The sequence below is a fragment of the Ochlerotatus camptorhynchus genome, unplaced genomic scaffold (genome assembly GCF_037179485.1).
Source record: "Ochlerotatus camptorhynchus isolate MF236.1 unplaced genomic scaffold, CSIRO-AGI_Acam_v1.1 ptg000071l, whole genome shotgun sequence".
In the NCBI taxonomy this organism is placed as follows: Eukaryota; Metazoa; Arthropoda; class Insecta; order Diptera; family Culicidae; genus Ochlerotatus; species Ochlerotatus camptorhynchus.
In genome coordinates this window covers 1,794,166-1,866,254 of record NW_027040561.1, presented here as the reverse complement: position 1 = coordinate 1,866,254, position 72,089 = coordinate 1,794,166, and the positions used below count along the sequence as shown (strand labels likewise).

Sequence of the window (72,089 nt, the reverse complement as noted above, 5' to 3'; positions counted from 1 at the left end):
TTTGCAGGAAATCTTCCAAATCGTGATAAATCTTCTTTTTATCTACTCAGCGTACGCGCAGCTAGCCACAGCAAAACACAATTTCCTGCATCGTAGATAGAGTCGTCCCCCTCGGAGATTTCCTGGTTTTTCTCCAGAATTTGTACGAAGGTTTATAAAAAGCTGTCTTTTTAATTCGCTAAAAAATATATGACAATCAATTTTAAAAGAACAGCTTCACAATCAAAACCATTAAAAGTTTAAGTTTAACAATTATGATCCGTCTCCGCCGAAAGTCAACTGTTACGAACACCACCAACAAGCAGTGAAGAAGGAGACCATCAATAGGCTACAACATCCACCAATCAGCGACGACCACATCATCGCTCGCCGCTTTAAGGTGATACGGCACGTCATGTAACAATGGCTGTCCCCACAATCATTAAATAAACGTGTTTTGGTATGCGTACGAAAGACATCTTCCTAAAAAATAGTAAATTACTAATTACATACCTTAAAAAATGGGCCAAAATTGTAGGAATAAGATCTGGATACATATTTGTACACTTTCTCACCAAAATATTACCAGTTCATTCACGTATTCACAATATTTGCATGAAAAAGTACGATCAGTCGATTTTGTTCTACTCTGGGCATGTAATTTAACTAACTGTTTTCACTAGTTTCCACTTTTCAGAACCACACTAAAAACAATTACGACACGTGCTTCTACAAGCACTTTCAATTTAATTCACTTTTAAAGATGATATTTACTTAAATGATATCATTTGCATCGTTAAAAACGCGAGCCGCGAATAATTTTGTAAGCTGAAATTGTTTTGTTTACCTTTTTTCTACACACCACATTACGAAGGTGTGTGTACAAATCATCTATCATCGTATCCAGTGTTGTCAATTAAATTGAAACAAAGTGTTTAAAAACAATGTTTTTATTGCTTTTTAAGGTTCTTCAAATGTGTTCAATTTAGAAACCATCACTAATAAATATTAAAACAATATCTTATTTCGTTTTTTCCAGAAAAGAAATGGAAGTAAATAAACCTACAAATCTTCTATAGAGAACCTATTTGTCATTCTGGTTGCACTGGTCGAAGTCATCAGCTGATATTAAAAAGGCGGGAAAAGAATGATGCAAAAACATAAACATACACGATAAGAAAAAACGTACCTAGCGGCCAGTTCACATTTACCTACTTTTTACTTTGAGTATAATCACGATCATATTCACCTACTATTGGGTATAACTGACTTACTTTTGGGTAGAAAGCAAATTTTCAATTCCATAAGATTTGAACACAAGTGAATGAAAACTACTTTGATTCACTTTACCTACTTTTGGCTTCCTGTAATAAAGTGTCGAGATGTGTGAAAATAACTTACTTTTGGGTACTTTTTTCTTACCATGTACCTGGAGGTTTGAGTGCTGGAATCATTTTTGGACCGGTCGTGTGTAACCAAAGTGTACAAAGTGTGGCTTTGAATTAATCAACTACTATGATTACTTGACTTGGTTGGTCTTGGTGGCTAGGCGTATGATATTTTTTCTGTCCTTGGGAGGTGGTAGATCGTTAATTTTGGCAGATTGAATAGAAATGTAGTAATGGTGTCAATAATGGATGATAAATAGACATTCGACCTATTAATAACGAACTCTAGCAGCTATGTTTACGGTAGTTGCGACAATGCATGATGTACACCCATACCCCTACAGCATCAATGATAATCATTTCACTGACACATAGAAACGAGAGAAAAAAAAGCAAAAAAAGCGTGACGTATCGTATCACCTTAAAAGAGGCTTGCATCACCGTGCAAAACAGAGTTCTTTTCCGACTAGGATTGGGCGATCTTCAGAGGAAGATCGACCTTGATGGATCGATCTTATATTTGGCTCTAGAATCGATCCACACACTTAGATTTTGTTTTCGTGTTCGGTAAATTTTATCGAAATCAGAACAACTGAACGTTCGGTAAAACCATAGAGGTAACTCTAAGACCACTGGGTCCCGAAGAAAATCATTATTATTTTTGGCTCACTCAGTACCAGAACAACGGTCCCAAGCAGTCCCAAGCTATTTCACTTACCCCTGCATGTTCTGCATGAATCCACACTCAAACTTTCATAGCGAATCAAAACAAACATAGTGTAGTAATTGAATTTCAACTAGAATAGGGTACGTTAATCGTTTGCTTGGGACCAATAGGCTACTAAAGTGGTGAGCCAATTTAAAATCGTTAGTTTCGCATTGATTGTTGGTAGTACGCTGAACAGATGGCGGTAGTGTGTAAACGTCAAACGCAAGGGAACGGACTACGCGCGCCACAGGTGGAGGTAGTACCAACTACTATACTTTTAAATTTACCGTTAAATGCTTGTTCGATGAACAACTAGCGAGAGTTATGTCTGTTTGTATGTGGTAAAACTTTGACCTTCATTTTAAAAGCTATTGAATTCGAAAATAATTTTAAAACATGTTCAACCTTCCTTAAATGATCAAATCTTTACATTTTAGTGGAGATTTAGTTTCAAAGTAGCTGAAAAGCAATTGAATTGAGTTGCCTAAATTTTACCGAACGGTTCGGTTGTTCAGATTTCGGTAAAAATTACCGAATGCGGCGATAATTTTCAAGTGTGCACTGATTAAATCAGTACCAAAGAATCGATCTTTGGTTGATCGATCTTATGGTTTTCATTTTAATTGATGTTTCTGACGTTTATAGCCCGCACACTTACGTAATACCATATTCAAGTGCTTAGTTTGATATCCTCACTTTCACTTTAGCCAAAAATGTTGGTTTGTTATTGTTATCCTCACTTTCGGACCATCAATACTCTTGCATATAGAATGGACTATACGCTTGTTTACGTTGGTACCCTAAAAAATTCTTTCCTTTATAATATTCAATTAAATGTTATCGTGACGGTAATAAGCAATGAGCACAGGAGGGAGGTAGAAAAAACCTTCAAATGTTGCTGTATTCGTAAATTTCGGAAACTCGAATAGTGACGTCATTGTAGGGAGCGATGCTGATGTTGACGTTATGCTCTTTAAATTTACCACGCAGTCTGGGGTGAGAGTAGTTCGTTTTTTAGAGGTAAATACAATAACAAAAATTGACACCTATTTTTTTTTAAGGTCGAAAACATCGAAAGAAGAGATTGATTTTTTTCGATCTTTTCGTGAACAAAGAATCGATCCGAAAAATCGGAAATCGGTATGAAAAAGATCGATCTTGCGAAGATCGATCCAAGATCGCCCAATCCTATTTACGACCAAGCACCAGCAAACATCAGCAGCAGTAGAAGCAGAATTTGTAGAGAGAAAGATGAGAGAATAAACAGTTGTTAGCGTAGCCGTCCCGATCAAGTTTATTGCTGCACACATCCCTCTTGATCGACGCTTGCTTCCTCCACCACCCTACCGATACAGTCCTCTACCAAAAAGGGAAAGTTCCCTCACCATCCGAAAAAATTACTTATTTTTACTAAGTCCTAAAGCTTGCTTCAGATAGAATTGGAACAAAAACAATTGCCTGTATTTCAGTTATTTATTATTGAATTCAAGATCTTTTTTTTATACAAATGTAGCGTTTTCTTCATACTTTTAAGAAAAAATACGGATAAAATTATTCGTCACGGTTTCGAAGGAATTCTCGAATTTTTCCTGTAACACGGCTCATTAGGCGGCGCACACCTTCTTCGTCCATCTTTTTAGCTATCTTATTCCACCAGGTCTTCATCTGATTGATGTCTTTGAAAACCTTTCCCTTTGCCTTGAGTCTCCTCTTCATGATTGCCCAGTATTTCTCAATAGGGCGGAACTGGGGGCAGTTGGGTGGGTTAAGGTTTTTCGGAGCAAACTGGACCCCTTTCTCTGCATACCATTCTTGAACGACTTTGCTGTAATGACAGCTTGCCAAATCTGGCCAAAACATTACGGGATGGTCGTGGGATCGAATGAACGACAAAATTTGTCATTGTCATTGTCTTATTTGTAACGAAAACTTTCGTTTTTTTGCCACAGCTGCAAATGCCCTGCCAAATCATAAATTTTCGTGCAAATTTGTCGGCAAAAACAAATTTAAATTTGGCTGGAACATCCCCCCGAGCCGTTGCCAAGTAAAATTTTTGACGAAGTCAGCCTTGACATAGGTTTCATCGTCCATCAGAAGACACCCGTCGAACTTGGTCAGCACCTGGTCGTATAGCTTCCGCGCACGGATTTTGGCCACACTATTCTGTTTTATGGTCCGATTTGGCTGTTTGCTAGCTCGATACGACTTGATTCCTTCCCGGAGTCGAGTTCTCCTCACGGTACTATGGGCAGCACCGAAATTTCTGACTAAATCACGGTCCGACAGATTGGTATTCCTCTTAATCGTCTTCAAAATCTTACCACGCAGTTTCCGGTCGACAGTTCCACTCCGACGATTGGCTTGAGGCTTCCGAATCGTCGTCAATGTTTCCTTATACCGTTTGATAACGCGCCATACGGTATTTCTGGGCAATTTCAGCTGTTTAGCTAGCCTAGATGCAGACCACAATGGATTTTCCAAATAACTGTGCACAATTTTTTCCCTTCTTTCGGCTTCCATGTTGATTGTTTACAAAGTACAGTCGATTTGCAGAATGTCAAAAATACATACGTGAAGCTGACAAAATTCCCGACACGTGGGCACCAAGAACTTCCAAATCCGTCCACCAGGAGCCAGGCTTGATAGAGCCTCACTCACGAGCGCAAATTGAGCTGAGTTTGAGGATTCCCTGAGGAGTTTGTTTTCCCTTCCCACTCACAAATTAAGAGTCTCAGAAAATGAGATTGCGAGTTGTGAGGAAACAAAAAAATTAAAACATAAACTCTCACCTTCCTCTCTTATCCTGTAGTGAGTGCCTGAGCGAAAGGTATTGTAGAAGTATAGAAGAAGAATCAATGAAAACATACTATCTAGCATTAAGGTACACCGGGGCAAGTTGAAACGTTCTAGCAAATTCAAATAGGTATAAGTGATCTTTAAGCGATTAAGCGAAGCGGAATAATTAATGTAATTATAGTGTACCACAAAATTTAACGTACAGCTTTCCTTAAATTTTAGAAAAAAATCTACTGTTCGAGTTCAGTATAAAAAAACAAGTTTATGAGGTTTTATCTACTGCTTCATTTTACATATATATTTTTCATGATCGATCATTGGTCATCGGTATAGAACTGGGCATATTTGATTGAGTATGTAAGAAGTTGCAGTCATTGTTAAAATAGGTTTTTTTTTCTATAAAAATCTCATTTTTTAGTAAGGTGTACCAAACTGAACCAAACTTTTTTCCAATCAGATGCACGCTATTCTGCGATACACTATATTTTCAATTTAATATGATGCGGTACCGCAAAATGGTTCTTAAACATACAGGCAATTACTTCCGCTAATAAATGATCTACCCATTTCAGCATGCAACTCTTTTTGTTCTAACGTGCCTCGTTGTACCTTATAATTCTATTCAACTTTCTCTCTCTCTCTCTCTCTCTCTCTCTTTTTTCAATCCCATGGTTTCTCATTGCTGTCGCTGTCAGTTTTGCAAATATAAACAAAACGTCGCGCTCGGTTTTGTACTTTCTCAAAGCAAAATGTCCAGAAAACGTCGATCCGTATTTGATATCTCAGTATTTTACGAGAAAACTGAAACGACCGGTGATACGCCAACAATCTTTACGTGTAAAACGTGTAAGAAAAAGTTAATAAGTGATCAGACATATAATTTGAAGCGGCACATCACAACTGCGCATCCGGATGTTGCAGGCAGCAATGGCCTTACACAAGAAAATAATGAACTTGGCGATCAACCTCCGACTAGGACCAGCAAAATCCAGGTAAAAATGGAGAAAAACGAGTTTCTGATCAACATGGTGCGCTGGGCAACGGAGTGCAATTTGCCGATGAACTTTTTCTCTAAGGAATGTGTAAGGAATGTTCTTGGGCCGATAGAAGATGGTCTCCAAATTCAACGGGTAACTAGATCTCGAATCATCACCTACGCTGAAGTGGTACAAGACCGCATCGAAAAGTTCATTATTAATGAAGCCAGGGGTCGCCTGGTCTGCATAAAAGCTGACCTTGCCTCCCGAAAAGGACGATCGGTACTAGGAATTAATGCGCAGTACGTAAAGGATGGAAAAATAATAATCAGAGCATTAGGGATGATCGAGCGCTTCGATCGAAACACTGGACAACGCCTGGCAGAAGAGATATTGGATATTTTGAAACGATTTTCCTTAAGTATCCCAAATCTTTATACGTTTACGACGGACAACGGCTCCAACTTCCTGAAAGCTGGTTCAATTTTGAGGATGGAACAGGAGTTAAAAGTTACGGCAAGAGAAATCCTTGATGAAACAGAACCAACGATGGCGGTAGTTCCAACGGATCTAGATGAAAGGTAAATAGACAGTGTTTTTCTTTTTCGTTTTTTCTAGCTCTTTATATAATTTTATTTCAGTTTGAGGGATTCACTGGAATTAGAGGAATTGGACGATGCCCAAGATGGAAATCACACGGACGAAGACATTTATTTTTCAATTGACCCTTCGGTATTCCAATCGATTCGTTGTGGAGCTCATGACGTTCAGCTATCTGTATATGATGTTTTCAAAGACCAAAGCTTGCAACAGGAACTTGGTCAAGTTAGAGAGTTAGTTAAAATTATGAGAAAACTACCATACGTCAATAATTTCCGAGATAATGGACGCAGAAAACCATTCCTCGATTCGGACACACGATGGGGATATACATTTCTAATGGTTGAATGCATAAACTCTCAAAAGGATTTCATCACCAGTTTGCTAACAACAGAGTTGAAGGAAAAATTCAACGAGGGATTCTGGGCTTTCTCCAAAAAATTTGCAGCATCAGTGAAACCTTTGTATATCTTAACAAAGCGCATTCAAGAGCAAAATTTGACATGTGGTGATTTCTACCTATACTGGTATGAATGTGTACTACATCTTATGGAACTGAATACTCCACTTTCTCAGTCGTTGGTCACCACTTTAGAGCAAAGAAAATACCTGTGGTACAAAAATAAAGCATTTATTGCTGCTTTATTTGTCGACGTACGTTTGAATTGCTTTAGTCCGCCAATGCTAACACAAGATGATAAAGAAATTGCAATAGTGAGTATGACTTTCTACTTTTTATGTTTAACATTCTAAACGTTCTAAATTTTGTTTCAGAGCCACTTGCTTTCAACTTGGAATTCGTTGAAATCCGTTAAGAATTACAGTAGCGATCTGTCTGAGCAAAACGAAGTAGATGAACCAGAATCCACCAGTCAGCTTTCACGGATCGAAAGGTTAATACACAATCAACGAAAGCAAATTAAGCATGATGGCATTGCATCTATGGAGAAAAAGCTGCGCGCGATTCCTTTGGAAGATTCGCCGCCACTGAAAACTGATATCATTATGTGGTGGGAGTCGAAAAAGAATGTTGATCCAAATTTAGTTGCACTATGCCAAACAGCATTGAGTACACCTTGCACTCAGGTGTCAATAGAGAGAGGCTTCAGTGGCCTTGGAAAGGTTCTTACAAATGATCGCACAAAACTGAGCCCTGAACATCTAAGAATGCTGCTTTTCATCAAACTGAATGGATCACTGTTCAAAGAGGCGTATTTGAATTGTAGATTCTGATTTACTATTCATTGAAATATGATAAGATTATTATATTCACCATTTAAAATTAGCGAAACTAAAAACTGTTGAATATTTGTTTTTATTACGTTAGGAAATCTTAGCGTATTGTTTATTTCTTTGTTCGATTTCTAACACCGTTGTGTTTTTATTATTCTGACGTAATATCATGCTTGTTGATGGAAGGCTGTTACGATGACTAATAATTATTTTCAATAAATAATAACTATTGATTGGTTTGAGTATTGATTTGAATTGTCCATGAGGCTGAAACCGTCCTGAAACGTATAAAACCCGTGTTGTAACAGTTTGTGTTGTATACAAATTACACCAAAATTCCAAACCAGTTCTAGGTAGCAATAGTACGTAGTCAGAGCTCCGTTCGAAAAGTCTATGCTTGCCTTAAATTAGCTGTAACTCAAAAAGTATGCTTCTTAGCACAAATCAACAGTTCCACACAGATTCGCAAATCGTTTCGAATCGGCCTTCTACGATTATGTTGAAACTTTGCTCAGTTATTTGTTATTGCCCAACATGCCATTTTACATATCAGTGTCAACATTTCAAAGGGGCGTAATTGCTTTTGTAAACAATGACTTTAGCTGTCGATTTCTCATGAATAAAAGCTTACACATGAAAATTAATAACACCAACAGATAGAGGAATAATTCCTCTACCAGCTAGCATTGTTAATTTGGAGGAGTGGGCTTTTATTTGCCAGAAATCAACGTCTAAAGACATTGTTTACAAAAGCAATTACGCCCCTTTGAAATGTTGGCACTGATATATGGTTCCCTAGTTTTGCACACGACTAACGTATGCGTATGATTAAAAAACTGTGAACTGCAAAGTTTAAGGAAATTAATTGGGCTTTTCGTTAAAAATATTTTCAAGATTGGACAGTCACGAATAACATCTCAAAAGGGCAAAAATTGCTCAAATTATGCGATAAGTGAATTTTAACCTACGAGTATCTTGAAAATAACAACTTTGGGCAATTTAGGCACCAAGAGATTTTTTGTTGTCAATTTAACGTGTTTTAATATTGACACTATTTCAAAGATATTCGATAACTGTAGGTAATATTTTGGATAATACTAACTTTTTCAAAAATGTATAACTTTTTTGTTTAAAAGTTGCCCAGCAAATACACATTGTCAGTAGGTGTCACTTTATCTAAACTACAAAATAAGTATAAAAAAAATAATTTAAAAAAAGTGCAATCTGAGTAATTTAGATTTTTTTTTTAATTTTGATTTTTTTTTTGTAAAACTTAAATAATTTTTTACAGTGTATATTTTTTCTTGGAAAGCACAATACTTGTCCGCAACTTCGCCGAAGACACCATCTCGATCAAACAAATCATTCACGAGATATATATTTTTCTAATGATGCGTATCATTTTTGCATAAGCCCTTTTCAAGTGTTAGTCGTGTGCAAAACTAGGGAACCATATATGTAAAATGGCATGTTGGACAATAACAAATAACTGAGCAAAGTTTCAACATAATCGTAGAAGGTCGATCCGAAACGATTTGCGAATCTGTGTGGAACTGTTGAGTTATGCTAAGTAGCATACTTTTTGAGTTACAGCTAATTTAAGGCAAGCATAGACTAAACAGAAAAAAGTTCAATAACTCAGTAGCCTTTGAGATTTGATCATATATGTAGAACAATTTTTTTCAGCAAATATAATTTTCTATCACCCCTTAAATTATTTGACATAGGAACCCTGTGACTCAAGTGGCCACTGAACGATCCTCCGGAAGGTTCGGAGTGAATTTGATCCTAGAACTCTGGGAATTTTTCTTAAACACTTGTGGCTATGTCCAAACCATGAAGAACCATGTATGAGCCCAAGTGGCCTCCGGATGGTCTCCCGAAAAATCGATAACATCCTTTACAGTGCTCAATTTGTGAATTTGAATTTTTTCAAAAACAATTGTTACCGTAACCAAACCATCATTAAACAATTTTGAATTGAATATGGACTCGAGTGGCCACTCTTTGGAAGATCCGGAACATCAGTTAAAATGTTCGATTTGTTAATTGGATCCTTTGGAGAATTTAAAAATCGACCGCTTTAACGGATATTCCAGATCTTCCGGAGGACCATCCAGTGGCCACTTGAGAAGACAAGTCACAAATGTGTTTGCACATGGTTCGGGCATAGCCACAAGTGTTTTAGAAAAAAAAATCCCAGAGTTCATGTATCAAATTCACAAATTGACCACTTTTACGGATGTTCCGAATCTTCCAAAGGATCGTCCAGTGGCCACTTGAGTCTAAATTCAGGTCAAAACTATTTCTTAATGACTCGGTAACTGTAACAAATGTTTTAGCAAAAATTCCGGAGTTTTAGGATCGAATTCAAAAATTGAACATTTTTAATGGTGTTCCGGGTCTATTAGAAGATCACCCAGTGGCCATTTGGGTTCAAACACAAGTCACAACTGTTTCTTCATGGTTTGGACATAGCCACAAGTGTTTTAGAAAAAATCCAGAGTCCTAGGACCGAATTCACAAATTGACCACTTTTACGGATGTTCCGGATCTTTCGGAGGACCTGCCAGAGGCCTCGGAATATAAGTTCAGAGGGTTGATTCGTTTATGATTGTATAGCAAAACATTTCCCCATAAGAAATAAAAAAAAAATCAATAAAATATCCAAAATGGCCATAGGATAGACCCCACGGGATTTCCGTATAAATCCGGAACCATTAATCTGACTTGACCAACAATGATGTCCTATAGAACTCCGATAACTTACCGAGTATTGGCGGGGTACTAAGCTTGAATCACTTAAAAATTGAGAAAACTAGAGCCAACTGAACATCAAAATGGATGAGTGCAAAATACGTCAGCAACGTAAAGGTAATAACGGCAAACAATTTTGAAAGTTTTTCAATCCATTCTTCCCCCCATGAAAGATTTTTTTTTCTAATAAATTCGACAAATTTTATATGGCGCAAAATAAATTCCCAAGCTACCCCTCCCCCCTAAACCGTTACGTAATTAGTGTACAGCCGATAAGGATAGGTTCCTTATTCACGCCCCGTGCATACCGGGAATAAGGATTCCGGACTGTACATATGTTGTTAACATACTAAAATTACTCTAATATCAGAACCCCCTCCCTCTCCCCCTCGCAGCGTATTGTCATATTTTATACATTGCCGATTATCAATTGATTAGACTTTGCCACTGAAAAAGAATAACATTACTTGCGGTTGATTTTTTCCCCCTGAGGTGTGACGGTTCTTGCTTTACTCCTAATAGTGAGAACCTACTCAAAACACAAACGCAAGCACTCTGTGAGGATTAGAGTACAAGCTTGATGGAACTCCTCACAGAGTACTCAGCAATGTTATGCTCAGCTCTCAGATGTCTGCATTCGCTCTCTTGGGGTATCGCTCTAGCTCTGCTCATGGTTATTTTTATTTGACTCTTTGTGAGTGAGTCAAACCACAGCCTCCTAGAGTTTGGGGAGTTTTATCAAGCCTGCCAGGAGCACCACAATATGAGCAAAAGTTTGTTCCAATTCTAAATGAAGCAAGCTTTAGTTCAACATCATGAAAATTTCCAAAGCATCAGATTTAAAAAAAAAATATTATTTTATGTTCACATATCGAAGTTTGGCATTACGAATACTTTTTTGAGCTTAGGAAATTGAACATTTCATATGTTCCGAATTCTGGAAAATTTCTCCGTGTCCGGAATATTTTAAAATAAAACTTCCTGAGACTTAAAGATTTTTTTCTTAATTCAGGACTATAAAATTGTCTAAACATGAAATCTCTGGATCTTGATTATTTTTTGTAAACCTTGAGACCTGTCTATGAATCTATGATCTAAATTCACTTGAGCAAAGCACGAAAACTAGCTCAACAAACTTCGTCAAATGGCAAACTCCTGAAAGCTACTAGATTTTGCCTATGGCCCATGGATTTCGGATCTTTTGGAAACAATGGATTCCTGTCAGTTTTTTTGTTATTTTTTTTTTATTTTTAGTACTCAATTCACTGTTGCAGTGAACGCAAACGACAAAAAAATAGTGAACATGTTTTATTATAAAGTGATATCGAAAGGACGCTCGACAAGTCCATACAATATATAGTAAATTGCCACATTTGATTAAACAATTATATTAAACACTGTGAAAATAAGCACAAATTTTGTTACAATTTTAATGGAATTTTTGCAAACATGTAAACAAGGATGAGAAAATATACAACAAATTTGTACTACATTTTACACTGATACACGTAAAAATAACTTACATCCGATTAAAAGTTAATAATCAACGAACACAATCTCGCCTCGGAAATGCTGGGCTGGTTATTGTCGATAAAATAATTACACACTAACACAAACGGACATCATTTAAGGTAAATTATTTAAGTGACTTTGGAGCTTAAAATGGTAAGACTGTGATAACACTTTCAACGCAAAAGTTAAAGATAAGTTAGTTTAATAATTCGCGCATTAATAACTGGTACATTCAACGGACGCTGCCGGATGCTTTCACACCAACATAGCTGGTGTGATAAATTAAGGATAAAAGCTTCACTTCAATCGACATAAGAACTAGGCACGGACAGGACATCTCACGGTTGATGGAACTTAGTAATTAAGAAATTATTATACTAGTGTAAAATTGAACTGCTTTCAACATACTTATCTAGAGTAGGCAGGTGTTATAGGCTAAGTAGTATGGCAAGAATGTTAGTGCAGTGATCGAGAATACGACGAAGAGAGCTGTTCATACATTATTACAAATGGATAGATATTTTTGAGGTCACGTGTAATGAAGTAGTTACGATAACGAATCTATTATGAATGCAGGATGATTTGGATGTGAGAACAAAAATAAGACAATATAAAAAAATGATACTGCAAGACTATTCTCAGAATCAAAAAAAAATGGTAGATCCCGGAATGAACCATTTCACCTAATTACCGGATCTCACACAAAGGACAACGACAACGATATATCAACCGGTGGAAACTAACGATTTTAAATTGGCTCACTACTGACTAGCCTATTGGTCCCAAGCAAATCGGTTAACGTACCCCATTCTGGTCGAAATTCTAGTACTACACATTATGTTTGTATGTCAACATTGCGGCCGGGGGTAGTCAACAGTCCTACGAAACGGCATCATCAAGCTGACTCTACGCTGGGAAAATTTGAACGTCAATCACCAAGCTTTGGACAACAGTCAGCGCAATCAAAAAGGGACCACCACGAACAGCGAACTGCAAGAAGTTTTCTTCTCAAGATGCTGAATTGGGCAAAGGGGCGTCATCTAATTTATTGACAGGTTTTCTGCTTGATTGGAATGACTTATCCCAAGACTTTGACTTATCCCAAGACGACGACACCACCAGGCCGGTATTCAGTTAAATATTATGAATGCACAATAGACTGATGCGAAATTTGAAATTTTCATACCACGGTGTTCAAACGGTTTCAAATCGAAAGTTTAAACTCATTTGATAAGAATCTGACTTGGCACAAACCATTTGAAGTTTATATGGGAAAACATGAGTTCAAATTTTGGGAGGCTAATCAGGGCCAAATTTGGAACCGTTTGAGCACTGTGGAGCGAAAATTTCAAATTTTGCATCAGTTTAATGCACAATCAGTAATCAAATTGATTTCATTGAAAGCAGGATTAGTTTTCCGTTAGCTTCAACGGTGTAAAATATTGCTCCCATTTTTGCTGTGCTAACCGTTAAGTCAACCAAAACTAATATCAACTAGACTATTCACAATAAGTTGCATCATAACAGCAAATTTTGATTTCAATTCGAACTCCAGCTTTGCTCAGATACGTCACCAAAGCTAACCCGCATAAACGCTAACCATAACTTGACATTACCGAAAATGGTGAAAAATTCTTTATAATCCCTGCTAAACTTTAACTGAAATCGTTATGGAACTTTACATGAACGTTTTATGGTAAAGTTTTAACCTTATGTATTATGGTTTTTTGGATGTGGATCTTACAAAATAATGGATAGTTAAGAATCATAACCATTTCAAAACCTTGTTCTCTTCATACATTTTCGATTATTGATGATAAAAGGAATTATATTAAAAACTTTTCATTTATGATTTGATAACTTCAATGGTAATGGTTATGGTAGTCAGTAAGATCCATGAATGGTTTTGTAATATCGATCAACTTTATATTGAATGTATCGCGAATTGATTGCCTGTTCGCGATATATTCCACCTAAAGTTAACCGATAGTACAAAACCGTTCATGGACCTTACTGACTGCCATAACCATTATCATTAAAGTTCTTTAACCTTAAGTTAAAAGGTTCTAATATAGCACTCTTTCCGAGAATGTATGGAAAAAAACAAGAATTTGGAATGGTAAGGTTCACTTCCAAAAAATCATAGTGAGGCTTGTACTCGAAAAAAAATGCACCATTTTTATCCGTGTGTAACTTTTTTATCCGTGGGTAAAAATTGATGAAAATCTGGGTATAACTAGTTTAGAGTGAATTGTTTACATGTGCAAAATTTCATAACAATCGGTTCAGTGGTTATTGAGATGCCATCGAAACAAGAAGAAAATCGCCGGAGAATTTTGCGCGCCGTCATGGAAAATCCGACTGCGACCATGAGATGGATCGGAAGACAACTGGGAATCTCCCATACAACTGTGTCCCGGGTGGTAAAATCGCGTAAGGAGTCCCAGACGACCGAGCGGCGGGCTGGAAGTGGAAGAAAATCGAAGATAGCTGACCCTGTGAAGGCCTGAAGGTGTTGGATTATTTCAAGCGTAATCCGAGCCTTTCGATTCGCGACGCGGCTCTGAAGGCAAAGTATTCCGCCTGGTTCGTTCAGCAAACCATGAAACGAGCTGGGCTTCGTGTATTCAAGGTCCGGAAGGCACCGAACGGTTAACGATGTGTGTGGTTATGGACGACGAAACCTACATCAAGGCAGACGCAAATCAGATACCGGGGCTGGAGTTCTACGTTGCCAAATCACGGTTTGATGTTCCGGAAGACATAAGGAAGAAGAAAGTGGATAAATTCGCCAAAAAATACTTGCTCTGGCAGGCCATATGCCAATGCGGTAAACTGAGTAAACCGTACATCACAATGGGTACCATCAACAGCGAAATTTACCGCACCGAGTGCCTCCAGAAGCGTCTGTTGCCGCGGTCCCACGGAGGCGAGACATTATTTTGGCCGGACCTGGCATCATGCCATTACGCGCGATCGACGTTGGATTGGTACAGAGACAATAACGTTGTTTTTGTACTTTGACTATATGTTTTTAGTATTACTTCTACGTGAAGTCAACGATTTACATAGTTGAAGATGCTAATTTCAAATAACAGACTGTAGTGGTAATTTTTTATACGATAGATGGAGTAGATGAAAGCATAGAGTTGATAGTTCCGTTAAAGTACGGCAGTGTGAAGATTGCATATAGATATTAGAATAGAGAGCTTAGGACAACTTTTAAGGAAGGTACAAATCGGTTTTTTCATCTCTCTTTACCAAACTCCCCCTTTGGAGAGGGATGGTGAGGGGTGTCCCCCCCCCCCACCACCACTGGCAAAAAGAGATGAAGACCGACCCGCTCAAGTACCAACTGTGTGTTTGAAACAGTTCTACCGATTTTTTACCGCACTTCAATTGTTATTCGAAGGAAGGCATCCAGTCGTAGGTTTGGAAATTGCAACTATTGTTTACCCCTACCACGATATGTGCTCCTGTCACCGTCGACTTGACGATCTCGAGGGGACACGGGTGGGGTAGGATGGGAGCATACCATCAATTACTGTCAATGGTCGAAAGGTACAGTAGCAGCACCTACCCCACCCGTGTCCCCTCGAGATCGTCAAGTCGACGATGACAGGAGCACATATCGTGGTAGGGGTAAACAATAGTTGCAATTTCCAAACCTACGACTGGATGCCTTCCTTCGAATAACAATTGAAGTGCGGTAAAAAATCGGTAGAACTGTTTCAAACACACAGTTGGTACTTGAGCGGGTCGGTCTTCATCTCTTTTTGCCAGTGGTGGTGGGGGGGGGGGACACCCCTCACCATCCCTCTCCAAAGGGGGAGTTTGGTAAAGAGAGATGAAAAAACCGATTTGTACCTTCCTTAAAAGTTGTCCTAAGCTCTCTATTCTAATATCTATATGCAATCTTCACACTGCCGTACTCTAACGGAACTATCAACTCTATTCTTTCATCTACTCCATCTATCGTATAAAAAATTACCACTACAGTCTGTTATTTGAAATTAGCATCTTCAACTATGTTGTTTTTGTACCAAAAACCGCCAACTCCCCCAAATTCACCAGAGATTCGTCCGGTGGAAAGATTTTGGGCCATAATGAAGGCCAAAGTTCGAAGGTGTTCCAAGTTGTTTGAGAACGAGCTGGAAGAAAGAATGGATGAAAGTGACCAAAAAGGTCGGCTCCACCATTGCACAAAATGTAATGAGGGGTCTTAAGGGAAAGGTGTGGGCTTTCAGCGATGGAAAGGAAATTGAATAAACAAATTATGCCGAAACATAATCCATATGTATTAGTTCATTCCCTGAAAGTTTCAAGAAAATCCGACTTAAAATATTTTTTGGCGAACACTTTTGTCTGGTGCATTTTTTTTTCGAGTACATGCCTTACATAAGGTTAAAACTTTATCACACAAATGTTCATGTAAAGTTCCATAACCATTTCAGTTAAAGTTTAGCAGCGATTATAAACAATTTTTAACCATTATCGGTAAGGTCAAGTTATGGTTAGCGTTTATGCGGGGAGGTCTGGAGTTCCCTTTGCTGTACATACAAGTCATATTAATTCCACTCGATGTATATCTGCACGTCACCAGCTACGATGTCTGGGAATTCTCCGCATGTTGCCTTCCACCAAGTCGATCCACCATGCCAGGTGCGCGCCTTTTCGTCTTGATTCAGTCATTATCGAGAACCATTTTCACTGGGCTGTCGTCCGACATTCTCCGCCCTACCCACCGTAGTCACACAATTTTTCCGGTGTGGACGTTGGGTGGTGCGGTTCATTCGCCTTCTCCACATTCCGTTTTTCATCTGCAGTTCACCGTAGATGTTACGCAACACCTTTCGTGATCCTCCACGAGCATAGTCCAGGGTTCGTGGCGATACAGGACTATCTGTCTAATCAGCGTGTTGTAGATAGTCAACTTCGTGCTGCGGTGAACTTAATTCGACCGGAGCGTTCTCCGGAGCCCAAGGTTAACATGGTCTGCGCAATGCGTCTTTGAATTTCTCTGCTGGTGTCATTAGCGGTGGTCACCAGTCACCAGTTACCTCGATTTCTGCTAGATCGTTTTTGATGCGACATTGCAAAATATTTTCAACTGCACTAGAGAAGCGTCAGTTATCCGCATATTACTCCGACAGGCTCCTTCTTTTGATTATGGTATTATTGGTATTGCTGCGTTTGAACTAAGCTCACCTTATTAATATGGTCACCGTCGTAGTAATTTTGCATTCCATGTGATCCCCATTGCGAAAAGCAACGATTGCAAAACTCCTAAACATCTGTTTCGTCAACGATTATTCAACAATCACAACCACAGTATATTTCCCTCACTGCCCTTAGGGCACACTGTTCCGTTCAAGCAAACTAAAGAAAATCTAAACGATGAGTTAGGTTTTAGTAGTTAGTATATGAAGCGAAAGGTGCCAATTAGTAAAACAAAACAAAAAAGGAAAAACCGTCCAACATCGCTTCGTCAATGCGACGAAGCTCGTGACGATGAGCCGAAAGCAGTTCCCTAACAAACTAACTAACTATATTCTTAAGTAGCTAGATTTGGTTCCTGCCTTCACTTAACGTTCATGGTAAAATTATTGCACCACATGCTTATGGTTCCAATGCAGTTCTAAAATCTAAACTGAACCTAACACTAAACAAAATTAAAATCACCTATTTACAGCAGACGCAACCGTTTGTCCACCTTCAATTCCTCTCGCCATGTACCCGGAATCGGTACAGGCACGTGTAGTGCCCGTTGCCATGATTGGTTTCGATCCGCAGCTCCACGATGCGGAAGGCCCGTCCCACCAGTTCCGGCCGGGTCGGATCATCCACCGGGAAGTACTGCAACGCGGCCCCATTGTCCAGATACTGATAGTTACCCAGCAGGATCGGTGCCTGGTCGTTTTCGCTTGCGAGGCCCTAAATGACGAGAGGAAAAAGTTCCGAGGGGAAGAAAAACAAAAGCAAATGGGATGGAAGCATTAGTATTCAGTGCATAAAGTATTCGTTTCTAGCTGATGGATGGCGATAAAGGATAAAAAAGTGTGCATCAATGATGGACGTTCATGCAGCAGTAACTCTCTATGATACGGAATCTGCCGGTTGTAATTACTGTTATCGTAGCGACATGCAAATACGTGTGAACAACTACTACTTTGTAACTACGCTCGATTTGGTCTGTGTGGGACTGGACTGGTCATGCACGCTCCCCTTGAGCATTACACATATGGAGTGGAACCTACCCAAACGGAGAAATTCTTCGGGGCGGAATCAATTTGTCCATTTGGTGCAAGCAGTTTAGAGATATGCTCCAGCGAGAAGCCGGTCACGACGATGTCGCTATTCAGCTGGATGACTGGAAGATAACAAGAAAAAGAGAGAGAGAAAAAAAGGGGAAAAGAAGAAAATTGGAAAGCATTACAATATTACTGGTTTTCGATCATTTTGAACAATGGGCAATGGGAATAAGCGATGGGATGATGAATTATGAAATGTTAGCTTTATTTATAGAAATGACGTTATGCTTGTTCCTGCAAATTTTGAATTGAAAGATTATTCAATTTAAATTACAACTTTACAACAATTGAAAATAACGTAAAGATTACAAAGGAATGGCACGTCGTGGAATGTTAAGTTATTTGATTAGCTTTCTATCTACCTAGTTAATTATCTACGCTAGCATTATCTATTCAATGCCACGATCAGAGGTGGTAAATGTTATAGAAATTATATGGAGAAAAAATGTCACGACATTTGTCCCCTATACGTTAACATTTTTTGTTAAAAAAGTTTCGTTACTATCAAACTAAATATTTTAAAAATACAGGGAACCCTTCATTAACTGGTAGCGGTAAGGACTATTGAAACAGTGAATGTATGGAAAACAACCAAAACGACGTGTGAAGCTGTCGGTAAGCTTAGGTGGAGATACTTTTACTGTTATAATTAGATGCTCACTTGCTAACTGCTGTCAATATACGTTACGCTAGATAAATATTACAAACCAAATACTACCTCTAGACTAGGGTTTTCAAATTTCCCGGGAATCGGGAATCAAAATTATAATTTGTTAACTGAGTAGCAGTTTATGAACAGCCCCTTATATTGCTCCAACATCTCATACATTTGACGTTTGGAAGTTGTTCCCTAAACACTTAACATTCCAACTATTAATTCTGACTGAATTTCAGTCACATTCCGCATGACACGTCTAAAATGCTCATCCCAAGATTTTTGTCTTAACCCCAACATAAAATTACATAAGCATCCAATGAACGAGTAACCTAACCTTTTACCAGTCTTAAATCTAAGTCTATGCTCGATCACCTACGAATAATCCTACAAAAAAAAAAAAGCAATCCAACTTACCCAGATATCCCGGGAAGCCGGAAAACGCCCAGCACTGCCCGGGCTGCATGGTCGGCGATATGACCGTCCTCGGCGTGTTGGTCGGATACCACAGCGGAATCCCGAAGATGGAAATCTGCGCCGAATGCGTCTGGTAGTTCTCCGTACACCTCGTGGACAAGATCTGTCCCCCGGCCGATTCCAGCGCATAATCAACCAGGCCCGTTTTGTCCGCATCGTAGATGCGTAGGGCATCCCGTACGATCCTCCGAACATCGCCCTCCGTAAGACCCCCGCTCCGACCGTCACCTTCCGATGGTGTCCTTCCCGCCGCAGCATCAATGTTGAGTGCCTCGCTCTTCTGCGTCTGAATTGCCACAAGGATCTCCTTCTGGATTTTCTCGCTTACTTCCCTCATCAAAGTCGCAGCCGATCGTTCCATTTCCTGCTGAATCAAGGCACTCACCCCTTCCTGGTGCTCCTTCAATCGACTCTCCAGGTAATCCTTTGCCACGAACAGATTACTTATCCATGCTTTGAGATCCGCATCGGAGAAGTCTTCCTTCACGTTCATTCCCAAAATGGTAACGATATTCTTCTTGATGATCTTATTGAGCCCTGCAAACTGCTCCTGCTTGACTGCAGCCAACCGGGCATCAATGTCGGCCATCAGTTTGACGTACTTTACGTCGTTCTCTATCCGATAGCTATTGACCTGCTCGGCCAATCTGCTCTGATCTTGTTTCAGCAGATTTATGTTGTCCTCTATCATCAAACTACTGGTGGCAAGTTTTTCCGTGAAATGCAACTTGATCTCGATGAGTTCGTTTTTCAAATTTTCAACCAACGCAGCCTGCGATTCATGCTGCTGCTTCGGTTCTTTCATCTGAAGCAGCACTCTTGCGTCGATCAGCTCAACAAGCTGACTCGAGGACAGAATCTGCTTCAAGATGTCCTCCAACTGTTGATCGCTAATCACAAAGTTGTTGTTAGTAATGCTGATCTCCTGTTTAATCAACTTTTGAATTTCGAACAGGTTTTCCTGGGAAATTCCAAGCACATCGGGCTTGCCTCTGTCCTCCGATGTTGCCACCTTAGGATTGAACACATTTGGATAGCTGGCCAGCAGCTGAAGCCTTACCTTCGCGGCCACCGCATCAACGTCGGCTTGATTCAGTTTATAATTGTACGCCTGCAGATTTTCTCGAACCACACTGGCCACGTGGACTGTCACCTCTGGGCTTATCATCTGTTTCGCTTTCGTTTCTTCCTGCTCTTTCAGTAGGTACTTCTTCGTCAGCAACCCCTCAATGTAGGCATCGATGTGAATCATCAGATCTTCGTACTCTTCCTTACTCAGCGTTTTCTGGAGACCACTCCTCAGGTGTTCGTAGTTTGTTCCCGAGCCGGAGCCGAAGGAGAAGCTGAACGAAGGCAGCAGGGATCGCCAGGAGAAGGTCGACTCCCGGAAGTCCAATTTTTGGAAGAGGCTGGTTTTAAAGCTATCGAGATCTTCGGCATTCAACGGCGGGAGGATGTTCGAGAGGGAGGATAGGGTAATGGTGGCACGCTTTGATGCTGGGAGGACGATAGTTTGGTCCTCGTCCGCCAGGAGGTACGCTGTTGAGGAGAAGAACGCAAGGGGAAGGGTCAATAGAATAATTTCGTACAAATAATGACAAGGTGTGCAGGATGGGTCCAAGGATACTTCCTGGATGTCACTTCACGTAATCGCCAATGAAGATATCGCTTTGAAAAATGCAATGAAAGTTATGTGTCAATGATGTTCAAATGACCATCATTTAAGACACATATTTCGGAGAACAGTGTGTTTCATAGAATTTTCCAGTAGCGCAATTTTATATGAAAATCAATGGTTTTTGCGTGTCATTTTCGTTCCATTCCGTACACTTTTGGTGTAATATACAATGCCAGACAAATTCACACAAATGTCATTGGATTGTAATGATTATATTTCAGTTTAAAGTGTTTCGCTGTGTGCACAAATCTAGACTAGCATTTGAAAAGGGCGGAATTCCAAAATGACCATATCGAGAAAATCGCTTGCGAATTTTTAAAGACCTAAAAATTAATCCTATTTCACGACTTTCCATTTTCTGGATGAATTTATAAGTTTGACATATAGTAAATAGTGTAATCTATCATCGTGCATCACTAAAAACTCAAAAAAAGTTTTTTTTTGCCGTGAAATTGAGAAGAAAACATCATACGTAGACAATTTAGGGGGGGTAGCAATTATCCACGGCCCATACCAATTTTAAAAATTTTGTTCGGCAATTGTCTATGCAGGGGAAGGGGTGTCAAGAATCCCAAAAACTGTCTACGTAGTTAATGAACAGCCCCTAACCACCTAAAAAAATGTGTGTTTCATAGAATTTTCCAGTAGCGCAATTTTATATGAAAATCAATGGTTTTTACGTGTCATTTTCGTTCCGTTCCGTAATCTTTTGGTGTAATATATTGTCTGTTGCAGTGGTGACTGGATTTTTGGGAATATTTTGAGTCGCATTTTGATGGTACGCTGACGAAAAACAACGAACTTTTTGGTTATTTCACGCCTAGAACGCTATTGAGTTTAACACATTTGGAAACAAAAAAGGTGTACCATTAGAATTTAAACACGTCTCAAAATCATGTTCAATCTAATTCATACTTGGAAAACCATATAATTGTTCACAAATAAGTAATTTAGAATTGTTTGCAAAATTGCAAATATTTTGCAAAATTATTTTTACACGTGTTTCGAGTAGAATGCAATGAGAGTGTAAGATCTTGAAATCAAAACAACAACAAAAACCAAAACAGACACTTTATTGTTGTTTTGATTCCGAACAAAAATCAGTTGCGAGCTGTCACTTTGACAACTCTATCTGTCATACGCATGGCCCGCACTTATTTCATCCCCGCACTTTCAAAGTACGGAGTCCAGTAAGGTGCAAAATGCGCAAACAATTGGCGTTGACGGCACCGTCAAAAAATTTGCTCTTCCAGCGAATATCGTCAGTTTCTTATGGGAACTTTCGGTGGAGTGAAAGGATAGTACAAAGTCCGCCATTGACTTCTTGCCGCAAGATTTCACCAATACAACGTTGCTAGTGTAGCCGTGTAAAATCGATTTGTTTATTATTTTCAACCACGAAATCAGCTGTCAAAGTGTTCGACTTGACAGCGGTTTGTTTTTTATTTTCAACCAGTAAAATTCTTGTATTAGTGAAACTGCTCACTAATACTAAAGGTGGTAGAGAACTCTATGTTTCACGCAAAGTCTGACGTTTGCTTATGGATTTTCTCATAGGAGTAAAGAACTACCGAGTCGCCGTCAATGCCAATGCCAGACAAATTCACACAAATGTCATTGGATTGTAATGATAATATTTCAGTTTAAAGTGTTTCGCTGTGTGCACAAATATCAGCATCCAGAACACGTACAACAATGAAACTGGTATTCAACGTTTGCTGCACTGCAGCATACATAAAAGTAGCAATTTCAGGTGCAATGAGGCACTAATTTATGAGATTTGTGTAATTGAAAATTCGAAGTGGAAGTGCATGTATTACCCTCGTGGCGGCCATTTGTGGACTCTACAAGGAATCACCTTAATATGTATTCTACGATTTTTCAGGGTACTCTTTTCGACGATGTTCGATCACCTGAAGCAAATATTGCTGTTGAACTGGGGTGGCTTTTTCGATAAAGTCAGAAATTAGTTTCAAACACACGTTCAGCCACATCGTTGACAACCATCAAGGAAGCAACTCGTTGTATCACATTGCAATAATCTGTATCATTAAGGCCGGCGCACAATGCATACGTTTTCGGGTTTTTTGACGTGGGCTACCTGTCAAAAAACCTGAAAACGTATCTATTGTGCGCCGGCCTTTACTCCCTCGATTGCTAGTTTTCGCATGAAGTCAGTCGAAATTTCGAACAGGAATCAGCACTGTCAGAAGTGGCACCCCTATCTCTACTAATAACAAGAAGTCGTAGCGAGCATAGGTGCGGCCCCACGCTCTGTGCCCACTTGGATTGATATGTGAACACGTCAAGGGTCACGTTTTTATGCTGGCTACGAAAAGAAGGCGGCGTGTCAGGCCCATGCAGAAATGAAGTTTGACTTTGATTTAGGTGGGCTACAGCCCAACTAATGGGAGCTAACTAAAACGTAGCCCACTTAAAGATAGTCCAACGAGCGAAATCCGACTATAGAGATTTTCATGTCCGATTGTATTGGTGCGATATGTGAGAGCGTGTTAGTGAAATTCCGAGGAAAATACATAACAAATCGCTGTCAAACTCATTTTGGCAGATCTAATTTCTTACAATTTTTAGGTTAACCAGAGGAAAATAATAAACAACTTTACACGGCGTTGCCCCCGCTAGTGTGCGTGCGTTAAAAGTCACTAATCTCTATACCTGTGTCTGAGACGAAACTCGTGAAGACAGTTCATGGGTGATATGTCAGACGGGTCTAACTCGAAACGTAAACAATAACTTAGATCGCCGGTTTCTTACGAATGACAACACACCCACTCAAACTAACTAAATCGTCTGATAGATAAAGGTTTGTTCTATGAGCTGGTGTAATCAGATTCCGTGGGTGTGAAGTCATTCAAGAGAAATCGACGTTCAAAGTCATTGTTTACGTTTCAAGTTATACCCTGCTGATATGTTTTTGTTTTCTCTTGTTTTTGATTTTTGACGGAGGACTGCTTCTGTGTTTTCTATACACGGTAACCGCAAAATACCCAATAATGACTACAAAGTAAGCATTTTCGAGGGAGACTGGGACTACCCATTAAATGAGTAAACTTATTACCCATTTATGAGTACTTGTTACTCAAAAATGAATACTTACTACTTATTTTTGTAGTTGTAATTACTCATAAATGGGTAAAATTTTGCTCATTTAATGGGTAGTCCCAGTTTCCCTCGAAAATGCTTACTTTGTAGTCATAACTGGGTATTTTTCGGTTACCGTGTATGGGAGTGACCCAATGAGTACAGAGAGAGGTGAAGCAGATCGTGAAATATGGTTGTATCAGTAAACCAAAAAATCAACGTAAACGCAAGTAGTGACGTCACTAATTGCTTGTATCGTACAGGGGTTTTACTCACACAACTTAACCGATTGCTTCACCTCGGTAATCCAGCTCATTGGGAGTGACCTCAATGGCAGGCTGGTTGGTTGGTTGTCTTTATTAAGAGCAACCGTAACGGTGCGCTGCTAAACTCATTTTAGCAGCCCTCATCATAGCGCAACTACCGTATTGGGGGTTGCCATACGAGAAACTAAAATAGCAGTCGGCTTCTCGGTGAGAAGCGCGTTACCAAATTTAGCAGCGCGGGAGAAAGGTTGCTATTCGTATAAATGTCAAAATGCTCACTACCGGTACGGACTACGGCGAGTAAATTGATAACCGCGATAACAGCGACCGGTGTGGAGAAGAGTGACTAAACTAAAATGAGACCGCTGTGCGCTGTTAAAATAGTCGCGCAAATGAAAACGACCGTTACGGTTGCTCTAAGGGGATTTTCAGCCATAGGTCAACCGGTGAACACTCGTGTTTATTTCAGTTACCGTGAGGACGTAATTTGTGATGAGCCCCGGTCCCTTTCAAATTGTATCATTATTTATGTACGGTTCATATATTTGAAATGACGTTTCACATTAATCTAGTGATGGCCGATTTTCATTCGAATTATCGATTAATCGATTAACGAACCGAAAATTAAAATATTTGTAATCGGTTATATCATGCCGCTATATGCATTAACTTCTCCAGAGGATCATCACTGATCGTTTCAAACATGTGCTGCATTCTCATTGATGGAAATATGGCAGCACAGCGAACAAAAAAAAATCGATTAGATGTTAATCGAGTAATTAAAAAATGGGACACCTCTGATTTTGGTGTGTTTGTTTTGATAAAAATGAGCGCAAAATTTCATCTCTGTCGAGGGGGCAGCAAAACCACAAAATTACCTTGAATACGGGGGGTATTCATTGGATGAAAGGGACCGTGAAAGAGGACACTAAAATAGAAAGTTTTTCTTCCAACAGTTTCATCTTAGTATTCATCTTTGATACGGTGGTTCATCCCGAAATATTATTCAAATTAAAGCTTAATACTCGGCTTAATATTGAAACTTAAAAATTTTCAACTGTCCAATTTTCGAATAATTCCGAGAATAATTCATCTGAACATACCAAATCGATAAGATAAGAAACTCCGAAATTATTTCAGCTTGGAATCTGACTCCCATTGGTACACCGGCAGTGTTGGCAGAAAAAGTGATTTTTGGCATTTAATTTAAACCGAAACCATACATATTTGAACAGTTGCAAACATTTTTAGAGACATTCTAGCACGGTACTTCTTTTTGCAAAGTTGTTAGGTAATTTTTGGACTATATTTGTACATGGTTAGTTGCATGGTTCAAGCAAAATTGTGGTCTCTATGGATAAAAATGCAAAAAAGTTGGTTTTCGTCCCCAAATTTTGCACAGTTGTTTTGGACTCCAAAGGGAACCAAAAGAGGGTTGTTTTCGTTTTTTTTTCAACGGTTACACTCTTCAATATACATATAGAGGAAATGTCGGCTTCGGCAATACCTTTTCCTATTATCAAAGACTATAGCACCCTCATGCACATTTCTATGCATTATTTAGCAACCGGAGCATCCCTCGTTCATGTAATTTTTCCACTAGTTGCTTTTCCCTTGTTCTGTCAACGCGTCAGCTGTGTTGAATAAAAACAAAGCAGATGAAAGTCAGTGATGTGGTTCTACGAAATTTTCAGTAGATCTAAAAAATTGATTGAATTTTGAAGAAATACTGATCCGTAGGAGAAATTCACAGAAGTTCAGTTTTTTTTTTGGGATTCGTTTTGATTGTTTTTGGCTGGAAACAAGCTTTTAAACGTGGTAATGCATCATCATTCTACCAACGCTCATCACTTTAACGTGTACAAAGCAAACAATATGTATCAATCAATGTTATTCATGATGTATTGAACAACAGTTACTAAAAGTGGATACAATATTACACTCATTAAAATGATGTGTTCACAAATTCTGCGTACATCGTACAGTGTAATATTACACAATAAGCGGAATGACCAATCATCTGTTTGGGAATAATATTCAACAACTTTTTTTTTCAGTATTCGTCAGATTAGTATGTGGTACAGTAATGACCCAACCCCATCCGCGCATTACACTATTATCATCAAATAATTTCATAAAATCGTAATTCCAAATCACTCTCAGGCATTTTGGTATACTTTGGTTCAATAAGACCACTGAAAAAGCGCATACGTAGAACATTATAAAAGATTTTCAAAAAAGGGGCTGGCAAAATCGGGTCATTACTGTATATGTCTCCAGTGGGATACCTTGGTCCTCTTATCATTATCAAGAGCTGACATGTACTAAATTGACCTGAATAAGAACTGGCATCACTGATAAGTTAGAAATGTAGTGGCTTGCTTAACGCTTCAGTGACGCCACCATGACAAATGCAAGCACATTCCCAACTAAAACTATATTTGCGAACAATGTGATGGTGAGTGTTATGTCTGTTTGTCTGTGATATTATCGTCAGGGGGTAAACAAAGCCCTAGAGCCTCTAAAACACAATGTATCCACATGCCAAAATTATACGATAATAGGTTAAGGTATTGTCGAAGTCGTCATTTACCTTACGTATGTTCCAGGTATCTTCTAGACCATTTCCAGAATAGTTCTATCATTTTGGTTATCGTTCGTTTATGTTTTTTTATCAGGGAACATTCAAGCCGCAGCAAACTTGTATGTGTGACTTCTTATTTTTATCTTGTTTTGGTCCTTTGTTGCCTCAAACCAATTGACCAGTGCACGGAATATACTCACTAAAAAAATTGACGTTTAAGCGGTGCCGTGTTTACTAAAAATGAACGCATAACGTAATGCTCACGCAACTTAAGAAAAGAGCCTATCAAGTTTTACAAACTACTTGTTGGGCCCTTTCACGCGAACCGAAGAACGCCCACGTAAACCAAGAGCACTATTGAGAAGGGGACAATTTACCCCAACCGGTGTTGTTGGTTTGCGTGGGCGTACTTCGGTTCGCGCGAAAAGGGCTTAACAAATTGTTTAAAAGCTGATAGGCTATTTTCTAAAGTTATGCGAGCATTTCCTCATGACGTGTTCATTTTTAGTAAACACTAGAAATACTCAGATGGATAGCTGGGCGGAGAAAATAAAATACAATTCGGTAGCAGGGACTTGTACCTAAATTATCTTGCAACCCTTGCTAGAAGCTACACTAATAAAAATTCAATGATTATTTTTATCCGGGACGGGACTTGACAATCCAGCTTCTCACTCTTCTTAATGTTTTTGATTAATGCCCGTCGAAAATTAGTGCATGGTGTTTGATGGAGTTGACCAATGATGCCAGGATTGCAGAATGATTATTTTTATTTTTATTTTTATTTTATTCAGAGTTTCTACCGCAGTTTAGCACATTGTACATCATTCTTGCTCAACACAATAAAAACCACCATAAACAAACAAGAACATCCATCTCTTAAAGCACGCCGTGGACCCTATTTTCCAACTTTTCTTTCGCAAATATAAACAATTATTGTCGCGCTTATGTTAAATTCTCATTTGGTGACGGTCGAAGCGCGCCACTCATAATCGCGCTGCAACCCCCGCCCATAAGGATTATACACAGGTGTGTAACTTAGATAGTATTTTATAGCAGCGGCTTGAGGAGTGAATCTTGGATAAAAAGCCACCGTGTATTAAATCAATGGGCGCAGTCGTACGGCCATAAACAGAAAATAGATGGTATAATCCCATTATGAGAAATTTTCATGCCACACACAATAACAACGCCATTGACGTCAACATTGATTCCGGCATCACTGCCAGTCATATTGATTTTTGATCCCTCTGTCCTTTTTATTCTACGATTGATACTGTCAAATGAACCAATCAGCAACTGGCTCGGATTTGACAGCAAATTAGCTCTAAAACACTACCCGATTGTCAAGCCCCGTCCCAGATTTTTATGTGTTGCAATGTGAATTTTTGCAATCTGATAAACAAATGATATATATGTGTCGAACACATAGTTCTTATGTGTACACATACTATTCATTTGACTCATAAATTTCATGTGTACGTCTGAGTGGATTCTGTTTATGTGTCGACACATCAAAATCATGTGGAATTTTACATGGAAACTCGCCAATAAAAATGTGTCGAATTTTATGAGTGTAGCGTCCCGTATAAAAAAGAACCACAGGGGCACGATGAAATGCATTGTAACCATACAATAGAATGTATTGTATTTACAATAAATCATATTGCCTACAACGATAAAATAACCATATAATGTATTGTTTTCACTATATAATCTATGGTAAATGGGTAAATCTACAATAGAACAAGGGGTTGTTATGTATCTTAACGATAGGAAAAATCACTTTTTCCCGAACAAAGATGAACCATTTACCATTACTTGTATTGTTGTTCTATTGTTGCAAATTCTTACTATATGGGACGTATTGTAAATTTATTGAAATAACAATATGATACAATTTCTTGCACAATATACGTACAATAAGATCGATTGTTGGCAATAGATTTTGATGTAATTTTATTTTATTTTATGGTAATTGTATTGTTATTTTTTTCCGGGATTTCACATAACTTTTTTTTATTCGATTTACGTGCATCACAATATTTTGGACATTTCGTGGTGCCATTAATTAACCAACTAAGATCAATTTATCAATAGAGTTAGAATCAAGGGGTATTCAACTCTGCACACCTAAATCGGTACCGAGTGATTGAGCTGTGTGGGAAGTGGAAGAGAAAGTCATAAAACCTATACAGTGTTCAAGCAAATTTAACCCGTATACCAGATTCCGGATCGATGAAGTGCTGTTTCCTTGCAGATGTACAGAAACGAAGGCGTAGCCGTATCAATGATGGATCAAATTGTTACCTGCTGGATATCAAATTCTTCCAAGGCCTTACAGTTGACCGATCAGTAGGCAATTCATCGCACTGAGGATCGTTGATACGAGCTCGTTCTATAGAAGGATAGTGACAGCGATGCATCTGCAAAATAACCGGATCTGGTGACGGGGATGTTCTTGATATCGGACTCGTGCAATAGAATATAATGTAACAATCGTACACCAGTCCATATCTAAAACGGTCTACACTGATTGACGACAAATAAATAAATAAATAAATAAAATAAATGAATATGTGGGGTTAATACGTATTGACATCCCACAGCAGTACTGGAACTTCTTTCAAAATTATATGGACATCCCTATAAAGTCCTGTGATTATCCCGTTGAAGTCCATACCAATTGAGACTGGCAAGAATAACTGAGAGAAAACGCAGGTGAAAATGTGAAAATTTCCATTGCGGATGATCCTCGGCAAGACCGGTATTCGAATCAGGCCACCCTTCTTTGATAAGCCTTTTTTTATTTATTGATTATTCTGCATAACAAACATGTAAATGTACCTCAACTCTCGCAGAAAATCCTGCTCTGATCCTTCGTTGTACGCCCACGATAGTATATAATATAGGGGAATTTACGTATTCTCGTCAGTCTAAGCAGCGTCCGAACTTCTATTAGCGATTTCTCAGCGTCACACACATACATGACAGGTTTGTTTGTTGACATTTATCTGCTGCTTGCTGTTCTACCAATTCCAATCGACAGAATTGATCAAAACGGGTTGAACATGTTTTTACAACGCTCCAAACTTCTCAGGTGAGTGTGACTATTGTCGGTAGTCTCTTTTTCTTCGGCACCCTTTAATACTTCGTGTTAACCAGCTGTTCTATTATCGGCAACTCGAAATCAGCCGTATTTTGTAGTGTGTATATTTAATTTAAAGAAAAATATGGCATAACAGGATTACACAGTCGTAAAAATGTGATCAGATTGAAGCTGAAAAGGTAAGGAATCGGCTTAATACATTCAGTGAAGAGTTTTAATGGGAAAATACAGTGAAATTAACGTTTCAATTTCGGTTGCCGAAAACAGTCAATGGGTGCCGAAGCCATAATTTACCCTATAGTCCAAAAACAAGAAGGGTTTTCTGGAATAAAGCCTGGGCGACCTTTGGTGAAAGCATGTGGAGGAGAATGTGAGGGTTTGTCGAGGCTAATCCCTGGCATATAGGGGATCCATTTGTTTGATATTGATGAGATTGTTTGTTAATCATCAAAGGCAACTGGCGGGCATTTTTCTCTATGATTCCATCCTCAATCGAAAACGTGTCGGTCGGTAAGTCTCAGTTTGGGCAGCTTCTAATTTTCATAGCATTACCCAGCCAGACTTCTTCAAAATTTCCTCCGCAGCCGGCTTAATTTTGATTTGCGTTGATATGTACTGCGACCGTGCATTGTTTTTGATTTTCATGATTATGGAATCAAACCAGTCTACACCATAGGAAGACTCAACGACTTCGCCGATCGCATTCCGAACTGTACCGTCGTATTGGATGACCAGATCTTTCAGACTTTTGACCAATTGTCGCTGGAGGTAACCCGTTTCAGCCGTCTGGACGACTGCCATATTGACAACGGTTCAGAGAATAGATTTTTGACGTAGGACTACGTCTGTGATTTCTATATGGGGGTACACTTTGTGAAAACCGAAAATGGAATATGTAATGAAATTATGAAAGGTTTTGAACGCTAATAACTCAACCGCCCCTGGACCAATTTCAATAGTTTTATCACCAATCGATCAGGTATATTTCTACGCATCTAACGGCGCCGGTAGTGTAGTGGTAAGCGTGATTACCTCTCACCCCTGCAGGCCTGGGTTCAATCCCAGTCGGCGCCGCCGGGATGTTCTGAGGCATAACATCTCTGATCACGTCTTCCTTCGGAAGGGAAGTAAAGCCGTTGGTCCCGGTTCATGAGTTGATGGGTCGATAGGTAGGGTCCAGGTGTGGGAGCTGCCTTCCTGGCACGTCGGTAGCATTGGTGCTCAGCACGGAAAACAAGATCGACGGAAAAAACAAACCAAAGTAAAAAAAAAAAAAAAAATTTCAACGCATCTAATTTAAGACGTTATCATTTTTCAAAATGTCACTATTGAAAATTGCTCGAATGTGCAACTGTTGCTTTGAACACCGATTGCCTGTGAAAAGCGATTTTTCTAACACAGATTTCAAAGTTGAATTCATCCGGTCTCATCAATCACAGCGTGGAGAGTGGTGGTGTTCTCCAGTATACAACAAAGGGCTGTTTGGAAGCAACGAGTTGCAGCCCACATGAGCATCCAAAGAAAGAAGAAGAAGCCGCAACACTATTGATCAGAATCAGTAGCTCTTCGTGAGTTGCTGTGGGCCAACTATGCCAAACGCGTCATACTAAAAAGTATAAACAGAGAGAACCCCGCTCAAATGCCTATTCCTACACAAAACACAAGCTCCTGCTGCAGTTAACAAATAAGATTTATTATATAAAACCACGTATTTCTAGGTCACCATTGCGTACAACCCCATTGGGCTGTCCCTTGTATAATGAGAGAGAGAAGGATTAGTATTTTCCATTTAATTCCACTACTTTATTTGCTTATCCTTGACAGATACGCGTATTTCGTCTACAATGTGCAGACTTCTTCAGTGTCTTGTACTAAAGAAGTCTGTACACTGAAGAAGTCTGCACATTGTAGACGAAATACGCGTATCTGTCAAGGATAAGCAAATAAAGTAGTGGAATTAAATGGAAAATACTAATCCTTCTCTCTCTCATCATACAGGTATTCCACTAAGACGCCCACATTCATCAGGATTTGTCCCTTGTAGTTTTTTCGAACGATCCTCGAAACCGGTTAACAAAGTATTCAACCGAGTAGGGGAGGACAGTACATAACGCACCCCCGGGGTAAGACGCACTTTTTCATTTTATTTTGAGTTTTTCTTGGAATTTTTAATCCAATTCAAGGATTTATCATGCAGGATTTTGAGTTCGGATGCTATGCTAGAAGTGCTGCTTGATAAGACAACAAAAAAGTTACGTAAAAGCCATAAAAAACACAAATGAAAGTCAGTTGGTGCGTTCTGCCCAGGGGGTGCGTTGTATACCATTCTCCCCTATGCAACGATTAGCTAAACGTAAACACTCAACAGTGATGCCGTTTTATATTATATTGTGTGTGTCCTACTTGTCAAAGTATGCCCTATCGTGCCGAACAGTGTTTCGGCATAGTGTGGAGAGTTGATTACCCCTTGGTGTATTCTAGTTGATTCCAAAACTAGTTGAATTTGAAAAGCACACGAAGGTGATTGAATTTCTGTTCGATTGAATATACTCTCAAATTTAATCTAGTAAGAATAAGAAATCCTCGGGAAAAAAATCTAATGAGAATGTTCGATTGACTCAGATTTTGACAGATCATTTAGCTCAAAACATTCTCTCCGCCCATCTCTCCCTTTGAGTATTTCTAGCACCGCTCAATCGTCATTTTTTTCGTGAGTTCATTCCGTGCATTGGTCAATAGAGCATGGACGAGTGCACCGATGAATTTGAGTTCATGCACTGAAGAAAATTTGACAGGAGAGCGGGGCAATGTTTACTAAAAATGAACACTAAATGTTCATTATTAATGAACATTGCCCCGCTCTCCTGTCAAATTTCCATAAGTGCATGAACACAAACCCATCGAGTCGTCTATTATGATCAGTTGATTTTTCAATTTATTAATTAATGTGAGAACCAACATCAATATCATCAAATTATGACAGGTAAACTGGTGCCTGTAATTTCGTAAAATGGACTATGTGATGCTCCATCAAAGTTCTCCCGCTTTTAAAATGGTTGCTTATCTTGCAGTTGAGCGAGAATTTTGATCTCTGATGTTTGTGACCGTTTATGTTTGTGACTAGCTATCCATAAACCGCATGGACATTTCAACGGTTCATACGATTTTACTAATATTTGTATGGATGAGGATGAAATAAATTACTACGATGATAGCACGCCTTCTTCCAATATTATGATTAGTAGCTGTCACTATCCTTCTCTTAAACTAAGTTATCACAAGAATCGAATTTAGAACAATCATAAAAGATGCTTGAAATTTGCCAACACAAACACGTCAAGAGAAGGATAGAGAACAACACAAGAAAGCTTACTGTCTATTGTTTTTCCTTACCTGCTTTTTCGTCGTCGTTTTCAGTACTTCGAGAACTTTTCTCTTACTTAGTGAAACACAAGACCGTAAGATGTTATTTTTTTTTGTTTAGAACATTTTCTATTTATTTTTAATCTACAATACACAGCATGCCTACAAATATTCTTTTAAACATTGTTCAATCCAAGTATTATTCTGAAAACTCTAAACAATACTTTTCTACTTGCCGAAAACAATGCAAATCGAATCGATTTCGAATAATTATAATCATTACATTCTTCTGCGAAACGACTTTCTCTTGACGTTGTCCTCTCTATCCTTCTCCGATTCATTTATAGTAAATGGCAATTTATGATTATCCTATCGATTAAAGTATTCCAATGAATGTCCATCGAGACAAAATGTAGCATTCTCCCTTCGCGTTGTTCCTCGGATCCCATTTATTAGTGATGTTCACGGTGGTTGGGGGGGGAAGTTTTGGAATTGGGATAAGTGTCTCTGTCACGGGGTGCGCTGGATGGGGCAGTGGGTAAGGCGATCGATGGGTAGGATTTCGCAGAACCATATAGCAATGGCACTTAGGATAATTTAACCGGTTAAAACAGAACTCGAAAACATACATAAAATCTCAAATAAGTTGGAACCATCACCACCGTTGTTAGTTGAACAGATGGTTGACGTTCTCCTGCCAAATTTTGCGAATTTCTTCGATCGTGTTTTGCGAAGCGAGTTTCAAGTTATCGAAATAATATTCCGAAAAGTGGCGGGCGGAATCCCACTTTTCCAAGGCAAATGCCTTGGCCGCTTCCGTATCCGGAAGATCGAGCTTGAGGTCGTAGTTAAGCAAAGGATTGGCAAGATTTTCGCGGAAGGATTGGAGTGGGGTGGGATCTAGGTAAAGGTAGATTCCTGTTGCGAGGGTTTAAAATACGATTCAGTATCTGGTGGAAAGCAACGCACGAAATGATTTACTTACCTCCGAAGAGCAGGAAGGGCAGCAACATGAGCAGCAAGAGCAGGAACTTCCTCTTACGACGGCCCTGCTGCACGTCACTGGAAGCCGTCTGGAGCAGCCAGGTGTCCAGGAATAGGACTGATGAGATCAGAAGGTAAACCTTCTTGAAGACACTCGTGACGAGCATGTTAAAAAAATGGTAAATTTTGGAAAAGAAGCCTACGGAAGAGATGAATTTGTGATCAATCAATCCGGTCCATAGTTCAACACAGTGCTACTCACCTCGCTCATCCTCGATTCGGGTGTAATACAGGTTGTGGTCCGATTGGTTGAAGACTCTCGAAACCGAATGGGTCGCACTGTAGAACCAGTTCACAATGGTTAGGAAAAATCGACTGATTATCGATCGGTGTTCCTCAACCTGGACGTGTGCAGTGGATCTTTTAGCCCTATAACTTTTGGAACTCCGGGAAAGCTGTGACAAATCCAGCGTTTCCTCTCCAGAATCATAGGGATCAGCTCGGGCGAAGCTTCCTCCCGCTACTCCGGACGTGGAATACGTCGAGGTATTGGCATATCGCTTGCGGATGTACGATTCCTGGGCGGGATTCCTCTCGATCATCACGCTAATCCGTTCAGCATGCTGAGTCAAACCCGGACGGGACATATTTGGCATCGCGATCATCCCAGGAGCAAGCTCTCTTCGGAACGGCGATAGTTCCGAGTATGTGTAATCTGTCTTCGGGTACTTGTTCCAGTACTCTCCGGCTTCTGTGTACTCTTTGTAGGCAACGTGCTGCTTCAGTTCCTCCGGAGTGAGTGTGACCTTTTTCGCCACTTTGGACGTGGCTTTCGGGGTACTGGTCCGAAGAATCGCTTTCTGGCTGTCTTCCAGGGTTCGGTTGAGTTCATTCTGGCGGATCTCCTTCTTGGACGCGGAAGCATTCGAGGCAGCAACTACTTTTGTGAGCGACGATGCAGATGCAGTGGACGAGGAGGAAGTGGTAACAGTGATGGTGGTCTTTGAGAGGGTGATGGATTTTTCCGTTTCACCGGAGAAAGCTTCCTTGGTGGCGGGCCGCTCCGGCGAGACCCCATCGGACGAGTAATCCGAAGTAACGGTACGGGTTTTACGAACAAAAACGGATCCAGCTGGGCCGGAGGTGGATTTTTGCGACGAATTCAACTCCTCCTCGATTGTGCTGTGAAATAAGAGGACCGATATCAATACCATTCGTGGGTAATTCAGAAATTCAAACAAAACTTACGCAACGCGTGGGCTCTTCTGGACCTTGTCCGGTTTCGAGTCACCGTTGACATCACGCTCGACACTGACACGCAGCTGCAAGCTAGGCGTTCTCGATCGGGACCGGTTGCGGGTCTCTATCCCTTCTTTCTGCGATGCTGACTCTGGCTCCATGCTGATGCTGACTGCCCAAAAATTGCCAAGACTAAACTGACGACCGACGACGCGACGACTGGTGGCAACGATCTAACTAATGCATCTGTGATAGCGGGTCGGAAATCTGAAAAGAGCGAGAGACATGATGAAACCTATGTTATAACAACATGAATGAGGTAAATAAACATAAGAAGCGAGTTAGTGGGAAACCATACCAACAAAATCGGCCCTGATGTGGTTCCTTCCATATCATTTCACAAAGGGTAAAGTCATTTGAGCGAGATTTGTTTATTCGTTAGCACCGAGACTCTTCAGGGCTTTTTCGGTGTTTATTTGAATTGTTCTTGTACGTAAATACGTGAATGAGTGGAGAATAAAGTGCTATATGCGTCGGTGCGTGGAAGCCGATATGACCTTATCACATCGTATATTATATCATAACAATTGATTAAGATAAACTGAAATGTGATTTTCCCTGCGTGAAGAACGGCGCACACGGCCAACCAGAACGACTCAGCGACTGAATTCAATTCACTCAGAGTATTTTGTTTCCATATGAAATCTACTCATATTTGCGTCTACGAAATTTACTCATCCAGCGTATTCTTACGGAGATTTCCTAGCCTACACTCATAAATTTTTTTACGTAGATGTTACATGAAAACATACATAGATTTTTTCCATCTAGTTTTTCACGTAAATTTTACGTTTATCAAATGTGGATTGGTTTGAATGTTCTAATTTCAATCCACATACAACTCTAATAGGTAGTATACTGCCTATAATCGCATATCAGTCCCATATGGATTTCGTCAATTTTGAGATAACAACGCTATCCACTATCAATACGCCTTTTAATAGAAACTTAGCGATCGATTCAACCTCTGGTGATGAATGAGAACGTCGAAAAGAGTGTTGTGAGCCGAATTTTTTGCCGTGAGACATAGGAAGTGGATCACTTTTTAACTTTCCCTCATAAATTGATTCATCCGAGATGCTTCAAAAATTGATCTACAATCGAAAAATTGAATTCTGTATCGTTTTTGCAAGGACCCTGCTGGTGTTCAGGAATATTTTTGTAGAGAAAAATTAGAATAGTGCCTTAGTGGTTATGATATTCCGGATTTCTAGTGTGTGAATAGTTGAAGTACAAATCAGATCAGATCTGTGTAAAATCGTAAAGTAAAACAATTATCGATGGAACTTGACAACAAATCCTCATTTTGATGTAAACAAACGGTTTGGATGACGTTTCCTCTCGAACTCGCCTGGCGCCCTCTAATTCGTGGTGCATTAAAAAAGCCTATACGCCTTTTTAATGCACCATTAACGTAGAGTGCGCCACGCGAGTTCGAGAAGAAACGTGAACCAAACCGTTTGTTTACATCAGAATAACTATTTTTAACAACGCAAATTAAAGCATTTTTCATTCAACATCTTGCCAATTTCTATCGGTAATTTTTTTTTTATCTTTATTAAGGAGACTTTCAGCCCTGGGCTGGTTCGTCTCCGGATGCTATCGATAATTGTCTTATTGTACGATTTTCCACAGATCTGAACTGATTTGTACCTTAACTATTCACACACAAGAAATCCGGAAGTGGAGGCGAACCAGCCCAAGGCTGAAAGCCTCATTAATAAAGTTAAATAATAATAATAAGAAATCCGGAAGATCATAACCACTAAGGCACTTTTCTAATTTTCCATTTTTTTTATTGTTATTGTTATTGCTCAGTTCACACCCTGGCAGGCTGTTGCCTACCGATCTGCACTTAAGCCAGGCATGAACCTACGGAAATTTAGTCGTGGCCTATGCGTACGTTGACCAATCTGATTTGATCTCTGCTTTTGTGTAAATGTCATATTATCACCGACCTTATTACCATCACCTTAGTGTGTGACATCAGGTGTACGCTCCTCTGTGTTGTCGTTACCAATGCAGTTAATTTGACACGTTTGTCGCATTCCCGTATGTCTCAATATTATTCTTGCTGAACCACCGTCTTTCTCGCTTGCAACAGGTCCTGTACCAAATGCTTTCCTTGTCCCCATTACGCTCAGCTACTCGCAATTGATTGTGATATAGTGGGCGGAATATTACAATGTGAGACAATTCAATGCAGATCGGAACATCCGTAAAAGTGATCAATTCATGAAAATGATCCTAGATCACCTCGTTTTTTTTTAAATGACTCTTAAAAGTCTTATCAGAATGAATCCAAGGTTGTGATCGGAATACGGACCCTGTGGACTACGGGATGGTCCTCTAGAATTTTCGGAACAGCCGTAAAAGTGGTCAATTAATTAAACTGATCCTCGTGCTCCACGTTTTTTTTGTGATCACTCATAAATACCTTATCAGAATAAATTCAGAGTTGTGATCGGAATATGGACACTGAGGACTACGGGATGATCCACTAAAACATCCGCAACATTTTTAAAACTGTTCAATGCATGAAACTGATCCTAAAGGTCCGCGAATTTCTTCAAAACCACTCATAGACGTCTTATCAGAATGAATTCGAAGTTGTGACCGGAATATAGACCCTTGAGACCATGCGATGGTTCACCGCAAAATCTGAAATATCCGTGAACGTGGTAAATTCATGAAACTCATCCTAAACATCTGCGAAACCTCTCATAGAAGTCTTATCATAATTAATGTGAAGCTATGACCTGAATTTTGTCTCTGGAAACCACGAGGTGGTCGACTGAAACATCCGGAACACCGTAAAAGTGGTCAGTTCATGAAACTGATCCTAGAGCTTTTTTTTTTTTTTTCAAAAAATCTCATAGGTTAGTCAAGAAAACTGATCTCAGAACTCTGTGGATTTCTTAGAACTGCTCATAGACAGGATTTTTCTATATATTATTATGGATGATTTCTATGTGATATTTAAGAAATTTAGTAACTTTTAGGCGCTTTTAACGGTATTTTTTAATATTTCCTTGGATTTCTTGGACTTCTTGGAGATCTTTCTTTGGAGTATCAAGTTAACGAGCGACTAGTTTTAATGTTCTTAGTTTTTATTCATCACATCAAAATTTAATCAATAAACCATTTGAAAGTATCGTCTGATTGAGTTCTTATTCATATTAATGTATGAGTGATTTAAAAAATCCCGCGGAGCTCTAGGATCAGTTAAATGAATTGACTGCTTTTACGAATGTTTCGGATCTTCCACAGGGCCAGACTTATGTCTTACCGGAAACTAAATCCAAAAATTTGACCAAGTGTTCTGGTTTGCAATCGCAAGGATAACATCGGTCTAGCTGTAACCAAGGAGGAATGGAATGTCGAAAAATACTTGGGAAGAAGCAACCGCCGTCGGACGTATTGTGGAATTTTGATCGGACCTGATTTACATCTATCTGATCGGTTGTAGATGATGCGCCAATTCGTGATATTCGTTCACCAGCCCATTGACACATCACACTTCAATCTTCTACGATATTTTACTTTATTGATTCCCTAATAAAAATAACCATAAAAGAGAGCTTAACGACGTGTTCGGGGTATCATCCAAACCATTTGTGGGATAGTTTACCCATCCGGGGTACAGTTCGTTTATGGTATTTGTTTATTATGGTTTCTACTTTAGCTATTCTAAAAATGAATCGAAAATATATAAACAAAAAGCTGCCAGAGCGCGGCGCTTATACATGCTTTTTTAATGGGTCCAATTTGGGATTCGATCCTCCACTGTTGGAGTGTACTGCTGCCGTTGTCTTTGTTCGATCTCACTGGGCCACGGTTGTTCTCATATATGAGAATGGTTGATAAGGATGAAGTCACAGAACTGAACACTCAGAACTCGGCGCAGGTGTATCACATTTTCGTTTGGAGACTTTTCTTGCCACGCAATTCCCAGAAGGAATGCTCGGGTTGGTTGGACCGTATGCGAACCTTCAAATAGAACTACGCTGTGAAAGTAGTTTTTGGTGGAACACCTAGTGTCTCCGGGCAGTTGAGAAACCAGCTGAGTGATTCTGATTGTAGAGCAACTGTTATACCTTGTACAGACATACAAAGTACACTGTTGTACTACCGTTGTATTTCTTTAAGCTAGTACCTCAAATTGTACCTTTTGAGGTACTCGATTAAAGGAGTACAACGGTACTGCTTTGTATGTCTGTCAATGGTATTAGCTTACGATGCTGGCACTGGACCGAGTACTGGAATAACAATGGCGGTTCGTCGCCTCAAACGTCAGCTCGATGCGCATCAGAGCGAAAACCTGGCAGTGTTGCGAGATTTAATATCGCATAGCAATTAGCTGTCATATCGCATAATATTACACAACTATTTGTTGAATGACCTATGTGCAGCTGTTTATGTGTAATAATTATGTTATTTATATGTTAATATATTACACACATGTGACGGAATGAAAAATAGTTCAATAGTTCTTCGGTTAGTGTATCCTGCATTTAACTGAACGCCTTGGAAGTTGTTAATTTAATAGCAAGCTGCATACGAAGATTCCCTTATATGTGCCACCACTTCTTGAGTGGAGTATCTTCTCATAGTCTGTATTGCAGACATGCTGTCAAATCAGCCTACTGATCATTCTTGTATGAAACTGGTTCCAAACGTAAACAAACGCTGTAGGTTTCTTATGGCTTGTTTACGTTTGGAACCAGTTATGCGAGGTAGGCGACGTTTGTTCGTATTTGATAGCCACCTTCCCACCCCCTGGTAGTAAAGCACACAAAGCAACAGTCAATTAAGGTATAAACCATATGTCGCGAGAAGGTTGTACTATTTGGAAGCCTGATTGCAGCCATACCGAATATGCCAGCCACCCAGTTACCATTATCAGGAGTAAACTCGATACGGTTTTGTAACGATTCCAATTACGCACTTTATGTTCTAGATTGCCATAATTGTCGATTTTTTCTGCCACAAAGATAGAGGTTTTAATTTTGGGTTGGCTCCCATGATTTGGTCGCCTTAGCTAATTCGGTCAAGACGCAACTACAAAGGAAGACCATGCTGGTCTAGGAACTTGTCGGGTTAGAAAATCTATCGACTTCCCTGGGTATAGAGTATGATTGTACTTGCCACACAATTATACTAATGGCATCGAACTCTCAATTAATAACTGTGAAAGTGCATCTAGTTGAGAGCACACGATAAGCAATAAGTTTGAAATGCGAAGAAGAAGAAGATCAGATCTGTCTTGGCATTTGCAGTTTCTCGCCTCATGACCGAAGCCCAATGCATCTCACTAATTGCCGAGTAAATCTTAGGCCATCCAAACTTGATTTTGCCAGACTTCAACAGCTTGTTGGCTGTGGTGTCGATCGGTTCTTCACCCAACACAAACTGAACCTTCAGCGCGTCTCTCAAATCGTCTTCCGTCGTGATCTCATCGAAGTCTCTGAACTCGACCATTGAAATAGAGCCCTTAATTCCGTCACCTCGACTTAAGATTTCTGTACGTTTTCGTTGTAGACCAAGCTCTTGATCGAAGCGTCTTTCTTCAGCATATCTCCTTTCTGGATGCGCTCTCTTGCCTCTCACTTTCCGGAGAAGTGCGGTGTACGTTATTTTACCCTTTACACGATCAGAACAACAAGCCAAGATTTCTGAAATCTATTTAAAGAATTTGAAGTGTGTTCGCAGAGCTGTTTTTTTTTCTCTCTAAAATATAGCTAACTGTACAGACATTTTCTTAATACACTGTATATTTGTTTTTTTTTTTCTTCTGGAAAGGCCATCTATTTTTATACAACTTTGTTTTAGAAGTCATTTCGATTAGAAGAGACGTTTTCGAACTTACTATGGTTTATACAAATCCCGGGTCAAATTTGAATGATTCCCAAAAGAGAACAATTTGTTTCATGGAAATCGGACAGTTTCTAGTCTGATCGATTCGTCGTTTGGCGTGGAAATGCTCAGCTATTTTCATGATTCACGTTTAACTAGGTATTTGCACTGCCGCTATTCGCATAACAGTCCCATGTCCTATGGAATTCCTATGTTATGCGAATAGCGGCAGTGCATGAAAACCTACTAACCGAAATGCCAAAATAAAATTAGATTTCATTCATCACGTTCCGTCTCTTTGGTAGATCTGATTAAGCATACAAACAAATGTATGCTCACTCATCTCTCTCTCGCCCAGGTCACAAATCCAAACAAAGCAAGTGAGGTAGGTATAAAAGAAGATCCTATCTTACTGCTGGTTAGGAAAAAGTGAGCATCACCATCCAGGTAAAAATAAAAGTGTGATTTATGAGGATGATGCTGTGTGTCTACGCGTGACACAAATCTAACACAACTTTTGTACACCAACCGCGACAGCGCACACAGGTGTGTATTCTCGAGAACGCTTGTTTACACTCGTGTGGTGAAGAGTGCGTAAGCAAATCTTCCATCCCAAACCGCAAGGTACTCAAATAACGAACCAACGGCATATCCTCCATCGCAAGCGCTCAGTTTTGATTCAATTGAAGAACCAAAATGATAACATTGTAAATGCAGTTCAACGACCATGATGGATCACGTGCTCGGATCGCTTGGATACTTGATCTCTAATCGAATCACCCAGGTCGTACTGCAGGCAGGCATGCTGGAGTCGAGCGCATTTATATAGAACTGCCTCCCACAAAGTTAAACCGTGCGAAGTGGTGACGAGGGCACCCGCATAGATTATATTGCAAAAACGCGCGCTCATTTACCAGGGGAGAATGGAGTGATACGAACCCATGTTCGCCATGAGCACAGGTGTCTCAACGTAACATTTCGCCTCACATCCCCCTATGCAAATTCACATACGCCCCAACCGATCTCCTTCATCGCATTTCGAACAACAAAGTTTGCAATGCCAAACCAGACGATGAGCGCGTTTGTTTTCGTATTAATAGCACGACTACGTCATCATCATAGTCGTCGTCGTCAACGGTCGCAATATGTCACCAACGGATAACATTTTTTTCGTTGCTGAATGAACATAAGTTTTACCGCTGCTCATGGCAAGTTCGTCCCACAGCACAAATCAGCAATCCGAGAAAAACGCGTTTAAAGTTTGCTTCGTACCATTGCTTCTTATGTAATGGGACAACCCATTTAGCTGTTTTCCAAACATTTCAAACAGTAGTAGGAAATCAAGGTTATTAGCTACCATTTCCAAAAAAAAAACTCAGTTTCGACAAAAATGCAAATGGGACCGACTTGCGATAAACGGCACTAGGTATAGCCAATAAAATTCGAACGAAAGGTGGGCTAACTGGAACCGATTGTAAAATTGGCCATGTGAATGCTGATTAAGATTAAGACCGCTCGCACCATACTGAAACGATAAGTGGGACGCGTGAGCAATTCTGTTTCAAATATTAATGTAATACGCATCGTTGCGTTAGACTTATGCTGATCTACTTTATTAAACAAAATTCCACTTGAATCAACGATGAATTGCTAATGGAAATTGCACAACCAAATCAAATCGTAAAAGCATAAGTACTTGAAGACACCCCAATATTGTTATTAGAGAATTTGTGACCTCTTGGGATAGCGCAAATTAGCTTCTCAGTGAAAAAAAAAACGTGAATCTATTTTTAAACTACCAATCGTTGCAGGAAGCACCCCGTATCACAACATTGACGCGTATGGATCAAATGAACAACACCGCTGGCCAGGTTTTCTCATATTTAATATATCCCAAGCAAAGGCGTCGGGTAAGCCAAACTACTAAAAACTCCTCTAGCAAGCAGCGCACTACGATCAAAGTAAGACTAGCGAGAGCGAGAAAGAAGAAAAACAAATCACCTTCCCCTCGTTCCGTAACCCGCATCGTGCACTGCGTCTGGAAGTGGGCAGACATTCTTTTTTGAGGCAGGCAGAAAAGAAACGCTAGAAAAAGCCGTTGAATCTGGGAGGGAAACGGCGCGCCCTATATCTCCGAAATGTGATCTTGCTCCAATCTTCAATTCACTTGGTGCTAATAATCAATCCTTCCATTATTAATAATTACTTTCCTCAAAATCCATCGTCGAAATGATACTCTTTCGTACCCTCATAAGACTACAACCCTGGCCCTCCGCTCCCATCATCACATACAGTTGTTTCACTGTCTTCTTCTTCCTACTCCTCCGGAAACAGGAGTAGATTAATGCACTTTGCTACCCGCCTTCAAAATGCATTTTTCACACCGAAATCCAATATCCCCCCGGAGAAAAACACCTCAATTACCTTCCACTAACACCAGATCGATGGATAATGCACTTTTTGAACTGTTTTCCGGCGATTTTCACCGCTTTTCACGCGATTTTTCACCGACGACGCGGACTTTACCGTACGGACGAACAAGCGACGAGAACGAAGCGACCGAACGGGCGAATGTACGAACAGTGAATAATATGAATGGAAGAAGGTAGCGAAGAAAGCCGAAGACGTTTCAGAAGTAGCATAACTTGCCGATGACGTCATGGTTGTCAAAGTTCGGGTGGTCGGATATCGGCATGAGAAGAAAACAAAACAGTCGACATTCAACGGTTTCTCTCGCGAGCAGCGTTGCCAGGCTGCAAGATTTATCTGGCACAGCCAGAAAAATTTTAGCTCTGCCAGACAGATTTTTTGAGAAATCTGGCAGCTTCCCATGTTAATTTGCTGTGCCAGATTTTTGCCAGACATTTTTTTCGGGTTTTGCCAGATTTTTTCAAAATAAGCCTGGCATCTCTGCTCGCGAGCAGCGATTCCAACATTCCGGTTTTTCCGAGATTTTATCAGTTTTTTTTTACATGCCAGCGGAACAACCAAAGGTCGACATAATATATATTATCGTTTTGTGGAAGTCTAATAAATTTACGCTATGAGAAAATCCAATGAAAACGTCATGGTTGAAAATGTGCTGGATCAAGGTTTGCATACTTTCCTTTCAATCTTCACATTGAGAAAATAATACCGAACTCGGTTTGATTTCAACCGAGTTTTTATCTGCTGAACACTCGGTAGGCTGTTCGATACAAAGAAGAATAACCGAGCTGTCGTTAGTTATTTTTTACCCAAAATCTCGGTCGACGAACAATAAACTTACGCTGAAATAACCGAACATCAGTTTACCTCGGTTTACTCAAGAATTACCGAACGCTGAAGGAGTACAAGGGGTACGTTTTGAAGTAGTACCAGGGGTAAATACATATTCGTCATCTGCATTAAAAATGGGACTGAAATCCAAAATTTCATCAATTTTGGTACACTGGAACTATTTTAAATAAGTACGATGTACGATTACACTAGCAAAAATCGCCATCTTAGCGCCCATCGGTGGGACTTTGTATGCACACTAACTTTAGATTGCTGGAGTCAGTAAAATTTTACTGGGTTTTTGAATTGCGGATCCCCCAGTAATCATCACAGCAAAAATTTGCATTACCGAACTGTCCGTAAAGTCAATCTGTCAAAAATAACTGTTCATTCAGTAATTAGTTCGAGTTGCGTATACTGGAACGCCCAGTAATTTTTTTGTTTATTTTGTTGCAATTTAACTGACAAGACAGTTATTTTGTTAATTCTTGTACCGTGTTACCCAGTTATATTAAAAGATTTATCATTTAATTTATTTTAATAATAATAAGATGCCCGAGAGGAAAACCATGTATTTAAATGTTAAATGCATTTTATGTTATTCATATTTTCAGGATGCTGATAGGAAACAACAACCATAAAATCAATACAAACTACGGAGAAACTTATCGCCCGAAGTTGTTATGTTTCCTACCTCCATAAAAACTGACTTAAAGATTACAAAGAATTGCTTGTCGCTTGATCGAGATGAAGACAGCCAACGACATGCACAACATATGAAACATTCCAAGAAATTCCTTTTCAAAGGAATAGTGACGTTCTTCCAGGAGATAATTTCACCGGTGTTGCCTTCAGGGAATTTTCCACGGACGTAAAGTGTAGGAGTTTCAAGGTTTAATGTTGGTATTGGGTCATCTAATAGAATCGAAAATAATTTAGTCACAAGTCATAGCCAAATCATGCACTATACGTACTTGAATCCATTCAACAATTCCGTCATGATATAATTCATGGTTTCTCACAAATTTTCACAAAACTGCGCGATAAAACACTTGCTTCCGGATTTTACTGAAGCTAAATGGCGGGGGGAATAAAATTGCCAGGTTATAGTTTTACAATTCTCGGTCGGTAAAACAAAAAGGCTATTTCGCTGACCAGTCGGTAAACAAATAAAGCCTACTTTGTGCACAGTAATTAGTTTTACTGACTTTTCGTGAAATCTAGAAAATTTAGAAATTACCGACTTTCTCAGTAAATATCAAGGAATCAAAAATATCTCGAAATGACAAAATGACAAGCGATCAACGAACCGAATAATAACGCTATGTCAGAAGTGCAAAGCAATAATGATATAATCTTCTTCTTTCTTTTTCATGACAAGCAGCCCGTGCGACACAACTCACTCCGGGCGGTAGAAGGAAACGAGCAGATTGTTGGCAGGCTACTTCACGAAGTAAAGCCGAAGATGATACACGTGTGTTTATGGGATTTTTTTTGTTATGTCTTTTCTCGGTTCATATCAAGCTGTGTCCTCATCCGTGTATATTGCAACAAAGCAGGCAAGCAATATATCATTATCCTTCTACCACTCGGATCGAGCTATGTTACAGAGCGAGTTTGTCATGGTAGTCGTAGCAACCGTTTAGTCTGTATCGTTGGTTGCTTTATGTGTTTGGATTCGCTGGTAAATATATATTCTGTGTACACAGAAATTCAAAACAACCCAAAATTAAGTTCTTTTCACTCATCTCCCATGTTCCGTACGATAAGCCAAATTTGGGTAAACCGGCTCAAAGTAGTTTGCATTTAAGGACGGCAAAAAAAATTACCCATCGCTAAGTTATTTTCAATTTTTTCTACCCAAAATTAAGTTCAATTAACTCAAATTTGGGTATATCGCATATTACTCAATTTTGGCTTCTCGTACGGAACTAGACGGTTGAGTCGAATCTTTCGTTCTATTTTTGACAACAATAGCGAGAGGAAATGAAACGGGCAGAGGTCAAATAACTCAAATTTGAGTTTAAAAAACCCAAGCGGTGGGTAGTTTTGTTTTTCTGTGTACAGTATTTTGCATCGAACGATACCGAAGTTCAGTTTGTGTTTTACATAACGTCGGTTATTCATCAGGTTTAAACTGCATTTTCAGTAAATCTTTCGTTTTACCGTGCAAGCCCAGTACAAAAAAATACCGAACAACTAAATGCTGGATTAGTGTGTGGGAGTGAACTGTCAACGAATAGATTTAGTGTCAACGATCAAAAATTTAAATCTTGCTTTAAAAATCGTGATGAATATCTACGGGATCGATAAAAATATCGTTGTGTTCAGAAAACAAAGCTCTATCAGATGATGTATAAAAATCAGTATATTTTTTCGAAGTTAAAGTACCCAATTTGGGGAGCAACAAGTTCGTGCAGTGGAGAAAGGTTGTTTACGGATCAGGGACAAAACGGATATGCCACATTTTTTCCTTGATTTGGTTTCCGCCAGGGAGGCGGCTTTCATACACACAAAGAAAAATCGTTAGTAAAATTAAAAAAAGCATCGGTGAAATTAAAAGTTTGCGTTAGTTCTTTTTGGTAGAAAGCGGTTAGCTTTTAAATCGAAAGTTCGTCAACTATCAGTTTAAAAGTTGCCCGCTCATGACTTTTAAAAGTTTAAACTTTCAAAATAAATTGTTCTACTGTCAAATTAAAAGCGTGGCATGGTTGAAATTAAAAGCGTATTACTCTTAATTCAAAACAAACTTTTGACATGAAAGTACGGTATACTTTAAATGACAATAATTGTTATTTTTAATGCAAATTAAATATTTTTATTTCAAAAGTAGTATATTCAATATAGTAACATCCTTTTAATTAAAAATTACAAATTCATTTATTTCTCTATTTTTATTCACAATTTGATATCATTGTTTGGTTCCGCACTGCATATTCGTCGGATTGGGTAGGCAGTTTTTTTAGACAGCAGGCTGGTATGGATCGACATTTTTCACTTGAGATCCTTGTAGTACTGATTGAGGGCACTTCTCTCGGCGTCCGTCAGCTAAACCTGCTGCTGCTAGGGCCTTCTCTAACATCTTGCACCGCTGTAGGCTACGAAATGTCTCCGATAGACAGTGTATGATTGATGCTCGTGGCCTACTGGCGATTCGCCACTGCCTGAGGATGCCATTTTCCGCAAATTACTGGTCCAAGCGTGTTTCTCATCCTACAATTTCAAAAGCAATCAATAAATATTATTTGTTCCACGGAATAGAATTTCAAATTACCGGATTGATTCGCCCGGAAAAGGATCAACGTTGGCCGGATTCCCTCTCGGCTAAATTAATGATACCTGCGTATAAGCAATAATCAGTAATTCAATTATGCAAATTATCTGATTTCAAAAATTACTTACGGTTTAATAAAAAATTGCTCTCCCAAACTACAATGTCAAGCAGCTGCAACTGAAATGAAAAAAAATCTCTTTTTCGGCCGTATGGCACACTCCGCCAGTGCAGAAGTACATGGGTTCTAATTTGCAAGCAGTTACAGCGTTACAGACCAAATCTTCACACTTTCTAGTACAAGTTAAAAAAACTGAAGTTTATGTAGCTCCCGTTTTGCGCGTTTTTCTTTTTGTTTGCTCACGCTATCCTAAAACTACCCAAAAATGGGTAGAAATCAACACATGAAAAGTATTTTTGACAGTTAAACAATTTTCAATTTGAAAATCTGCGCTTTTAAAACTACAAGTTAAAATTAAAACAATCACTTTTGAATTAAAAACAACCTTGTTGTATCAAACATTTTCGTAGTTAGAATAACGATTTTTTTGATACTTTTAAATTGAAAGGTTAATATTGTTACCGATACAGTTTTTGTTTTTTGTGTGTACCTATCGACCCCATCAACTCATGAACCGGGTACCAACGGCTTTATTCCCATTTGTTAGTTGAATCTCGGCAAGTTTCTCACTGAGATTCAGCAAAATAAAATGCCATGCTTGTTGGCGGTGCCAATCTCCGCAAAAAAAAAAAACAAGCCGAGATTGAAGCAACAGTTTTCCCGGGAAAGATTAGTTCAACCATAGAGGTAACTCTTAGACTAGAAGGTCCAGAAATAACGTGCTCAACTTTTTGGCACAGCTCTGGTACTCTCTTCGGTCCCAAGCTAATCGATGCACCCTTCGAAACATAGGAAAAACCAATAACCCCTCATTTTATTTGTCAAACTTTCATAGCGAATCAAAACAAATATTGCTAGAATTTCGACTAGAATGGGGTACGTTAATCGTTTGCTTGGGACGAATAGGCTAGTCAAGTAGTGAGCCAATTTTAAATCATTAGTTTCGTATTGATTGTTGGTTTTACTCTGGGTACTGCGAACTAATTCAAAATGTTTGTCATCTCGGAGCCGAGTCAAACTGTCAAACGGGAGCCAAACATTCAAAAGAGCTCAGAAGTCACGTACACGGAACCGAAAAATTACCCAAAATTAAGTTCTTTTCACTCATCTCCCATGTTCCGTTCAATAAGCTAATTTTCAGTGAACCGCTTATAGTAGTTTGCATTTAGCTACGGCAAAAATAATTACTTACTCGTGTGTATTTTCTACCTAAAATTAAGTTCAATTGACTCAAATTTGAAAATATCTCATATACTCACTAGTAGCTTATTGAAAGATAGTCATGAGAAAGTCAAATCTCTCGTTCCGTTTTTGACAACAACAAAAAGTGAGAGTGGGATGCAAAACTTAAAATTACCCAAAATTGAGTAAAAAGAACTTAAATTTAGGGTATTTTTTTTCTCTGTGTAGGTAGTTACTGTTTAAACCACAAGTAAAGGTGTTGCCACCTACTGAAAACAAATTGAGAATTATAATTATGAAACTGTCGAAACATCAACCTTAGTAGGCGGATAATGTCGAGGGGGGCGACACATCTAAATCTCAAATTGAGATGCTCAATAAATCTCACACTAGCGAATAAATCTTCGAAAAATCTTCTTTCATTTCTCGCATCTACTTGCATCGCGCATCATCTTTTTGTAGGAAATCTTCAAAATCGTGATAAATCTTCTTTCTATCTACTCAGCGTACGCGCAGCTAGCCACAGCAAAACACAATATTTCCTGCAGCGTAGATAGAGTCGTCCCCCTCGGATAATGTAAATCATCGAGCGTGATGCTCGAAAAAGTGTTTTATTTGATATTATTAGTGCCAAAACTGGGTTGCTGAAACAAGAATGTAATCAAACTTTATAAGAGCCATGTGAGCTTTGTGGGCATGTATACGTTATTTCTGGAGCAGAGAAGGAGGAGCCAAGAGTTCATTTGACAGCATGTATATACAATTTCGTGAGCCGTTTTAGCAAAACAATTTGAAACTTCGGAAGATTTTCAAGATGTTTTCTAGCTCCCTTGAAAAATAAAATCGGCTGAGTTCGCAGTACTCAGGTTTTACTTTATGATGTGATTTTCCCCAAAAATCAAGTATTTCCATTGGAGAATTTTGCACCCATCATTCATATAACAGTTCTCAAAGCTTTTCTTTTTTTTTCCTTTGGTTTGTTTTTTCCGTCGATCTTGTTTTCCGTGCTGAGCACAATGCTACCGACGTGCCAGGAAGGCAGCTCTCCCACACCTGGACCCTACCTATCGACCCATCAACTCATGAACCGGGGACCAACGGCTTTACTTCCCTTCATCTTCAGCGCGTTTGGCTTCGCTTTCCCTGAGTTGCACGGACGTACGACTGTTTATTTGAACTGTATATAGATAGGAGCATTGTCAGGACATATTTTGGGAATCTAGCAGGTAAGTGTTAGATCTCATAAGTTAGGATTATAGCTAATGGAATATATTATTTTCTAGATGGTTTGCAACATTGTGCACATGAACTCGTTCCTAGAAAGCTACCTAATCAATTTGGAACGAATTCTCATCTCCACTAAAAATGTAAAATAAATCGACATAGTGAAACAAGTTGGACGAGAAAGCAGCGGAACACCTACGTGAAGGTGCCAAGGATGGTGACCATCTGAAACAATTTCGGAGGAAGTTAAACGAGAGAGGTCCTAAAGTTGGATAAAAACGATTAATACCAGTAAAGAATAAAATGTTTTATAATTTAGTTGTAATGAGAACTTTTAATGATTAACTGTTAATGAAAAAAATCTTCCAGTTACTCCCAGCCGAGCTCCCAGCTTTATTAGGCTTCCATGTTAAATTTAAAATGGTTAGAAAAGTCAACAATGTTTTGTCGGTAGGTACGGCTAAATCTTCATCCTGGTTGACTCACGAAACGCTATAAATTGTATGCTTCGTTGAAATGCCTGGCGGTGGTGGAGGTTCAATCTTGATATTCACCGATTCCACATTGATCGAGCCATTCTCATTCATCAAAACGGATTGTGCAGCTTCTCAACAGTTCGCAGGGTTGGTCCCGAATTGTCAATTTTCACATTCAAAATGAATCTGAAACTAGCATTAAAAATATAGTTTATGAGTCACGCTTAAATGCCATGATTAAATGGCATAAAGTTTACCTTATTACATGACAATTGATTCAGGGATTCCATATTCGTTGAAGATTTCATCGATGCTCATCAGCAAGATTTTGATATCCTTCATCACCAACAACCCGTGGATGACGCGTCTACGCTCCTGATCTGGTGGCTCGGCATTGTTCTTTTTAGCTTCATCGTTTAGCATTCGCTGGCCGATGTGGAACTTTTCTTTTATATTTTCCTTCAACACATCCATGTTTATCGCTTCGACCAACATTACGTTCTTGGGTTCGCACTACTGGATCTGCATTAGCAATGAAACCAGGACTGAAACTCATGTATTCGATCGACATCTTAAATTCAACCACCTGTCGATTCTCGAACTCCAACTTTTTCGCTCCACCGAGAATCTTGTGTCCGACCGTTCCCTGGCCCTAATAAATTTGTTATGGTTATTTTGCTTAACGACGTGTTTGGGGTATCTCCAAAAAAAAAAAAAAAAAACTAAGTGTGTACGCGATTCAAGCCGAGATTGAAGCAATAGTTTCCCCAGGAAGGATTATAAAGCTCGTTATAAAGATAGTTTTACTTTATGAAACGATTTTCCCCAAAAATCACCTGTTTCCGTTGGAGAATTGTGCAACTATCAATCATAACAGTTCTCAGAGCCAGCAAAAGTTTCTCTGCAATCTTCCAACAAAGGTCTGTATAGAAATCTAAGCGAAGCAAAAAACTCATACAAAATACTAAATTTTTCACCTGCTTGAAAAACGCAATTGGCAAATGTTTCACTTCGCTTTGAACTGTAAACAGAAACGATCCAGCGAAATCTAATTTTGTAGATCGTATCTTTTTCGCTTGCGTTTATTTTTTTCGCACATGCAGCGCTAGCGAAAAGGAAAGCAGCTTAGCGAAAAGTTGACGTTTTGAGAAAGAGCATATCTGTCAGATTTTCACTTCACAGGAGGTGTAAACTGATCGATGAACTGTAAACTGCGAAAAAAGGAAACTGGAAAATGTTCCACAAGCATTTTTTCACAACCTTTTTCGCTAGCGATTATGATTTTTCGCGTGCTTCAAATTTCGTTTCGCTTCGATCTGTATACTGTCGTTCAAGTTGGACATCGGAAAATCCCACACACGACATTCGATTTTACCCTCGTTCTGTACACTGTAACTGGAAAGTACCCATTAATGGGTGAAAAAGTGCCCATTTCGCGGTAAAGTAGGTAAACTCATAAAATGGGTAAAACGTCTTTACCCACTAATGGGTAAAGAGCTTATACGTCAAATCATGGGGTACTTTTTACCCATTTCCAGAATGCATTGTTTTCCGTAACTGGGTAAAAAGTACCCCTTTTTAAATATATTGATGGGACTTAATCTGAAATTTGAGAATTAGCAATAATTTTAAAATCAATCAATAAAATGGAAACTACAGATTACTGAACTTGGTTTTTATTGAACATCATTGATATAATTTATGAAAACAACGATGAAACCAAACGATTGACTATCTGACGGGTGCTGGTCGTTGTGATTCCATAACATATGGGGGCTTATTACGGATGTCACTTCACGGTGAAAACTTGTCACTTGTCGTCACGGTGAAGTGATTACCATTTGATTTGCACGGCAATCACGGCTCTTATTATGAGTATCACTTCCTTATCACCGTGTAGTGACACCCGTAATAAGGCCCATGATCTCGATGAAATCAATAATTTTCTGCACTTCTGCTGGCGGACGAATGTTGAAAACAGTGAACACTTTAAATAGAGTGTCCAGCGCGCGGATGGAGTCAATTCCACCGTGGATGAGTTGAGCGTCAACGTAAATGAAGTAATTGTTGCCGTTGAAAATCAGATGGGGCGCCACATCAACGTTAGCATCGACATTCCAGGCAACATACTTCATTAATTGTTCTTGTAAAGGTGTTTCAGCATCCTGCAAAAAAAAAAAAATGAACGCCTTTCTAACAACAGCAAAATCTAGTGTAATGGATTTATTACCGAGATACATCGAATAATCGGAGCCGCTAGTTCTGCTTCGAAGTCTGTAGACTCCTCCAAGGAAGATTTTCACATATTTATCACTTTTTTACTAAAACGGAACAAAGGCACTCGACAAGGCACACCAAGTATACCAGCAACGTTACGGAGCAACAAAGATATTTTTCACCCAATATAGGGTAAAAATGTACTCATTTTTGATCCCTGAACAGTTTTCGGAAATGGGTGAAAAAGTACCCATTATTTGAAATTTTCATTTACGCATTTTTTGACAGCTCCATACACTACCACAAAATGGGTACTTTTTCACCCATTAATGGGTACTCACCAGTTACAGTGTACGTTAAACATAACGTCGGACATAGTGCGCTGAATAGCGCATCATTGTGTGAATACAGCGCACTATGTCCGACGTTATGTTTAACGTACAGAACGAGAGTAAATTCAATTGGCGCGTGTGGGATTTTACGGTTTTCTACTGAAACGATAATACTAGACTTAATGCCGAAACTGCAAAATGCGAGGCAAAATGCTTGTCGATGCTGTGTACTAGAACTCAGTTTTGGGTGAACTCAAACGAGCGTGTAATCGAGGTCGACATTGCGATTGGAAACAAAAACACTATTGTGCCGGCGCAGGGCTCTGTCGATTTATGCTGGTGTTGTGTTGTTCTCTCGGTTCTCTCGCAGCAGCATAATTCTCTCATCTGTACTCTCTCGTGCAGTGGATTTTGGCCAAAAGATCCGCCGACGCTTGACACAACTCTCCCAATTCGAAACGCGGTGTGACGTTCCACTCGTTTTGCAAGCGTATGAAGAAAAAGTAGATTCCACTGTCAAAATTTGCAACTTTGGTTCTGTCGTCTGTGCGATTTGAGTTTGCCGTCAATCCTTAACTGGTGCCTATTGTGCGTGCAGAAAAGCTTAATCTCTACCTCGTACGGATCCGCGACAACGATTTACGATGGCTCTGGTGTGCGATCTGAAGATGCTGTTGGCCTGCCGCGGTGCCTTCGGTCAGGTGAGTTCTGAGCTGAGTTGGGACACATTGTGTAATCATTTTTCACGATAGCAGAGTGATTTTTCCTCTGCGGGTTGTAAGAGAATGGATGGATAAGCAGAAGCTGGATTATATAATTCGCGTTAATTTTCGTGAGTTTGATAAAAATGCAAACTGTAGCATTCGATTGCGATTGCTGGCACCGTGCCAGGTGCCGGAGTGTTTTGTTTCGGATTGTTTATGTTTGGATTAGGGTTGATAGTGCGTGGGATTAACCTTGAATTCCCTGGCTGGGACTGTGCTTTGGTGTAGTTTATCAACATATTTTGAAAGTACATCTGATTGAGAATCTTCTCGGATTAATTTTAGATCAGGAACATCCATCTGGCTGCTGCAAACAATGCTGCGGCCGGGAAAGTCAAGAAGTTCCAGATCTACCGTTGGAATCCGGATAAGCCCGAGCAGAAGCCCTATAACGAGGTAAGGTTTATAAAAAGTCCCCGCATCTTGTGGACAACATCAATTACGCAAACATCTTGATCCTTTTAGACCTACGAGGTAGATCTGAACGCCTGCGGTCCGATGGTGTTGGATGCGCTGATCAAGATCAAAAACGAAATGGACCCGACGCTGACGTTCCGTCGTTCGTGCCGTGAGGGCATTTGCGGTTCGTGCGCGATGAACATTGGCGGAACGAATACGTTGGCTTGCATCAGCAAGATCGACGCGGACAACCTGGACAAGCCGACCAAGGTGTACCCGTTGCCGCACATGTACGTGGTGAAGGATTTGGTTCCGGATATGAACAACTTCTACAATCAGTATCGGTCGATCCAGCCGTGGCTGCAGCGCAAGTAAGTTGCTAGCATTTTAACTAAAAACGAACTGGCATAATTTCAAAGATAGAGACAGCTGCTTTGAACACATAATTTCTCCTTCTCCCAAAATCAGTGCGGTATCTCGGTATAGGGGTAGACGGTGCAAGGTGATCATCGGTTAAGTTTACATCAAATATCTTATATTTTTGAAAACTGCACATACTTTCAATAATGATCATATGCAACGTTCCAAAAATAGTTTAGAAATATTCACCAAGAAATTGATGAAAATGTGTCGACCGGAAAAAATCCTCCCTAAGACTAAGAATTTGCAATAATCAATAACCCTTTTGTTATACGTTTGCTACAACTTTCAATTAATGTTTCAACCTGGTACTGGTATTTTGTTTTGATAAACTTAGGGTTATTCAGCGTGGCGTGTGAGGTGAGGTGACACGCTGTCACGTGTAAATCAAACGGAGACTCACCTCACCGGAGGGGACAATTGTCACTTCACCATCACTTCGCTGTCACCTCACCGCACACGCTGCTCAGAATAGACCTAACTGAGGAAAACAATCCTCAAAATCTCACTTGTCTGTATTAATTGCAATTATTACTAATAAAAATAATGTCAACCTTAGGGTGGCCATCTTGCCCCGTCTATCCCTACCTAGAAAAATTTGTCTTAGGCGGTGTTCAGAAAAAAAAAACTCAAATCTCATGTATCAGTTTATTCTGCACCTTGCCAAATTTAACTGCGCAATAATCACCGATGATATTTTCGGTTCAAAAATTCATTGCTTTGTGTTTTGGCATTTTTCCAGCCAAGCCGTGGACCTTAGAATTACAAGTTCTTGAAGGACTGTTCAGGATCATCGTAAAGATCTTATTCTGAATCTTTTGCAGTATGAGATGATGGCATTAAGCGCAACTCTCCCAGATTGGCATACCTTATTCAATTACTGGAAGGATGATTTGTTTGTAGACAGCAAGGGATAAGGTGGTCTTCCTGTTGACAAGTGGATACAGTGATCTTATCAAGATGTTACACTTGGTGTTTGTTTTGTCAATATGTTCCCTGAAAATCAGTTTGCTGTCAAGAGTTAGTTAAATATAGAATACCTCTTTAGATCTTCCAGTTGTTGAAATCCTCAGACAGGACATCCAAGCCTCTCTGAAGTTTGGCAGTTAGAGCTCCGATGAGCTGTCATCTGCGAGCAGAAACAACGTTCCACCATCAGGGAGAGCCGGAATGTCGAAGGTGAACAAATTGAAAAAGATGAACCCAAGGATACTTCCTTGCGGAAGGCTCGCAACGAAGCACAGTGGGACCGGGCCGGACAAAACCTCTGAAATTATTTATTTCACTATATTTGAAAATATGTTTGTTAAATTTTGAAGTAAATCGATTGAAAAATAAATTTTTTGAAGCACAGGTCTATGAAATTTAGCAAACATTTTAATGAAAAAATATCGCTTTGGAGCTTCAATGAGTATTAAATATCAACCATTTGAATTCAAGTGGCTGCTTTCTAATACGAAATTGTCTCAGGAATGCATTGGATAGCTCTGCTTTGGTCTAAAAGGAGTGTTTAAAAATGAACCACATGAGACTAGCAGTTCCCTAAGTTGCTACAGTCAAATCAACCGTTAATTCCGATTGGTAACCCTGTTCCTTTGCCTCATCTTTTCTTTCCAGGGACGAAGCCGGTGAAAAGAAGGGCGATGCCCAATACCTGCAATCGGTGGACGACCGTGCCAAGTTGGACGGCCTGTACGAGTGCATCCTGTGCGCTTGCTGTTCGACGTCGTGCCCATCGTACTGGTGGAACGGTGACAAGTACCTCGGCCCGGCCGTCCTCATGCAGGCCTACCGTTGGATTATCGATTCGCGTGACGAATCGACCGCGGCCCGGCTGGACAAGCTGAAGGATCCGTTCAGCGTGTACCGTTGCCATACCATCATGAACTGCACCCGCACCTGCCCGAAGGGCTTGAATCCGGGTAAGGCGATTGCCGAGATCAAGAAGCTGCTGTCCGGCATCGCCAAGAAGGACGCCCCCGGTCTGGAGACCGCTGCCCTGCATGGTAAGTAGATGTCTAAGAGGGGTGTTTTGTGAAAACATCACGTGGAGCAGTTATGAGGAGAAGACATGCAAGCATATTGTGAGTACTACTTGAAGTAAAATACTACTGATAAAACGAAAAGTACATGGATCCGGCGGAAAATTGTAACTTATTTATGAATCATTTGCTAGTTTCGGAAACACCTACTGTAATAAATCATTGCTAATGCAGAGATGGTGCAAACTGATCTGCTAGTTTAACATAGCCCGTGTGTTTGGAAATGGAAGTAGTGGAAAGAAATCTCTTCGGTCAGTCTCACATAATTTTTGGACGGTCGCTAGTCTGGTCTGCAAAAAATGGCATACGGTCCCAAGCCGACGTTTCGCGGTTGATCACTCGTGTCGCAATCTGGACGCCGAAGGATGGTGCTCGATAGCCGGACAGGCAGGAGGTCTTGAGCGATAGTGCATAATTAAGAAAATAATGAGGTTTGCACTATCGTGTTGCGTCATCCTGAATTATACAGGCTGAACCTAAATCGACCGACTATGGTGCGTAAGTGCTGGAACGAGATAGGCAGGAAAATATAAGGATGATCAACCCGATTTGTACCTTCCTCAAAATCCTTTGCTCCTTTACTTCGACGAAGTTATGAGCCGATTAATAATGGATTTTGTGCCTCTGATGAGATCTGCTCCAAAACCTGCATGGTCTAAGCTCGATTACGACACTTGAAGCGTGTGAGATCGAAGGCACTTCGCAAATCAGTCCCATAATCCATTCATCAAGCGATTATTTTCGTTAGCAAGCAATGGCTATCGAAAGTACAACCGTTTTCTATTTCCGTAGAAGTACTCAAGACGTATGCAGACCAATTCCGGCATAATCTTAAGCTATTCTGGACGTTTGTGAAGACAAAAAGGAAAGAGGATGGGCTATTGATTGAGATTCATCTAAGCGAAAAAAAAGCCAAAACTTTTTATTCCTGGCAGAGCATTTCAGGAGTGTTTTCATCGACTCAACGGCATCGTTAAGCCAAGTTGCTGAAGGGATCAGAGATACTCCCAGTGACGCGTTCTGCTTTGATATTTTCACGGTCACATTGGACCTCGTCGACTCTGCCATCCAGAAGCTGAAATTCTCGAACGCTGTTGGGCCTGACGGCATTCCATCGTCCATACTCAAAAGATGCTCAACAGAGCTTTCCTCTCCGCTTTCAAAGTTGTTCAATATTTCATTACAACAAGGTGTATTTCCTTCTCGCTGGAAATCTTCGTTCATGTTCCCGATTTTCAAGAAAGGAGACAAGCGAAATGTGGAGAATTACCGAGGCATTACTTCACTTTGTGCCTGGTCGAAAGTATTCGAGATAATCATCAACGACGCTTTATTTACCAGCTGTAGAAACTACATTCCTCCTAACCAAGGCTGCTTTCGACCGGGTTGATCATTCCACTCTACTTGTCAAACTCGAGAAGCTCGGTGTCTCTCAAGGACTCACTCGCTGTTTTTTTTTTTATTATTTATTTATTGGAGGGAAAAGCCCAAAACCTCATCATTTCAGTACCAACAGATAATATGGAATCCTACAGATACATTTGCTTGAACTAAGTCCTAAACATATAAAGAGATATTAATTCATTTCATTTTCATTTTCATTTTCAAGCACAGAAGGGGGTCATAGGGCCAAGTCACCAGCGAAAAATCGCTGTCCATACTGCACCAGGGTAGAGGTATAGATTTGGCATCACAGAATAATAACCACAGGGGTCAAATGAATCCTGTTTACGATACCGGATAGTAAGGAAAGCTGTTGAACATAGGGGATAGTCAGAGTAACAGCAATAATAGTGAAAGTTAGGAAAATAAGCAGGTAGAGATGGTTGATTTGCAATGGCTATCGATCTAAGCAATCTCCTTTCATACTTGTTTGTTTTAAAGTGAACTGGATGAAATGATTGTTTTATCAAAATTATGTTAAAGTTAACTACTATTCATATTTGCTAATTAATACCTAAATGTAATTTTTAATTTTATGAAGATAAGTTGCGCAGAATAGCAGCCTGTAATTCCGTACCAGAATCTGCCTCCAATTTAATGTCTTTTGTGGATTCGTAGTAGCAAAGTTGTGATAAAAGCTAAATAGTTACCTAAAAATACTATCTAAATCGTTCACAATCAGAGCCGGGCCACTGATGAAAACCAAAACTACAACCCTGAAAAAACGAATCGATATTTTCGAAGGCGAACACAACCTATTCTTGCTAGTGATTCTGTCCAATTGTTAGGTATCCAAATTATAGTCATTCGTAAATTTATTATTGAATATATGGATGAATTATCTATTATTGAATAACTATTATTTACGATAATTACATGAAAGAAATAAAATATAAACTTCAAACAAAACGTGACTACTAAAATCTCAAAAAGATATTCTCACAAGTATATTTCACGCAACCAGGAATCTCAAAACCATTAGACGCTATAATGATACTCTGCACATGTTAGACACAAGAAAAGGCCAAAAAGCAAGCGTCCGACACACAAAACCCGCCAAATCCACTGGCAGTCACAATCAACGATTCTACGAATCGCGAGCGCTCACGAATCATAAAACCGCTGACTACGACACTCTGAAAGCGAAATTGACAGGCCCTATGCGTCAAACACCCGCCCTCCAATCTCCTCCCGCATCCAACAACACAAACCTCCATTACAACATCTAACGAATCCAAAACTCCGAAAATCACTCATCTATAGAAAGTGAGTGGAAGCAACCCTGCATGCAACTATTCTTCATGATACGCTTTGTCTGTCTATCTTTCTATTAGGCCTGTTGACATGTGTTAGCTTCGAAACTTCTAACCAAACTAGGAAAATTTTGAAACCACAAAAAAAAAAAAAAAATTCAAAGGTAATTACAAGCAAAATACATATTGATTATTTTACGCAAAACCGAGCAAGTAATATTAAATCTCTTGTATTGTATGCTAATGCTAATTGACTGTAACAAAAATAATATGCTTAAAAAAATAAAATATTAATAAAATGATATGCAAAATTTATTAGAAAGTCATTACTTTATTGGTAAGAAGTTTCTAATAAGCCCTCCCAGTTCCTCTGTATACAGAACAAATCTGATACTATAATCAGAATTGCTCAGCCTGCATGAAGCAGCCGATTGCATCAAGGAAGTTCTATTAACAACCAAGAATTAATCGTTTGAGGTATACTGAAGCATTAAGAAGGTGATATGTGTCACTATGGGAAATCATCATCGTTGCAAATATAAAGAAATTAAACATAACCCTTTGCTTCAGTACCGTCAACCTCCATGTCCATGGGGAGGGCTAAACATATAAAGAGATATTAATGATAACATAATTAACTTAATTTAAATACAGAAAACAGAAACCGTCAGGAAGTTAAAAGTACATTATAAAACAGATTCACGGGAGATATTAAAATCAAAGCAGTTGTAACATTTGTTGAAAATCTTGCACATGCTAGTTAAAGGCTCATTAGCGCCATAGTTTGTGCGAGAAGCCGGGATGTTGAAAAAATTATAAGAACGTAAATTTATGCGTCTGATATTGACATTAAACTGCTGCAGAAGTGAACCGCAATTAATGTCCGGTCGCAGGAGATCAGAGATAAAGGTAGCCTTAGAGACGCCTTGGCGAACACTAAATAATTGTTGGGACATCAGATTACAACGACTTTCATAACTAGGGAGATTGAAAGGATCACTCCAGGGTAGTCAACGAAGGGCGAAACGTACAAATCTTCGCTTAATGGCCTCAATACGATTCACCCCGTTGCTGTAAAAAGGAGCCCATACTACGGAACAGTACTCTAATGGGGAGCGGACTAGCGAACAATAGAGTGTTTTTAAACAGAAAATGTCCCTAAAGACTTTGGCGAAACGAAAAATGAAACCAAGTTGAGAAGATGCCTTAGCCACATGGTCCTTGAAGGTGAGTTGTGAATCAAGTAGTACGCCTAAGTCTTTAATGGTAGATTCACGGCTTAATATTTGCTCCTGCAGGCTGTAAGCATAACAGATAGGTGATTTTTTCCTGGAAAACGTTATAACGGATCGAAAAGTGAACGTCATTCAGATACAATAAAAATATGAACGGTCCCAGATGACTGCCTTGAGGTACACCAGAAGAAACAGCGAACGGTTGAGAAAAATGATCTCCAATCTTCACTGACATATGTCGACCGGTGAGGTATGAGCGACGCCAATCAAGAAGGGAACCGTGAAAACCAAGTCGCTCTAGTTTGGCCACTGCAATCTCGTGATTGATTTTATCAAAAGCAGCAAAAATATCGGTGTAGATAGCATCCACTTGATGACCTCTTTCCATCTCACGTATGATTGATGATGTGTATTGAACGAGATTTGTAGCGGTCGACCTCTGCGGCATAAATCCGTGTTGTTCAGTCGCGATGTAACTAGAGCACGTGTGTTTTAAATAATCTAGCACCAATAGTTCGAAAAGTTTTGAGACTGCACATAAAGCAGCGATACCACGGTAGTTGGACACCCACTGCTTATTGCCTTTTTTGAAGACAGGGAAAACAAAAGAATCCTTCCAGCAGTCGGGAAAGATCCCAGAATCCAAAAAGAGGTTGAAGATGGATGCTAAAGGTGCGGCCAGCACTCCAATACAGTTCTTAATAACCGCGGAAGGGATTCCGTTTGAATTGTATCCTACCAATCAAGACCTTTGCGCGAAAATCGGCTCTGATCAATCGGAATATTGTCCAAACAACTCAGGTGTTCCTCAAGGCAGCAATTTGAGACCGCTGCTATTCTCGATATTCATCGAAATCGGTTTAATACTTCCTACTGGCTGCCGGTCATTCTATGCAGACGATGTCAAGATGTACGTGGTTGTGTGAGGCTTCCCTGATTGCTTGCGGTTGCAGCAAAAAAAAAAATCACAAAAGGCCGAAGCACGAAAGGCTGAAACACAAAAGGCCGAAAATATTCTAAGGTACCACAAAAGGTCGAAAATTGGTTGAAACCCGCATCCAAACAATCTGTTAGCCTTTCTGCTCGCACAACTGACTCGGCTCGTTACATGGTTTTGTAACTTTACTTTACTTTACTTTAATAATGGCCGGTGACAGCCGCAACACGCAAACTGAAGCTCTCGTTCGCCGCCGGACCTGACGGCATTCCGTCATCAGCTCTAAAACGTTCCACTTGCGAGGCTATTCAATCTCTCGGCACAGCAATGTGAATTCCCCTGCCGCTGGAAACATTCTTATCTGTTCCCAGTCTAAAAAAGGAGATAAACAGAATGTCGTCAATTATCGTGGAATCACCTCCCTGTGTGTCTGCTCAAAACTGTTCGATATTATCATAAATGATGCTCTGTTCGCTCTGCGCTCCGCTGCAAAAAAAAAAAAAATATATATATCGATACAGAACAACACGGCTTTTACCCGAAGCACTCCGTGTCCGCGAACCTGGTGCAGTTTACATCTAACTGTTTGCAATGCATGGATTCAGGATGGGAAGTCGATGCTGCGTATATGGATCTAAAAGCTGCATTTGACACGGTGGACCATAATATCTTGCTTGCCAAGTTGAAGATACTTGGCGTCTCGTCAACTGGCTGTGGATCTTACTTGGTGAATCGCTATGTACGGGTTAAGATTAGCGCGGCGTAATCGGATGTTTTCTCAAACAACTCCGGAGTTCCGCAAGGCAGTAACCTAGGACCGCTACTGTTTTTTCGTGTAGAACACATAAAGGATCTCGGCGTTACCTTCGACTGCTGACACTTTCAGAATCCACTACAATGACATCATCTCCAGATTTAATCGACAATTGGGCTTTATTTTCAAAATTGCCAACGAGTTCCGTGACCCGCTATGCCTCATGCCTGGTTACTGTACTGCTCGCTTGTGCGATCCTTATTGGAGTCAAGTTCAGTTGTTTGGTGCCCTTTCCATGCTAGCTGGATCACTAGAATTGAATCCGTTCAACGCAAGTTTGTGAGATATGCTCTTCGTTTCCTCAAATGGCGTGACCCAACGAACTTGCCACCGTACGAGGAGCGTTGCCGTCTCCTGGGAATCCAACCATTAGAGGTGAGACGGATGGTCGCTCAAGCTATGTTCGCTGGAAAGCTGCTTACGGGTAAGATTGACTGCCCAACACTGCTGTCTCAGCTAAATACGTATGCCCCTGAGAGGCCATTGTGGGCCTATGGAGCAGGAAACTTAAAATAAACCCATGATTCCAGAGTTAACAAGTCAATTATGCGTTTGGTACAATACTTTAGTTAATAAGCTACGGAACGGAGTCAATGAGAACGCGTGATATGAACGTTTGCACCCAATATTCCAAAAAACAAAAGAAGCGGCTCGACCGAATCAATTTTTATCTTTTTGATTTACGGTTTAGCGACTTTGCAGTCAATTTAATTGTTTATAGGAAAGTTTGAACATACTGAGAGGTAAGCACATATCATCGGTAAGAGACGTGTGTGTGAGAAAATTTGCGAAAAAATCTAAGGGCACCGGTGGGATTCGAACCCACAATTCCCAGGCCGGCAGCTCAAAAATGTTATAGTCATACTGTACTGGACATATTTCAGCATGTAAGATGTACAACAAAAAATGAGCTGTGTTTGTTCACATCGACTGATACTGAGTGGTTGCGGTACAAGCACATATCGTCGATAATAGACGATTGTTGTGTATCAGAGAACGTGACACTTGCCTTTGATAAAAAACACGTCTACTGAGGATTCATATTTATAAAAAAATCATATATCAATGAAACAGTCATCGGTCGTCATTGAAAAGCAATGCAACTATGTTCTGTCAATCTAATTGACTTTTATTGGTTCTGTTGTCTTGTGAATTTTAGCTAAAACGGCCTCTTTTCTGATTTTTATCTCTCAATCTATGAAATAAACACGAAAACTATGTTGGAATGAAACTTCTAGAACAATATGAGGAACATTATACCGTACACTACACATTTTTATATCATATGGGTGGAAAATTCGAAGAACAAATACTTTAAAATTCTTCACATTTTAAGATATCTTCGAGCATGAAACTAAGTCAAACTTCAATAAAATCACTTCGAATAGTCAACCTTTGGTTACAAAGTTGATACATAACACATTAAACTTTGCTATGAAAGTTGTTACAGCAGTTTTCGTTGTTTCAGTCTCGAGATACAAATATTGTAAGCCGTAAATTACCTTAAAGACATAAAATTAACTTGAAGCACCTCTAAATCATCACCGATTTTGCTGAAAATTTGCACAGAAGTTCAAATTAACATGACGAACAGTAATCACGGTTGACCCGTTACATTCCGAACATTTCGTTTAAAATGAACAGGTCTATTATGTATGGAAAGGTGAATAAATTTAGAACTCATCTTTGACAGAAATATTATTTTTTTTGTTTAAACTCGTTAAGAAAAGAGAGGTAAAGCGCGGGTTGTGCTTAGTAGGACGGAAATTAGATCAAAAACCCTATAAAGATATGTTAATAATCATCGACATGGTTCTACCAACAATCAATACGAAACTAACGATTTTAAATTGGCTCACTACTTGACTAGCTTATTGGTCCCAAGTAAACGATTAACGTATCCCATTGTAGTCGAAATTCTAGTACTACGCAATGTTTGTTTTGATTCGCTATGAAAGTTTGACAGATAAAATGAGGGGTTATTGGTTTTTCCTATGTTTCGAGGGGTGAATCGATTAGCTTGGGACCGAAGAGAGTACCAGAGCTGAGCCAAAAAGTTGAGCACGTTATTTCGGGACCTTCTAGTCTTAGAGTTACCTCTATGGTTCTACCGTCGGTGATTATACCAACAATCAATACGAAACTAATGATTTTAAATTGGCTCACCACTTTAGTAGCCTATTGGTCCCAAGCAAACGATTAACGTACCCTATTCTAGTTGAAATTCTATTACTACACTATGTTTGTTTTGATTCGCTATGAAAGTTTGACAGATAACATCAGGGGTGTGTGGATTCATGCAGAACATGCAGGGGTGAGTGAAATAGCTTGGGACTGCTTGGGACCGTTGTTCTGGTACTGAGTGAGCCAAAAATAATTATGATTTTCTTCGGGACCCAGTGGTCTTAGAGTTACCTCTATGATTATACCACCGACAAACCGACATGACACTTAATTCTGGCTTATGCCCGTAAACGGCCGATTTAAATGTGCAGTGATCCGAACTGTCAAAACCATAGAATTTATTGATCTAGATAAAAATAATTTGTCCAGAATAGATCATACACGAACCAATTCATAACTTTGGGGTTCATAGCTTAGCTTAGCGGACACGGAGCCTGATGTCAGTTGTGTGCCTTGGTCAGAAATTTTATTGTTTTTGCTATGGTCATTCATGTCGGTTTGTCAGTGATTATACCTCCAGTTGAAGGATCTGGTAACGAAGAATTTGTTCGTGAAGAGCCAATGAGAAAGATCTCTACCGGTAATTTGGTATGGAGTTAACACGAGGGAATGGTTCAACGCAATGCTAACCGATGCACCCCTCGAAACATAGGAAAATCCACGAACCCCTAATTTTTTTCTATCAAACTTTCATAGCGAATCAAAACAAACATAGTGTAGTACTGAAATTTTGACTAGAATGGGATACGTTAATCGACTTGCTTGGGACCAATAGGATAGTCAAGAAGTGAGCCAATTTAAAATCGTTAGTTGCTAATACACTCCACCTCGGTATATCACGTCCTTCGTTCATGCGGTTTCCGTTAACATCATCATTCCCCCAGTTGGGTCTGCCGTGTTTAGAAATTTCTCCATACCTCTGAGTAAAAGTGACTCTCTCTCTCTTTGAGTTACTATCAGTGACCTAATCCAACCGTGGCATATAATAGTAAACCACAAAAACAATGGTTGTCAAAAAACTTATCCCAACCAATCCGAAAAGCCAATAGCTTTGAATAGAACCCATCTTCAACAGTGGTGCATCGTCACTCGCCGAGCTCGGTGGACAGTAAGTTCGCCATACATCCGCCAGATTTCGTCTTCCTTTGCAGTCACACGCCGTTACTTCCACTCCATCGGTAGTACTCTTCGTTTCCGAGAGGAACGTGCGAATCCGCTTCATCATATTGCTGTCCACGGCGTCAGTTGGTTTTAGGAAAATGATTGAATTGGAAACGTCATTTTCAAGCGTTACATAACCCTGCAGGGACGCCAGCTTGTACCGTGTCCGTTCCTTTAGTTTAATTGCTTTGCATGGTTTTCCAGGCTCAAATGTGGCTGCTTTTGATTCTCCTCGATTGTACTGAAAATGAAACATTTGGTTAATTCTACACGTTCCATAGATGGAAAATCTATCCGCAAGATCCAATGATGAACCATGGTAGTACAGCTGAGTGCAGGGATAAAAAAATGAACTGTAGAGAGGGTTCGGCCTTTTTAGGTCCATAAGATGGCTGCTGTGGGTAATGTAGACTGCCGTTAGATTCAAAACGGTTGGACTTGGGATCCCAGCAGACATTATCGTTACTGGGAAAAGTAGAAAAAACAACCGGAGGAACAACCGAACTTCAAGGCTTGAACAGGCGAATGTAAAACGTTTCAGTTCTGGTAAAATAAACAGAATGAGAGTAGAGTTAATAATAACAATTAATTTCCACTATCTTTAATGCTTATCCTCAACAGATGGGCGTATTTCGCTGAAAACATGCACTATTTTCCAGTGTGTAGTACTTACACGAAATAGTCCAGTAAATACGCGGAACAGCTGAGGATAAGCAATCGAGGAAGTGTTACTAAAAATAGTAAATACTAACTCTTCTTTCTTTATTTCCGCAGGTTTTCCAGTGTAGGCGTCCACTTTCACAAGGCTACTGGCAAAGCCAGCACGTATATCAAGCGTAAAAATGCACAGAATGATTATTTACCGAGTCAATTATATTACATTTATTACAGCACTATTGTATCACGTTTATTACAGCGGCCGTTGCTTCATTCACTTTGTTAAGAAATTTTGTGGTTTACCCAAAACGTAATAGAGTTTCTTCATAATTATGCACTGCCGGTGGAAGCATAATTGACCCATGTGTATTTGAAACTCCATAGAAAATGGGATAATCATGCGTCCACCGGCAGTATACGATTTGGTAAAAGCAAAAATATAAATAACACTAGGGTTAACTACCCCATTTCCGGCCTATTAAGCACAACCCGCACTTAATCTTTCTTAATCTATCGCAGTTTAGCACCAAACGGAATGTTATTGTTACTGATGGCTTCCAAATTTATTTACCTTTCCGTACATACCGTAAGATTTGATACAGAGAAACAAATTGTTGAGATATTGTTAAAAGTATAACACTGCTTCTTGACGCCAAACTCGGCCTACGGATTCTAAACTCGGCCTAACGCATTGAAACGCCATTGAAACGCCAATGAGTTCACTTCGGCCTATCGGATGAAGAGGAAATTGATTCGGTCGGACCGCTTCTTTTGTTTTTGAGAATTTCGGGTGCAAACGTTCATATCACGCGTTCTCATAGACTTCGTTCGGTAGCTTATTAACTAAAGTATCGTACCAAACGCATAATCTACCTGTGAACGTCGAAAACATGGATTTATTTGATGTTTTCTGCTTGATAGGCCCAAAATGGGCGCTTAGGCCGAAGTAGTTCTCTACCCTACCACCTCCATCAAAAATTTCCAATAACAAGTGCTAATTGTTGTTGCTATTTTTTAGATTTTATTTGCATTTAAAAAAATATATTGCTCTCTTTTTTTAATTTTTTTTATTGCAACCCTTAGATTTTCAATTGGAACCCCTAATAAAAATAACCATAAAATAGAGCTTAACGACGTGGTCGGGGTATCATCCAAACCATTTGTAGGATAGTTTACCCATTTGGGATACAGTTCGTTAATGGTAATTGTTCATTAGGGACACTCAAGACACATAAGAGATGAACTAGCCTTGTTACGATACCACAGGGCAGGCTCATTGGTAGCGAGGTGAGTTCCGTACCACCCAAGATCTGGCAACCAGCAAACGTCAAACGGAGCATAGCCGGTGACATGTCACTCAAACGTCACTTCAGCAAAAAACAACAATGTGATCGTGAAAGTGGAGTAAATTCGAGAGTAAACTAAAAGTCAATAAAATCTAATTTAATTATAAGTAAATCCTACCTAAAGCTTGTTAATCTAGATTTGGTGAGCTATTGTCAAGTGAATGTAATGAAATTATCAACCTAGGTAAAATTATATACATTTATTGCCTATTTACGCGCAAAGAAAATCCTAACCCTAAATTTATTATAGATAACTAGTTCTACTATTAGTACGGCTGGATTTATACCAATTGCTTAATATTACAAACCTAAGAGTAAGTACTTAATTAAACTTATCCTAACATGCGAAATTTGTAAAACCTAATCAATATTTATAAAACCTAGGGCAATTTGTTGCTAGCGATAATTCACGTTCACATAGAGTTTCGGGTTTGAACAGGAAGAACAACACGAAAATGTAAGTGAAAACCTTTATTTAAAATCCATTAAAACTCAAACAAATATATAATTACAGCTTTGAAGCTGCTTATGCTGCTATCAAAACGTGTTTACGTCTGCCCGAAAATCTATCCGAACAATCTTCAAAGATTTTCTGGCGGTTCTAGTCGAACCGAAAAATGAGCGACAGTAATGCAAAACACTGTGCCAAATGCGATCGGCTGGACACAGCAAACCATCTCGTTGGATGCGATATGTGTGAGACGTGGGTGCACTTCGACTGCGCGGGTGTTACGGACTCCATCGCCGATCCGGATCGCACTTGGAAGTGTGATCGATGCCGATCGCTGGAAGATGATGTTGTTTCCCATTCGAGGACGTCCGTCAGTCGCTCGTCTATGAGTAAACGCTCGACCCGAGTAGAGCTAAGCCTGCAGATGATTGAAGAGCAGAAAGCGTTGCGGATGAGGAGAATCCTAGAGGAACAGGCGGCTCAAGCAGTAGCGCGAAACAAGCTAGCCGAAGAGGAGGAGCGGTTTTTGAGGCAGAAGTACGATCTGCTCATGACCGAAGCGGATGATGCGGAAGAAGGAGCCAGTAGGAAATCAAGACTGAGCAGTCGAACTAGTCGAGAGAAGGTTCGATCGTGGCTTAGCAGACAGGAAGACAGCACAGCACAGCAAGTGACAGTAGTGCCCTCCAGTAGCATGAAGTCAACGGTCGTAGCCACAGAAGCAGTTCAACAGTCTACAATTCCAGCTCCCATCACATCAAGTCCGATCACGTCAAACGTTCCCGCCATAGTAACTTCGGATCCAGCGTCAACTTCAACGCCAAATTCAGTGGATGGTTCCAGAAGCGTGAAGCGTTCATTGGCAACGATGGTACCTCAAATTCCGATTCCAGTGAGGTCAGACGGCAGCTTCGTATCACGCACCGAAATCACATTCGACGTTCCCCAACGGCCTCTGGTAAGTTCCTCCTTGCTAACGAGATGCAATTCTACTGTCGGGATCGACACTTCAGCTACGATGGATGGTCCGCGGAAAGTCAACAGTAGTGCTCCGCCTCCGAATATAGAAATTCACCCTATGTCCAGTAGTCATTACCCACGAGTTAATAAAGTACCAATTAGTGGGAGTAGGGCATCGGGATGTGGTGATTATACCGTCACATTTCCCTCAAGTAGTAGGCCAATATTGCAGGATAGCATAGTAATTACAAGCGTACCACAAGTCTCTTCTATAAACTATGGGTGTACGCCAATTGTTAGCTACAATTCCGCATTTCCGACCGCAGTATCAGGGCAGAGTCAACCGTGCGCTACAAGCATTCCGGCACAAAACTATAGTAGTAGCGTCGCCTTTCAAAACGTTGGTACTAATCCAAGAACGTCATTAGTCACCGGGGGTCAAGGGTCATCCCAGAATCCCGTCTCAACAGTACCACTGGTACACTCCCGACCAGTGTTAAGTTCCGGTTGTCAATCAACGTGGATCAATAACAATCTGGCCAGTACGGATGTCGGTGGGATACAATCGGGAAATGTAAGTCACATCCCAGTTCCATCGCAGCGTGAAAGAACGTTTGTCAACAATGGGGGGGGGCCCCAGTAACTTCTAATGGGACGGTGCCACCTGCATACATCGTTGATCCACTTCAGTTCGAGATTCCGGTGACGCAATCAGCGGCGGGCTCAAGAGATTCCCGCATTCCCTGGTTTAGCCAACAACCACCATCTCAACCGCAACATCCACAACATCAGCATCCTGTCGATCCAGCTAGAAGTGGGCCATCTAGTGGACAACTGGCAGCGAGACAGGTGATGCCACGAGAGTTGCCGAACTTTTCAGGAGATCCTCAAGATTGGCCGCTGTTCTATAGCTCGTTTTGTAACTCTACGGAAACATGCGGGTACACTGACTCCGAAAACTTGGCGCGATTGCAGCGCTGTTTGAAGGGGAATGCATTGGAAGCAGTTAAAAGCCGATTGCTGATGCCACAGTCGGTGCCCTCTGTAATTGATATATTACGGAGGTTGTATGGTCGACCGGAAATTCTGATACATTCTCTCCTCCAAAAATTGCGTTCAGTTCCCTCTCCGAAGACCGATAACTTGCAGTCACAGATAACCTTCGGTCTCGCGGTGCAAAACGTTGTGGACCATATGTCTATCGCCAATCTTCATGACCATCTGTGGAATCCGACACTGCTTCATGAGCTAATAGAGAAACTGCCATCTCAGCTCAAAATGCAGTGGTCCTATTACAAGAGCAGATGCGCTTATGTCAACCTGGCGACCTTCAGCGCTTTCATGTCCGAACTAGTGGTGATGGCTTCGGACGTTACGCTTCCAATAGACGGTCTCACCATGAACGCGAGATCCATCAAACCGGGGAAGGAAAAACCGAAGCTGTACGTACACTCCGAGGAAACGAAAACTGGACAAGTAGTGGACTACGACAAGAAGCCGTCAATGGAGCCGATGAAGAAGACCTGCACGTACTGTGCCTGTGCGAATCATGAAATCGTGAACTGCGTACAGTTCAAGGGACTCGATCTGGATGGGAGATGGAAGGCGATCAAACAAAAGAATTTGTGCAGAAACTGTCTCATACCACATCGGAAGTGGCCCTGCCGTTCCAACAAGGAGTGCGGCGTCGATGGATGCAGAGTTCATCATCACAAGCTACTGCATTCAACTAGGAATCCCTCGCAAAACAGAGTGGAAGCAGGAAGCTCGTCGCGGTCTACGAATAACGATGTGCACCAAAATCTCCACTCTTCGGTTGCATACTCTTTGTTCCGATATTTACCCGTGACTATCCATGGTAACGGTCAGCAAATCAACACCTATGCTTTTCTGGATGATGGTTCGTCGTCTACCCTCCTTGAATCCAGTATTGCATCGGCGCTGGGTATCACGGGGCCAACCGACAACTTTTGTTTGAGTTGGACCGGAAAAATTTCGAGGGAGGAGAAAGGGTCTCAACGTGTGACCGTGGTTATTTCTGGCGTTAGAGAGAAGTTCAAACTCAGCAACGTTCGGACAGTGCAAGAGCTTCAACTTCCAAGTCAAACAATGCAGTATGAAGAGTTGCAGCAGACCTACCCGCACCTGAAGGGTCTGCCAGTTCGCAGTTATACGGAAGCTACGCCGGGGATCATTATCGGACTAGAACACGTTCGACTTCTAACTTCGTTGCGAGTACGAGAAGGTAAAGACAACGAACCTGTGGCGACGAAGACGCGCCTCGGATGGTGCATTTTCGGAAAGAAC

The 72,089-nt window shown here is 40.0% G+C and overlaps 3 protein-coding genes across 3 annotated transcripts in view; 2 read left to right on the top strand and 1 right to left on the bottom strand.

Moving 5' to 3' along the window:
• Positions 1-16,320: 16,320 nt before the first annotated feature.
• On the bottom strand, positions 16,321-44,198 carry koi (klaroid). Its single transcript, XM_065217293.1, has 7 exons — positions 44,060-44,198; positions 35,729-35,986; positions 34,743-35,662; positions 34,482-34,679; positions 19,335-20,933; positions 18,209-18,321; positions 16,321-17,885 (listed from the first exon to the last, which is right to left on the bottom strand). The coding sequence occupies exons 2-7, from the start codon at positions 35,878-35,880 to the stop codon at positions 17,667-17,669; spliced, it is 3,201 nt and encodes a 1,066-aa protein (XP_065073365.1). The 5' UTR covers positions 35,881-35,986; positions 44,060-44,198; the 3' UTR covers positions 16,321-17,666.
• A 10,027-nt stretch (positions 44,199-54,225) lies between these two features.
• SdhB (Succinate dehydrogenase, subunit B (iron-sulfur)) lies at positions 54,226-57,546 on the top strand. The gene is made up of 4 exons (XM_065217271.1): positions 54,226-54,417; positions 54,766-54,876; positions 54,946-55,250; positions 56,917-57,546. The coding sequence occupies exons 1-4, from the start codon at positions 54,361-54,363 to the stop codon at positions 57,311-57,313; spliced, it is 870 nt and encodes a 289-aa protein (XP_065073343.1). The 5' UTR covers positions 54,226-54,360; the 3' UTR covers positions 57,314-57,546.
• Positions 57,547-71,060: 13,514 nt separating this feature from the next.
• LOC135697541 (uncharacterized) overlaps positions 71,061-72,089 on the top strand; it is a 4,512-nt gene continuing 3,483 nt past the window's right edge. The window contains exon 1 of the mRNA XM_065217298.1: positions 71,061-72,089. This exon is cut by the window's right edge and continues 3,483 nt beyond it. Within this exon, the coding sequence (XP_065073370.1) occupies positions 71,061-72,089 (1,029 nt within the window).

Bases quoted from the DNA above. Each gene is read 5' to 3' on its own strand.
- koi (XM_065217293.1), bottom strand. From the start codon at position 35,880: ATGGAGCCAGAGTCAGCATCGCAGAAAGAAGGGATAGAGACCCGCAAC. The intron at 20,934-34,481 runs GTAAGTAAATCA...TCTCCTCAACAG, and splicing joins GCCCTTCCTGCTCTTCGGAG to CGTACCTCCTGGCGGACGAG. The intron at 18,322-19,334 runs GTAAGTTGGATT...GTTATCTTCCAG, and splicing joins CGGCTTCCCGGGATATCTGG to TCATCCAGCTGAATAGCGAC.
- SdhB (XM_065217271.1), top strand. From the start codon at position 54,361: ATGGCTCTGGTGTGCGATCTGAAGATGCTGTTGGCCTGCCGCGGTGCC. The intron at 54,418-54,765 runs GTGAGTTCTGAG...GATTAATTTTAG, and splicing joins GCCGCGGTGCCTTCGGTCAG to ATCAGGAACATCCATCTGGC. The intron at 54,877-54,945 runs GTAAGGTTTATA...TGATCCTTTTAG, and splicing joins AGCAGAAGCCCTATAACGAG to ACCTACGAGGTAGATCTGAA.